This window comes from Phragmites australis, chromosome 13 (genome assembly GCF_958298935.1).
Source record: "Phragmites australis chromosome 13, lpPhrAust1.1, whole genome shotgun sequence".
Lineage (NCBI taxonomy): Eukaryota > Viridiplantae > Streptophyta > Magnoliopsida > Poales > Poaceae > Phragmites > Phragmites australis.
This window is the reverse complement of record NC_084933.1, coordinates 30,209,245-30,264,544: the sequence shown is the minus strand read 5'-3', so window position 1 is coordinate 30,264,544 and position 55,300 is coordinate 30,209,245. Positions and strand designations below refer to the sequence as shown.

At 41.9% G+C, this 55,300-nt stretch overlaps 4 protein-coding genes and 2 pseudogenes across 10 annotated transcripts; 3 read left to right on the top strand and 3 right to left on the bottom strand.

Moving 5' to 3' along the window:
• The first annotated feature begins 6,396 nt into the window (after positions 1–6,396).
• Positions 6,397–8,196, top strand: LOC133889620 (WUSCHEL-related homeobox 1-like). Its single transcript, XM_062330072.1, has 2 exons — positions 6,397–6,653; positions 6,753–8,196. Exons 1-2 carry the CDS (start codon positions 6,397–6,399, stop codon positions 7,660–7,662), a joined length of 1,167 nt encoding a protein of 388 aa, XP_062186056.1. The 3' UTR covers positions 7,663–8,196.
• A 540-nt stretch (positions 8,197–8,736) lies between these two features.
• LOC133888285 (U11/U12 small nuclear ribonucleoprotein 25 kDa protein-like) lies at positions 8,737–10,987 on the bottom strand (annotated as a pseudogene).
• A 393-nt stretch (positions 10,988–11,380) lies between these two features.
• On the top strand, positions 11,381–12,794 carry LOC133888284 (PHD finger-like domain-containing protein 5A; annotated as a pseudogene).
• Positions 12,795–16,966: 4,172 nt separating this feature from the next.
• On the top strand, positions 16,967–22,084 carry LOC133888280 (zinc finger CCCH domain-containing protein 30-like). Of its 6 annotated transcripts, none has more exons than XM_062328463.1 (5): positions 16,967–17,397; positions 19,584–19,646; positions 20,516–20,631; positions 20,732–20,856; positions 20,940–22,084. In XM_062328463.1, the coding sequence occupies exons 1-5, from the start codon at positions 17,370–17,372 to the stop codon at positions 21,910–21,912; spliced, it is 1,305 nt and encodes a 434-aa protein (XP_062184447.1). In that variant the 5' UTR covers positions 16,967–17,369; the 3' UTR covers positions 21,913–22,084. The 6 variants fall into 6 exon arrangements, with proteins under 6 accessions (XP_062184447.1, XP_062184448.1, XP_062184450.1 ...); XM_062328466.1 differs by lacking the exon at positions 19,584–19,646 and adding an exon at positions 20,054–20,200 and having other exon boundaries at positions 16,969–17,397; positions 20,422–20,631; XM_062328467.1 differs by having other exon boundaries at positions 17,346–17,397; positions 20,422–20,631.
• Positions 22,085–29,871: 7,787 nt separating this feature from the next.
• Positions 29,872–35,487, bottom strand: LOC133888216 (protein IQ-DOMAIN 32-like). Its single transcript, XM_062328370.1, has 6 exons — positions 35,153–35,487; positions 32,981–33,655; positions 32,724–32,894; positions 32,072–32,128; positions 30,367–31,981; positions 29,872–30,220 (listed from the first exon to the last, which is right to left on the bottom strand). The coding sequence occupies exons 1-6, from the start codon at positions 35,255–35,257 to the stop codon at positions 30,201–30,203; spliced, it is 2,643 nt and encodes an 880-aa protein (XP_062184354.1). The 5' UTR covers positions 35,258–35,487; the 3' UTR covers positions 29,872–30,200.
• Positions 35,488–46,143: 10,656 nt separating this feature from the next.
• On the bottom strand, positions 46,144–54,727 carry LOC133888725 (uncharacterized). 2 transcript variants are annotated; one of them, XM_062329065.1, is made up of 16 exons: positions 54,378–54,727; positions 52,771–52,832; positions 52,638–52,705; positions 52,330–52,451; positions 51,777–51,882; positions 51,595–51,646; positions 51,395–51,512; positions 51,284–51,314; positions 51,093–51,116; positions 50,881–51,005; positions 49,403–49,484; positions 49,112–49,234; positions 48,960–49,013; positions 48,806–48,875; positions 48,082–48,115; positions 46,144–46,810 (listed from the first exon to the last, which is right to left on the bottom strand). In XM_062329065.1, exons 1-16 carry the CDS (start codon positions 54,598–54,600, stop codon positions 46,437–46,439), a joined length of 1,668 nt encoding a protein of 555 aa, XP_062185049.1. In that variant the 5' UTR covers positions 54,601–54,727; the 3' UTR covers positions 46,144–46,436. The 2 variants fall into 2 exon arrangements, with proteins under 2 accessions (XP_062185049.1, XP_062185050.1); XM_062329066.1 differs by having other exon boundaries at positions 46,144–46,786; positions 54,378–54,726.
• Positions 54,728–55,300: the final 573 nt, after the last annotated feature.

Sequence of the window (55,300 nt, the reverse complement as noted above, 5' to 3'; positions counted from 1 at the left end):
CAATAGGGATATATGCACCACAATTTTTTTTATCGAATCTTCGGTTGCCATGAGTTGTTTGTGCAACATTTGAGATACACGGATTTGACGAAAACAAAAATTTAAACTTGGTGAATTTAATAGCAAATGTGACATTCATACATGTATGGTACATGATCATTGTAACCTAAACAAATATCGTGTCTAAACCTAACATGATTTAGAGAATGTAAAGAATAGGATTACAACATCTGATTTACTTAGTGCAATATAGGTACTTTCCCTTCCTCGCTGCTTCCGATCCTGCCTCACACAACCGACGTTCCTTCTCGCGCTTTCTCTCCCTGTCTGTCTCACAGGCCTCTGTCATCATGCGGTTATTCTCCTCTCTCATCTTCCACGGCTCCTCCTGAATGTGCTTACGTGTAGCTTCCCTCATCTGGTTGACTTCCATCTCATGAAAGTATCTCTACGTTGTGTGATGCTCATTGTGAAGGAGAAACACATCCGCTTCAAATTGCTCAGTATCTAGCCACCATAAGAAATCACAAAGTGGTGGCGACGACTAAAATGAAGATTAAAATGTTAAGTGGTAAATTTTAGTTGTTTCTAGAGTAGGTTGGGCAAAAGTTATTACCTAGCAGCGGGAGCCAACATTGATGCTTCCCTGAGATGGATTATACATGTAGTTGTGGCACATAAAGAACCTCCTTCCATAGGTATAGAAGAACTCAGAGGAGTTCATCACCCTACAAAGGTCTCCACATTATATGGGTACTTTGACCACATCATGTGTAGTATTCGGCATGTATTTTTTGGGAATGGATCGAACGCCATTTTCTTTTAAACTGTGGAGGTTGAGGCTATTGATTTGGTTATACATGTGGGTAGAAGATCATCTATTTATATAACGAATTTGTGCTGGTATATGAACTAAGTTCACAACAATTAGCCCTAGAAAGCAATTGATTATGCATTAAGGTGTGGTCATATCAACTGAAAAAAACTACTTATAAAAAGTCTATATCTGAAAATTCTACTTTTGAATAGTCTATATTTGGAAAAGCTACTTCTAAAAGGTATAATTATGAAAATCCTATATCTGAATAAGTTACTTCTGAAAAGATACTCGTGAAAAGTTTACTTGTAAAAATACTATTTTTAAAAAGGCTATATCTGAAAGTGCTAGTTATAAAAATCCTAATTCTGAAAAGCCTATATTTAAAAAGGCTATAACTGAAAACACTAGTACTAAAATAGCTACGTCCGAAAAGATTAGACCTGAAAAGACTAGATCTAAATATAGAGTATATGTTTAGAAATGTGATTAGTTGTAGTTGAAGCTATAAAAATTATCATCACGGTTAGATGTCTGTGGGTAACACAAAAGTAACTGTTGACATAGATAGAAAAATATCTTCTTCGAGATATCTCCCTTGTGTTATTGTGTCACTTCGCGTTCACCCTCTTGTTACTGAGACAGGAGTGCTTCACGTCTTTGTAAACCATGAGTAGTGTGTACGCGAGCTTTTCCGGCTTTGAGTAGCGCGTCCGGGCACTGTGTAGAGCCTTGGGGACGAAGTACTCCGACTATTGCCGGCTGCCTTCTTCCTCCTGGATGAGGACAGCGCATAAGGTCGTGGGGGATGCTGTGAGGTAGAGCAGCAGGCCTTCATCATCCTTCCGACCGAGGCGAGGCGATGCAACTCTGCAAGGTACCGCATAAGGTTGTCCAATGCCGCTTGAGACTTTGGCGGTCCTCTCGGAAGGTTCGTCAGTTCGTCACATGGCCAGCGAAGCTGTTCATTCCAGCACAACCCGATTTGGGGACGACGACGAATCCGAGCCGCCGAGCTCCACCCGCCCCTTCGCTTGATATGTAGATGGGTGCGTAATACAGTACAATAGGATCACCACAGGCCTAGAAGCGGCGGCGCGCAGCATCTCGGAGATGGAGCCGGAGGTGACGCAGATCGTGAAGGATTATGAGGAGGTACAAGGAATTCATGGCGAACCTGGTAGTTCGAGAACGTCGCTGCCGAGAACTCCGACTGCAATTCTGCCAAACGAGGCGGTGACCTCGGTCAGTTCTTCGTACTGCTACCTCTCCTGGCAAACTCGCTGGTGTATATGCACTCTGTATAGGGTTTGTTTTTTGGTGAACGGTTGATTCGGTGTGTGGATAGAAGAACTTCCTGTTTTTGATTCTGATTTGAATAACAAATACCAACTTCTGTAGTAGAGAATATGGAAACGTCTCTGGTAGTTAAACGCTCACTCTGATCTAGATGCAGTTGGTGTTGACTATGTACTACTCCCTCTGTTTTTTTTTAAGAACGTATTAGAATTTTTAAAAAATAATTGAAAGTATACTTTGATTATCATTTTTTAATAATATATTATCAATCGCTACAAAACCATTATCATATTAAAATATTAATAAATTGCTAAGTATGGTATTCGCCAGAACAAGCCATGGTCGTCAATCGTGATAGACAGCTTGGAATGAGTTACAGTACTTAACTGCCTCATTTGCTTCATCTATGCGGATTGAAGAATAAATCACAAAGATTGACATCTGCGTGAGCTCAAAGTTGAGCAACTTCGAGTTTTGTTCCTGGTATGCTGCGCTGCATCTTAATGCGACGCAACGGTGAACACTATGGATAACTATTATCAGATGAGAACAAAAGAACCACTTATGGCACCATATGCATGTGTTGGAAATAATGGCACTTTTAGATTTAATTTAATTTAATTTCTATATATGATATGAAATTCCTATATATAATATGAATAAGAACAGATAATCAATATCGAACAGAATTTGACTACCCTGATTAATCCCAACTAGATACTTGGGAAAGATCTTGACTAACTCTGACGAGCCCCGAGACACTCAAGTAGGAACTCGACTAAACACTTGAGTCTCGACTATATACCCGAGAAAGACTTTCGCTAGTTCACTCGACTAAACACTAAGTAGAGTAGATTGCAATATATGTACTCGATGGCGACATGAAATTCAGAGGTCCTCGTAATATCGATGTAGTAGGCAATGCCGAAGATGAAGCAGTCGAAATTGATCACGATGTAGCAAACGGTGACGGCGGTAGCGAAGTAGAGCCCGATGATGCAGAGGAAGTAGATCATGAGCAGTCGTGCAGGGCGCTTCCAAAAACCTTATTCACAATCTCCTGGTGCAGGATCCTAAGAGCGATGGGTTCTAGCTTACGCGTCGAGTACCTCAAATTTAACTACTAAAAACCTAAAGGCAATGATACGATGAGCATATCCAAGAAAAATGCAATTCACTGTTTTAGGTTCTAGCTTACGCTTTTTAGTTATTGGTACATTGACTTTCGTCAAGTATCCCCAAGTGCACAAATAAGAAAATGATGGTTTTTCTATTTTCATTCTTCATATTGGGTTTTCTCCTTATTCTTAGTAGAAACTCTATTCAGAATATAACATAAAGTCAATAAAACCTCCCCCATCATGCCTTAGATAAACACGCAGCGTCTAACATGGCATTAACTAAGTTAGTTAGGATTTGATTCTTCCTCTCAACTACCCCGTTTGATTGAGGCAAATAGGGAGACATTCTCTCATGAATAATTTCATATTCCATACAGAATAAGTCAAAGTCACTTGAGAAGTATTCTCTATCACGATCCGATCTAAATCTTTTGATTTTTCTTTCCATTTGATTTTCAACTTCTACCTAGTCTAGAGCCCCGTCTTTCGATTTCTATAAATATACATAACAAAATCTAAATACATCATCAATTAAAGTTATGAAATATCTTTTTTCACTCTTCGTCAACACACCATTTATTTCGCAAAAATCTAAATGTATGAGTTCTAATAGTGCCAAATTTCTTTTTTTTTTACTGCCTTATGAGGCTTACGAGGTTTCTTAGATTGCACACAACTTTGGCACTTAAAACCTTTGGCAATCAAAAATTTCAGAATTAAATTTAAGCTGGAAAGTCGAGTCATACAACTAAAGTTTATGTGACATAACCGTGAGTGCCAAACACTAGCCCCATCTATATTAATATTGCCACAAATATGGTTCACAAATTTATTGCAGAAATCAGCAAGAGAAAAATGAAACATGCCTCCGCAAACATAGCCTTTACCATTAAAAAGTCCATACCTCGACACGACTACTTTATTGGGCTCTAAAACCACTTCAAACCCGTCTCTACAGATAAGTGAACCACTAACAAGATTCTTGTTTATTGAAGGAGCATGCTGCATATTTCTCAGTTGCATGATCTTTCTCGAAGTAAACTTTAGATCTACCATGCCAACACCATGAACAGAAGCATGAGACTCATACCCCATTAAAACGGAAGAATCTCAAATGACCTGATAAGAAGAGAACATTGACAAGTCAGTACACGTGTGTACATTAGCTCCAGTATCAATCCATCGACTAGTAGACTGATTCACTGAATGAACAATATGTAAATTATCATACCCACTAGTTCCATCTCCAGTGTTGCCAATGGTCATGTTGACAGACTTGTTCTTCCCTATGTAGTGTTGGCAAACTTTAGCCCACCACACACAAAAAAGGGTTTATCATATTTGTTCATATTTTCTTCTTTAAGTTGTTGGTTTGTTTGGCCATATTATATTTCCCTTTGTACTTGCCGTTAGATGACTGTTACACCGTATTTGCGCTAGACTATCCATCACCTCCTTTGTTATGCACATCCTTAGCCCAAACTTTCTTCTCAACATTAAGAGCCGCAATCAGACTCTCAACAAAGATTTCTTGTCTCTTATATTTTATAGTAGTGGCAAAATTCCTCCACAAGAGAGGCAATTTGGCAATGATGCCCCCAGCCATAAACTTGTCGGGTAAGGCATACTTTAGAAGTTCGAGTTCCTTTACAATGCACTGAATCTCATGAGCCTCATCGACTACCGATCGATTATCAGTCATCTCGTGGTCATGATATTGCTACATGACATACAGTTCACTGCCTATATCTGACACGCCAAATTTTGTATTCAGCGCGTCCCACAACTCCTTAGCGTCCTTTATGTTCATGTACACATCACAGAGACGATCGGCAAGAACGCTAAGAACTCATCCTACAAAGAGTGTGTTGGCTTCCTCGAACTTCTTCTCCCCATTAAAGAAAAGAGTTCCTTTATGCCTATCAGACGCAACCCATTAGCAGTTCAAAGTTGTAAGACACAAAGTGGTTTTGACCTACCATCTCTTAAAGTGCACATCGGTAAAGTTGTCCAGTCTCAGTGCATTGGCAAAACCAGACATCGTTAAATCAAAGTACCTATAAAACAAGATTTTTGAATTGTTGGAAATAATATCACTTTTAGATTTAGTTTAATTCAATTCCTAATGTAACATGAATAAAAGCAGATGCAGATAATCAATATCGACTAGGATTCGACTAGCTCCTATGTGGCCCGACTAGATATTCGAGTAAGATTTGGACGAGCCCCGACTAGACATTTGAGAAAGATCTTGACTAGATTTTTCGAGCCTCGACTAGATACTCGAGAAGGATCCCAACTAGCTTCAACTCGACACTCGAGTATAGACTATAAAGTACGTACTCGACAGCGATATGAAATGCAGATGCCTCTATGATGTCGATGCAGTAGACGACAATGAGGATAAAGTAGTCGAGGATGATCAAGGTGTAGCAGACGGCAACAACAGCAGTGATGTAGAAAAAGTATAACACGATGATACAGAGGAAGCTGATCATGAGCAGTCGGACCGAGCGCTTCCCAAAAATCTTATTTGTCCTCTCCCCGTGCAGGATCCCAAAAGCAATGGGTTTTGGAGACCTGCTCTCCCGTTCGTCGGTGTATACCAACGCAATGAGATGGAGTAGACTACGTGCGACGACGCAACAGAGAGAAATTGATAAAACCCTAATTGTGTACATACGGTCTCTTCTTTATGACGGCGACTTGCAGATATATATAGAGGAAGAATCGTGCGGTTGTGGCGCGCCACGATCTGACTCCGTTATACGTCTCGATCGGACTTTTAACCGATACGACTTCCATATAGTTATATGTTTATCCACGTAGCAAAAAGAATAAAACTGCAAAAGGAGGTTGTGCATACGCAAACAACTGGACCCGATTTCGACAAAACATTCACGCAAGTGTCGCGCGCTCGCGCCTTCTGCTACCATGGTGGCAACATGAGGTGAGCGAGCACGCACGTGTATTCACCTAGTCCTCTTATCCGCATATGCTACATGGATAAAGTAGAGAAACTATTTTGAATATATCTTCTTTCGTCTCCACTATTAAGATGAGATTAAATGAAATACACTCATTTTTTATAGTCGGAACTTTAAAATTTATTTAGAATTATATAAATATAATAGGCTAAATCCATATATTCTAACTGGTATGAGAGGACGAGTAAGTGGCAGCAGCGGGGCCGTGTGCCGGCCGTCCGGGTCGCGGTGGACGCCGACGCCGGAGCAGATCAAGATATTGAAGGAGCTCTACTATGGCTGCGGCATCCGGTCGCCCAACTCGGAGCAGATCCAGCGCATCACCGCCTTGCTGCGCCAGCACGGCAAGATCGAGGGCAAGAACGTCTTCTACTGGTTCCAGAACCGCAAGGCGCGGGAGCGCCTGAAGAGGCGGCTCACCAACCTCAGGTATGGATCGCTTCGGTCTTCATGGTTTAATTAGCAGCTATTCCAAACTTGATTTCAAATGGTTATGGTGGCGTACTCGCGTGCATGGGCATATATCAGGCATGTCGTCTCCCTCTTCCCCCGCCGGCTTGTGCAACGGCAATGGCGGCACCGCGGCTATGCAGCTGGACACAAGTGCCGATTGGAACAACACTGCCATGGCCACCGAGACGTGCTTCCGGCAGGTTATTGTGCTTGTTTACAGTTACACTCGTCGACACGTTCCTACATGTGTCGCTACATTGTTGGGTGCGCACAGGACTACATGGGCGTGAGGAGCCCGGGTAGTCACCAACGCAGCACCGGCACCGCGTCGCCGGCGCCGTGGGCATACTTCTCGTCGTCAGATCAGAGTGCGGCGGCGACGACGGCGCGGGCGCCCGAGACGCTCCCGCTCTTCCCCACGGGCGACGCCAGCCGCCCGCGCCCGCGCCCGCGGCTCGCCGGCCCAGACGAAGCCATCCGCGGCGGCAGCAGCTACTACCTGCCCAACCTCCCGTGCTGGGGTGCGGCCGCTGCTACTGCTGCCACAACTGCCACTACTACCACTACCGTTACAATCCAGCAACACCAGCTGCTGCAGCAGCTGCAAGAGCAGCACAGTTTTTACAGCAACAGCCAGCTGCCCAGCCAAGATGCATCAGCAGCAGGGGCATCCCTGGAACTCACCCTCAGTTCCTGGTGCCCCCCTACTACCTGCCCAACCTCCCGTGCTGGGGTGCGGCCGCTGCCACTGCTGCCACAACTGCCACTACTACCACTACCGTTACAATCCAGCAACACCAGCTGCTGCAGCAGCTGCAAGAGCAGCACAGTTTTTACAGCAACAGCCAGCTACCCAGCCAAGATGCATCAGCAGCAGGGGCATCCCTGGAACTCACCCTCAGTTCCTGGTGCCCCCCTTATCCTGCAGGGACAATGTGATCAGCTAGCACTTCATTGGGAACAAACAATGTCCTCATGTCTCTGAACTCTGATGAGAGTAGTCGTAGTTGTAGTACTGCTGTCCTTGTCCTAGCTGCCTGTTAGAAGCATATATAGAAGCATGTCTGAAAGATGATACTAGTATTTGGAGAGATCTCTAGTACTATTTAGATAGGGAGTCTGCAGGTGCAGCTGCACAGGCATTAACATGCATGTTGCCTGGCTGTAGTGTGGTCCTCAAGTGGGTAATAGTGCGCTGCATCTGCATGCATGCTAACAGGTAGTACAACAGTGTGGTGCTGGGAGCTTAGTGGACTGGCTGTTCTAATGTGTTTGGGGATAGGAGCACAGTTGTGTCAAACTTGTCTCTCGCTTTTGCGGATTCCAGAAAAAGGAGTTGGCATCTTCCTGTCTGCTTGCTGCTTCCTCGGTTGGTTGCTGCTCAGCTGTTGACTTGAGACTTCTCTCCTGTTTGCCTTGTTGTTTCAGCAGGAGTAATGTCTCTACCACTGCTAGTTTCTCATTTCAGTCGTTCAGGAATGAAGCCCTGGGGCCACTTTTGTTGAACTGTTAGCTAGTATTCCCCTTGGAAATGCTCTTATTTGGTTGCAAGTGTATGTTTGTATCAATTTCTTATGCATTGCAGAATGTCTTACGTTGGTTAGTTGGTATGAAAACTGAAATGTTTGAACCTAAGTCAGACATATGACTCAATTAACAGGAGTCCTAGCCTAGCTGACTTGCAAAAACCACACGGTTCAATTGAAATAGTGAGATATTGCAACAATTCCCACTAACTTACACGATTACAGCAGCTCTGAAATAAGAAAACATGTATGACATGCGCGCAAGACGTAGCTTCCACAAAATACGCTTCCTGTTTGTCGACATAGTTAAAGCTTGGAGCACTCTTCATATCCGAAGCGACCACACTGCTTCCTGTGAGAACATGATGATACTGATCATGTCTTGACACCGGTTTTAAGGGTTTCTGTAGCTTTAAACCATGAGGTGGGATCACAATTTCCTGCTAAGGCCATGGAAGAAGTGGTGTTTCCTTCTTCTAGAGTGCTTTCGATACACTCTGGACATGATGTGTGGCGAGAAACAGACCTAGATCAACAGAGCAGAGATGAGGTCAAATTCAAACTGTTATAAGCGGAGCAAGTGGAATGCTCCTGTTGTCACTGACTACCTTATTTGGTCCTACAGGAATGAACACCAACATTTTTCGTAAAAATACAGGTAGAAACTACGTTATTCTTAACGGAAGAACTACCTTGGAGTTATTACGAACGACTGTCATTATCAACTTCTCATTATGATGTGTCAAGCAGTAGTTATCGCAGACATGCTTCCTTGATCAAACAGAAATGGTATTAAGGGCACAGGAATCAATAAAAATATATAAAGCAGAGTTTTGAACTCTCATTATCCTAAACAACGAGAAATACCAGCAGACAAAAAGGTTCCAGAAATGCCACCAACCAAAAGTATAACAGCCTCCTGATTATAGGAAAATGATGAACATATGGCGGTTTCCAGCCTGAAGATGAACTATGAACCTCACCAAGGATGTGTGACTAGGTAGCTCACACACACAGCATAACTAAATTTCAGAACTACCAAATACAGCAATATCATGATGCTAGATTATTCAGGATAAGATGGCTTGGCAAGTACACGTTCAGGGGGAGGGGGGCTGTTCTGTACCAGCTATCATTGTGACAAAAGGCCAATAGGCCATATCACCGAGCCTAGTTAAGAAACTTAACATCATAAAGATAGAATCCCCAAACATAAATAGCTGCGAAAGCACAAACATATTACAATTTTTTGCCGCGTTGTACATAAATAAAGTAGTAGACCAATCCAAAACCTATACTTCATCATAACAACAATACTATCCTCATACTTCAGAACAACGCATAGGCACCGCACATTCTGCTAATTAGTGGTATGAAATACAAATATCGGGAACTCTTTCCAGTGAGCACTGCAGTCCGTATTGTTAAGTAAAAAATGTTAACAGATACGAAGCTACATGGAAATCAAAGAAATGGGATAATGCTTTGGAAGGCACCTGAAAATGCTTCAAGAAAAGCTTCAGGAAGCTATAAGCAACATATATCATCCACTTAAGTGGTAGATAGTACTGGCTTGCGTACTTCTAAACAATTCTAAGACAAAATTTGGTCAACAATTTCTTACCGTATACTGAGCTCAAACTAATTCTACAAAATGATGTTGAAAAATTATATTTACAAACTTTAAAAAACTATAATAGGAAGGACTTGAAAAATAAAATTTAGAAGGCCTTGCCTAGCTTCATGTGCACATGTTCAGTTCATCAAGCCTAAGCAGGTCAACCTCAGTGCAAAATTGGAACAGACTTCAGCTTGGTTTCTTAATGTCTCTGATCACTATATACATTGTCGCACATCCATATGCAGTAGTAACTCAGGTTGGTCCACAAATTGCCCAAGTGCCCATTGTATGAAATATTAGATAATAAATAAATGGCAAAGATCCATTTGCAGCATGTCAACGAACATTCGAAATCAGGACAGCCCCATCTGTTCTTGTTCTATCTCATTTTCTTCATGATAGCCAGCTTCAAATCCTTGACCGTGGCAGAGTTCAACACCGCGACATCTTTCACATGGAGAGAAGAAGCAGATGAATAATCGGAGGTGAATTAGGACAGATACACGGATCATAGGATCTACTGGATGGAAACTTGATGAAAACGAGAACAAAATGCGAGGTTTGAAGGGGTCATATACCGAAGGAGGTACTGTCCAACTTGACGACGGTCACCCTCATGGCGCTGCCGAGCTCGACGTTTATCAGCGTGTCGACGTCGGCGAGGGAGGGCTTCCTGGGGACGTCGGCGAGTATGGGGTCGTCGAGGAGGGCGGAGAGCATGGACTGCAGCCTTGCCTGCTTGGCCTCGCTGCTCTGGTAGGCGGCGAGCTCCTCGGGCTTCGTAGAATCCGAATCCATCGCACCCACGGCCGCTGGAACGATTTCCTCATATAATAACGCGGAGCTCCGCCGCGGAAGCCTCCCCACAACGGCAACGGCGGCGCGACGGCGAGCTCGGCCGGAACTAGGAGAAGGGGAAAAAGGGTGCCGGATGCTGGCGATACCGCTCACGCAGTTCACAGCCGTCCGATTGGTGTGAGGACCGGTTTGGACGGAGATCCCTGTGGTGGCGTTTATAAGCTTCTAGTAGCATCAGCCGCCGCCGAGAAGGCTCAAATATATCTCGCCGCGACCTCGAGTCCTAGTCGCCGACCGCCGCCTTCCTCGTCGCCGTCATCTCGATCTCTCTGCGCGTCGCCTGCATGGAGCACGGAGCGCCACTGTGCAGGGCAAATCCCCTACCCCTTACGTGATCTCTAAACTAAACTTCTCCGTGTTAGAGTCGATGCGACTTGAGTAGGCGTTTCGTCGATTAGTCGGTGACAGGGGCGCGGCCGCCTGACCTTGCCCCCGTCGGGCGAGAGACATGGAGCTTCCGCTCCGGCACTCGCCGTAGCTAAATCGCGCTCAATCCGGCTGTCTTCCTCTGCAGTCCGCTCCAACTGAGTCGTATGGGCTCTGGTTCGTGACCTATGGCAGATAGGGGACGAGGGGGGAGCGTGGAAACTGGTATTCGTTTTGTTGCTGACTGGGAATCCAGGATGTTTAATGATGGATGTTGTTCGTTAGTAGTTCGTGTTGATTGCTGTGGTGGCCATGGTGGGATTGGGAAGCATAATCAATGATGGATAGATTCATTAGAATGATGTGCGAGTGTTGTTACGAGGCTTCGGCAACAATTGTTTGTGTAACTAGGTTATCGGGCCAGTCGGAAAGTGTAGCCTGCGGGCAGACTTCAACTTTGAAATTAGCATATGAAAGAATTGCCCTATTCAATCTGTATTTCAGCCGGTTAGTTTAGCAGACATATGGTGTATCTTGGGGTGGCATTCAGGGCTACAGGTTCACCTCCACCACAACTAAATCTGTAGGTCGGTTACTGTTCATTGATCATGTGTTCCGGGGATCGATTGGAAACATACACCTAGATGCCATGTCAGATGTTTTTATGATCTCATAAATAACTGACATTGGCTAGATTGCACTTTTTTCAGTCGGATTTGTGCCTGGACTCGCTGTATTTATGTCAATTTTGGTTATAAGTTGTACCTGTTTTCAATATTCTTCACCTTCTCCAAGTGAGCTATTCTTATTTAAATTGACAAACCTGGTTGACGCCTGATGTACTTCCAAAAGAGCTTCAATGTTAGTAATGAATAATTGAACTGCTCTGTGCTTCTCATGGGATTGCTGCACTAAAGTTGGTAGTGTTTGCAAATAATTTGCTCCTCTAGGAGACGATGCATCTAAAGCTCCTAGTGTTATCAAAAGGTGTACGGATAATTGATTGAATTAATAATTTGCTTCTACTAGGGATATTTCATTGAAATTTTGTTCTGGTGCTTGTTCTACCTTTTGCTTATGGACTATGACATTGCATGACTCTTATCTCTATGCTGCTCCACTATGATTTTACAGGTTAGGATCCGACAAGCATGGCGAAGCATCATACTGATCTCATCATGTGCCGGAAGCAGCCTGGCATTAAGATTGGCCGCCTATGTGAGAAATGAGATGGCAAGTGTGTCATCTGTGACTCATAAGGCCGCCTATGTGATTTCAAGTCCGGGTCTGTGATGAGTGCAACTATGGCTCGCTCCAGGGAAGGTGTGTCATCTGCGGAGGTCTTGGCATCTCAGATGCCTACTACTGCAATGAGTGTACACAGCAGGAAAAGGACTGAGATGGTTGTCCCAAGATTGTCAATCTTGGAAGCGCCAAGACTGATCTCTTCTACGAGCGTAAGAAGTATGGTTTTAAGAAGAGATGATCAAGAAATGGTCTCGATGGATTTGTCAGGTTATTGGGGCCTCATGTGTCGATCTGTCCCCCTGATGCCTATTGAGACAGCAGCATTGTAATCATGTTATGATTTGATTCTGATATGAGGATACCCCTGATATTCTCTGTAATAACTAATTGTACTGTATGATCTAAGTTTCTGGAGACTGCTTATGCAGTATGCACTTGAAGTTAGTTAATGACCATGGATGGACTTGAAATCCTGTTGTGGCCGTTGCCATCATATAATTGTTTGGGCTGTTCAACGACCAGTTACGGTTATCTGAAAAGAAAGATATTGGTATGTGACTTGTAGCTGAGTAGGCCTGATCTGCTTGTCTGAGAATCAGCTGGAAACAATGTTATCAGTTTGGCTTTAATGGTCAATAGCTTCTAAAATATTTACTTTAGAAATATAAAAACATGTATAGATTTATTTTAAAAATACTTTGATAATATTATATTATATTTTTATTAGATATTATAACTATATTTTAGAAGCTATTGGCTGTCAAAATTTTAAAAGTTTGATCGAATATTAGTTAAAGCGTCAAATATTTAAAAGAGAGTACCGAGGTTTGGAGGACTTGAGGGTGTTTTATTGTTAACCTTTTCCCCCTTGATGCTACTTTGAGCATGGTAATTGCATGACATCTCATGCCACTGTCACTGGTATTGGTATGTAGGAGATAATTCTTGAGAAGTCAGATACTTGGTTAGTTGAACTGCAAGGAGTAAGGAACCAGCACATGTGTTCAGGGGAAAGAGTAAGAGTAAGGAACCAGCACATGTGTTCAGGGGAAATAAAAATGTAGACCTTGAAATGTTCTTATATGATGATGTTGGCCCTAATGGAGATGGCTCAAATGAGTTGGAGAAGTACATGGCAGAACCACTTTTGAAGCTGAGTCGGTTTGATGTTTTAGGATGGTGGAAGAACAAAACAGAAGATTATCCTATTCTTTCACAAATTGCTCGTGATGTGATGGCCATACAAGTGTCAACCGTTGCTTCAAAGTCTGCTTTTAGTGCTGGTGGCCGTGTCATTGATCCATATCGCAGTCGTCTTGATCCTGAGATGGTACAAGCATTGATCTGCACCAAAGATTGGATAGCTGCATCAAAAAAAGGTGATAATTTAAATAGTTTATCATTTACAATTGTGTAAGAATTGGTACAAGCATTAATCCTTTATGATATTTGTTCTGTCTAAAATGTTACTAGTAAATATGTGGTCATAGTATTTTGCAATGTTAAGTTTGTTTCATGATCCTTTGCTTAGTTGCTTATGGCTGCCATCCTATCACTCATGATGTTGCTGAGAATTACTTATGGCTGTCATCAGGTTAAATATTTAGCATGATGTGCATAGAAGTGTTATACAGGCATATACAGGCATGATGTGCATAGAAGTGTTATACAGGCATATACAGGCAGAAAAAAGCTGAATATGCAGTAAACCATAACTGAAGCAGGTTTTTGTTCATATCAGAAAAGTTTTTTCACCCATAAATTAACTGGGAGATAACCTAGCAATACAATCATCTGATTTGTACTGTAGCACTTCAGATTAACTGGGAGATAACCTATCATTCTTAAGACATTAACTCCCAGTGCTTTCTCTATAGAGCATTCTCAATGCAGTTCTGTTCTAAAAGGAAGTCCCAGTTCATTTGTTCATCATTCATGTTATGGTTTCATATATTTGCTGTGATGTCGAAATCTGTCCAAATCATGATATTATTAGGTAATGGTCCTCAAGAATCAGTCCTTTTTGTCTGAGAATGGATATGCCCCATCCATTTCTGGTGTTTTGCTTGAACTGTGCTATCCAAAGTTCCAAACTTCTAAAGTGGGCTAGACGATTACAGCCTTATTGATTGAATGTAGCTTTCCATCAGATGCTGCAACAGTGCTTCCTGGTTGGAGATCTAGACTGCATAACGCAGTATTGATCTGGAATCTTTTGTAGTTACAAAATTAGCTCTTTATTTACCATTAGCTGAGTACTCTTGATTATCATGCCTGTATAACTGTGAGTCACCAAAGAGATGTTAACTTGTCAAGATCTTTTCATGCAGATCTTAGGATAGACGGGTAACAAATAATAATGCAGGTCTTTCTTTGATTTTGCAGATTCCAGGAATGTCCCATCACTTACGAGTGATCTTGAGGATCTAGATGCCAATTATAATGTATCGATGCATGAGGATGAGGTATGCATGTGCTGCAACTATGAAACTCAAATAATGCTATGTGCCTTGCTATATACATATATGCTGCCTTCTTGTAGAAAATACCTTGAAATATGTATTAAGATAGTACAACAATACAAGTGTTTCTTCATGTACAACCATAAATTTCTATCTAAATTATTTCCTTTTCGTGCATTGCAAAATTGTAGGAGAAGGAAGAAGAAGCAAGTGATCCAGACATGATGCATGATGAGGATGAGCTTTAGGCCCATAGTGAAGCCGTGAGGAATAATGTTTGTCTTGCCATTTGTGAACATGGTTCTACTCTTTTGTGTTCTCGTGGTTATGTATTACTAGTGTGTTGAATTATTGATCTCTTAACAGTTGCAAAACCTGCTCTTTTATGTTTCGGTGTTCCCGATATAAATTATTGGTTTTCGACCGTTACCGGCATATTTCCGTTCGGATTAGTTCGTTTTCGAACAACCGGAAGTGTCCCGTTCGTTTTCGTTTCCGGCTTTCCCGTTTTCGTTCCCGTTCGAGTGAGAAAATGTGAAAGTGAAAATGATTAGAGGCTTTTTCCGACCGTTTCCATTCATTTTCATCCCTAGCTGTTTGTGTTCTTTATTTCCGCCAAAAAGGATCTAGCTTAGGGCCTTAGGGGACTAAATACTCAGACAAGCAAAATATCACTTGAGTTTGAAACCGCACTTTGACATAATGTAATTTAAACAGAAGCTCCGTGTTTTAGTTGTCTAAAAATCTGAAATTAAATGTTGTTTGCTTGTTCGCATTATAGGTGGATCTGATACTAGTTATAACTTTACGCTGCAGTCCCCATTGAAAGAGTTGGCATCTGATGTCTCCTCGAAACGAAACGATAATCTACTCTATTAAAAATAACTACACCATGATTGAAGAAGAATCCCGTCACATGACCAAGTTTCACAAATTTGTTTGGACCTCGAAGACCAAGTTTCACAAATTCGTTTGGATCTCGAAAACCAGTCCCCGGTAGTAACTGGAAATGTATGGTTACCACAAAAACCGGTCAAAATTCAGCAATAATTTGAATAAATTCACTCGATCAAATTTGCAATTTGAGGGCAAAATCAAACTGAAATGATCGAACAGTAATCGGTCGAATTTCACCGGCAACCGACCAAATTAACCGATTTATCGATTGGTTTTTCTGTATTTCGTTCATTGACCGCATTCACCGGTAACCCGTTGAGTTTGTAGATTTACCGAGCGCATTTCTCTGTAATCGGTGAAGTTAAAAAAAACCCAAAAAATGGCTCAATCTTACAAAATCAATAACTAATTTATATGATCTTCAAATCAAGTGAAATAAATTTCGTTAGTTTTCTTGTAATATGATCTACATGTTAGAAGTATTTATACTCATAAAAAGGTTAAATATTTTCTATGAAAAAATGTATTTGCTAAATCTAGTTAAATGCATAGTTAACTCTTTGCTAATCTAAAAATCATGAAACCAATTTTGTTAGTCTTCTTATATGATCCTATCTTTTAAAAATACATGAACTCATGAAATAGTTATTGTGATATACATGATTATGTAAATATATTACAATTAGATTAATTCATAACTAACATATCACATCTCCAAAATTAATGAAACCATTTTTATTAGTTTACTTACACTATCCTTTATATAGAAAAAATAATAGTAGATATGAAAAGGTTAATTACGGTATTGTTTCTTAACATGTTCACTTTTTGCTTGTGAACTTTGTAAAAATCATGAAAAATTAATAAAACTTTAAATAAAGTGAAACCAATTTTAAACATCGAACATGCCGTATACAAGAAAATATGTGTTTATATGTTAAGATTTTTCTTAATATAAGTTAATAAATAAGCTGCATGTTTCAATTTTTTTTTTCAAACTTTCGACCTACAAAATATGATGCAAACGTTATTATTTTTAATTTTTTTCACAAAAGATCTTAGAATTATCTCTAATTTCTTAAGATTTTTTATTTACTTTTTAATTTAAATTCGAAAATCAATCGTATTATAAAATCGGTACGAACCAATAAACTTAGTAATCACGGTTATCAATAAGTAATCGATGAATTTTCAAACCCTGCACATGACCTGCCTCAAGAGAAAGGGTAATCTGGTACACATAAGCAAACCCTGACCTGTTTCTCTTCTCTCTCTCTAGAAAAAGCCTCAGAAACTGCTAAACTAATCCAGTCAGTCCACCATCCACTATCATAAAAAAACGGTGGGAAATCGCGAAGAAAAAGGATAAACCAAATCAAATCAAATTGACGCGACGACGAGGGTGGAGAGAAACAACAAATCCTCCTCTCCTCACCGCCACCTCCCGTCTCTTCACCTTCCAAATCCCCACCCCCTCCGCCGCCAGGTGTGGTCTTCGCCGTGGGAGCGACGAGGAGGGAAGGGGGCTGGAGGGGGGAAACCCTAGATGACCTGATCTCGAGTCGGGGCCCGAGAGTTTGTCCATTCGATCGCCGCCTCGCCCTGCCTAGGGTTCCCGCGCCTGTAGATCGGTTCCGTTCGGTCGGTTTGGGGAGGAGGACGCGGAGGGGAAGTCTGAAGCAATGATGGGGTCGAGGCGGTCGAAGGGCGTTTCATGGGCCACCGGAGCCAATCTCTGCAAGGTAGTCTTCTGATCACACCTCACCGCCCACGGCGACGAGAACAATTCGCGCCTTCCTTCCTTTCCTCCCCCTCCCGATCTTGTCAAGTCTGCGGCGTTATCGTTGTTGGAGATTTCGATAATGCTTAAATCGCATGGTACCTTGGTTGGTTATTCATGAATCCCTTGTTATCCGACTGCATGGGCACGGTATACAAAGGAGACACTGCCTATTTTTTTTATATTTTTTGTTTGCTAAATGTGTTCGGCTTTCCCAAAAGGAACATGCAATCTTAAGTTCCAATGCTATAAGCAGAGAAACCGATTGAGATGGATTTCACTCTACTTGCCCAAATAAGAAAGAATTGATTTGCATACACCGTTAGCTGGCAATGCAAAATGAAAAGGGAATGATTTCCTCGTATGTAAGTACTAGACAACAGCAAGATACAAGTGACAGGGGAATCAACTAAATAAATTGGCAAATAGGGATTTGGACGTAATTAGTGAAATAGATAATGGTTGAAACAACTTATCAAAACGAAAGTGAAACATTACATGTCAGGAATCCTTGGTACCAGTTGAGGATTTGGTTTACAGCATATACCCTACATCCCTTTCTTTTTAACATATATGCTGATGAAGCAAAGCTCGTCTCTTAAATCTTCACTGGGAAAGGATGCATGAAAGTGTATCTCTATTTATGCGTTCCCCAGGAACATAAATGTAGTTCAGGCTTTAAGTGTGCTTTCAAATTGTCCATTCAGTTATAAAGCATCATTCAGATTTTATCTGTACTGTGTTTATGTTCCAATCCGCCGCAGTTTTTGTCTTTTCCTCCCCAGCAAAGAACACATAATACCAAATTTACCACTTTCACGACAATAAACATGAATGCATATGATGGCTTCATAAGATGGACAAGAGTCGTCATGGTATACTCAAGGCAGAAAATCTGTAGCCACTAATGTCTATAAAGATCAAACCTTTTTTTGGCAGCATTGATATCTGCGATAACCAATAGGATATGGTTTTGAAATAAGATCTCATCATTCTCTTCTGAGCTGAAAAAAAAAAAGAGAAACAGCTCACTTTTCACTACCCTTGAACATGAATGTTTTCACGCGGGGACTTGTATATATGTCGTATTGTATTGAATTGTATATTGTTACTTCTAAACAATATCTTTGATTTAGTGAAGCATTACAAATATTCTCAGGCTTATGACCCAAAGGAGGATGAAAAAAATCCACACAGCTTGAATGTGAAAGATTTAGAGAAAAATTTCTTTATATAAAAGTATCTTTTTTAACAAATTATATAAAAGTACCTTTCATTTCAACGCTATTACACACTAGCAGACAACATATTCTGCAACATCCTACTGTAATTGACTCACTTAAATTTAGTTATTAGCGTTTCACATAGCGCGTGCAGTTGAGGTGCATTGTGCTAAAGATTAATTTTCCACTTGTTATTTGGAATCAACAAGGTTGTTCTCTCACTACAATCCAATAGTTAGGATCTTTATTAGACAGGACTGCACTGGTGAGCTGATCGTGTGATGTCCTATTCCGCGAGTTGATCACAGTGAATGAATGGACTAATGGAGCATAGGATAACCCTGTTCGTATGCTTTTTTTTTGGTAAAATAGACAAGCCTTCTTAATGAAGTGTTTGTATTTCATGTGCTGAAGAAATGTTTAGTTTCTTGCCTAGCCATGTGGCCACGTGTATGCTCCGATTCATCTTTTTTGTTGCCTAGCAAAGTAAACTTGTGCTAAGTTTGTCTTGAAATAGAACACGCCTTTACTTCCAGTGGACCACTGCAACAATTACCTTGCATGCTTTGTCTCTCATGCACGCGAGCTATCTGATATCTGATAAATGATATTATATATGCATGTTTGATATAGATTACAGACGCAGAATATCATAGTTTATTATGTGCCCGCCCATGCAGGCCCGCGTAATCCGAGCCAAGCCATTGGATCGTGGAAAGTTAACAACCTTATCATTTCCAGAAATTTAATCACATGTTACGATTAACATGAAGTGCATAATTTTTTTAAATGGTTATAACTACATGTGAATGAGTAAAATGCAGTACAAAACATTTGAAAGAATATGACCAATGTGCTACAGAACATTTGGAAGAATGGCTAATGTGGTACTATATATTGTCCTTCCATTTGCCCTTAAGAATAGGACTAATACGCAGAGCAGTGGTGGGGAAATGGACATGGAGGGGGGTGTTGCCAATAGTTAAAGGTGCAGACAATCTAAAGAACCCACTCTATGTCATTGCCTCTTGACAATTTTCTGTCATTAATGAGTGCAATAAAGTTTTCATCGTTTAATTTATAGTCCAGTAGAAATTCTAGTGATTCACTGGATATTAATTGTCCTTTTGTGGGGAAAAGAATATTATTTGTCTTGTTAATTTATGTAGCTCTTACCACTTCATAAATCCACCAGAACCTTTTTATAACATAAAGTAGTACGAATGAACTGCACCCATTTCATCAGTTCTGAATGAGACATTAAAGCATCATGATGAGATGCCAACACCTTCACTGGCTGGAATCAAGTGGGAATTATATAAAAGTTTCCATGCATGTCCTTGTCTTCTTGTCAGAAATCATCCTGATGTTATCTCTGCTATGTATCTGAATCAGGGCAGATGAATGTGTGGCATTCGTTCTTGTCATACCAAGATTCATGTGCACGGATCATTCTTCTTATGTTTCTAAGCATTATCATCCTATATGTTGGTGGATGGTGTTCGTCGTTGTTAACTTCATCGTATTTGAATATTCTGATGGGTATTGCTTAACTGAACTCATCTTTTAATTCTGCATCATTTGCCATTCTGTTGTGTCACCCCTGAATTAAAGCAGATTGGATAGTTAGTTTCAGAGTGGCAATTATCTTATTGCTTATTCATTATTGCTGAATTCATGGAGTTCAAATGTTGAATCGCTGTATTTCGTAGTCATTAAAAACTATAAATAGTAGATACTAAGCAACTTTGTAAATCTGTCAGGTAAGGCTTTTTCTGTCTGAGGATTCCCCTTCTCAAGCCGGATTAAGACCGCAGGACAATCTCCAAGCAAAAGGCTCATGGTTAATGCATGCAGCTGGCCCAAGCTCAGATGATTCCCTGCCTCCAGGTTTCGAATCCTTGCAGCCAACCAACAATCTCAAAATTGACATATCGAAAGTCCCTCTTATTAGGTGGAGATGCCCACCAAAGGTAACTAGGATTTTTATGTAGAATGTTGCATGGATGTTGCACTCTACAATGCCAAGATAATTTTCAGATTGGTGAATTTTCTAGCACTTATTTGTTGCAGATATTGTTATATCCTGATTGGCTCGTCGTTGCTGGAGAAGAAAGTGAGGAAGCTGCCTTACAGAATGAGAGAATATTTGGAGCCCTTGAGGCTATATATCCACGACCATCGAACATTCCTCCGAAGTAAGCAAGCTACACTTTGATTTAACATTCTTGAGATTTCACAATTCTCATTCCTTATCTGTGAACTTTTTGTGCCAATCCAGCCCATTTGTTTCTCCTGATGTGATAGACTCCCGTTATGATGACTCCCAAACCCAGTTGGTTCCTTTGATCCCTGTTGAAGAGGATGATGCTTCTGATCAATTGGAAGAACCTCCTGTGGATCTACCAAATAATTATCACCAGTCAGATAAGTATGACTTTGCAAATATCAGTCTCCCACGAATTTCAGGTGCTCCATTTACCACTGCACAACAGCAGCCCAGTGCTTACATCGGTTCAACAAGTGTTGGTCTCTCCACTGAACCTGATGTATTGGCTGCTGCATCTGCTGCATACACGGCAATAATGCAAACCAATCAAATGGGAAGTATGATTGACCAAGATTTACTCATCAAAATACTAAGTGACCCTGCACAACTTGAGAGGTTAATGAAAGAATATGGCACAATTAAACATGAACAATCAACCACCAGTTCTGTTGCTGCCACAATGCTACCAGGGCCACCGCCCCAAATGGCAGCGAGTGCCCCTGCCTCCTTTCCAGATCCTGTGGCAACATTTCACAACACGAACTCTACGTTGCCCCCTCCACCTGTGATAAATCGGTTACCTCCAGCTATTCCTTCGGTTCCCATGAATCCTCCTGCAAGTTCAAGTCAAGCAATTAACTTTTCAAGTGCCCCAGTTAGGGGTATCAACTATTACAAGACCCTCATCCATCAGCATGGAGGGGAGAGGCAGGAACCACTTGAACAGCATGGAATGCAGTTTGGAATATATCACCAATCTGTTCCTTCGCAGACTAGCACTGTTGATGTGGCCAGCGTTGGTGCTATGCCTGGAAGAGATAATAAGGCAAGGCTTACGAAACCCTGTGCTTACTACAACAGCGCCAGGGGATGTCGCAACGGTGCAAACTGCACTTTTCTGCACGATGTATCAGCTGCGAGGAAGGAGCCGCCAAAAGGAGCAAAAAGGGTTAAACTAGACAACAGGATAGCCGGCCAGTATTGAGCAGCCGCTGTTTGCTTAATTTTTTGCTGTTCTTTGGTTCAATATCCATTTCACTCAGATTCAGTAAATATAGCGTGTCAGCTCCTTGTTTCTTTCACTTACAGTGCCCATTTATGTTCGTCAACAAAAAAAAAATTGGTTTTGAAAGAAAGGTAAAATATTCCATGATTAATTGGAGCTCAGTCTTTACTGAATCAGTTTAGTCTATTATCATGTTAATTGGTGGTAGCTGTGTCATGGTTTTGTGGCAAATTTTGTGCTAGGTTCATGGTGAGGGGAGCGAATGGTCTGTTTTTGTCAAACTGAGATGTGCGTATCTTGAGGTACGTAAAACATACGCCGGAAACAGACAGACCCATCCATCATTAAATCATGATTCCTAAAGCATGCCTCGTGTGCTAGCATTCTTTTTTTTCTTTTTTTAGGGAAGGTAGGGATTTTATTCATTTATGTCTGAAACACAAATATCCACAAAGTTTAGTGGGATACAGGCCATAGATGACGACCACCGTTCAGGGAGCTAGGAAGTGACACAGAGGGGGCTGATGTGCTGATGCTAACACGAGGTGGATTGTTGAGCTGGTGTTGGGTTGGTACTGAGCTGCTAGGGCTCCTTGTGTTACATGGACTGGATCTAGGCTGCAGCTCTTAACCCACATCCTGGATCCGTCCACATGCTTAGCTAAATTATGCGCATCCGTATACTTTCATGATGAAAGGAACTAGAAGCGAAGTCCCTTATCTTCCATTTAATCTCGTTAATGATCGAGACATACTCACATCCACACTAGCAGTGGATCCAGGGGGTTTAGGGCTCAAGCCCCATACCGCGGACCCACTTGGGAGTCCTTCAATTGTTGGGTTTGGAAGAGAAAGAAAAGGAGAAGGATGAGGAGGGAGAGAATGAAGGAGAAGAGAGAGCTCCTCTAGTGTTTTTTCTCTCTGGATCTAGTCCTGATCTACACCTGTGCTAGGGGAATGGATCCGGACCACTCAATGTTGGATTTTTTATTTTTATATTTTTTGACTTAAATAGTCAAAAAAATATATACCTCGGATGGAAAATTTTGCATATATAGGCATCTGCCACCCTTTAAAAGAGTTGCAACCCTTTCAGCGAGCGACAGGAAGTCCACTCATGCCATGGTGACGCACCTAGTACCACCGTGACCCCTTGCCATCCTCTCAAAGGGCGGTAGCTCCTGTCGCCCTTTGAGAGGGCAGGTAGCATTCCCCTGCCACCCTCTCAGGGGCGGGTACCCCCCCCCCCCCCCCCGCCCCACGCAGCCTCGGCCCCTACCTTGCCCCCTTCCTATAAAAATGCATAATTCAATGAAAATGGTCATTTTAATCCAGGAAAAAGAGAGGGGGGGGGGGCTGGAAAGGGGAGGAAGGTAGCGCGGTGAAGCTCTACTATTTTTTTATATGTGAACATCTTGGATCACGGTTTTTCGGTAAGCTTTTTAGACTTTTGTTTGTTTAGTAATTAAAATATCACTAGATCTAGTGTTTAGCAATATAATAATAGTTATATTATATGAGACCTAGGGTTTAACATGGTAATTAGAAAATTAGGCTATTGTCTTTTGTAGTATATTATAAAGATCTAGTTGAATATAGTAGGATAACCATTAGATGAATAGTTGTATTTAGAGTACAGTAGTTTCGATAATCCAGATTTTACAAAATAGTGATGTAAGTAATAATTATATATAATTATAAATTTAATTAAGTAGAGGGGGATTTAATTAGTTTAATTTGGTTAATTTGCTTAGGAGCACTATTGATTGTAGTGAACTAAACTACTGTTAGATGATTGTCGTTTCCGATAATTTTGCCATTGTTTCGTTATTCAGAAGTATATAGTTTCGGTATTAATATTGGACATATTTTTGGATGTTTTCAGGTATGTCGGATAAGCTATATTTTCAGATATATTACGGTGAAGGCCAGATTGTTTATGATCGTAGCGGTGTAGATCTATCTAGATTTTAGCATGTTGTTAAGGGACTTAGTAGAGCCAATGAGAGGACTATAGTGGGTGTGTGCAAGTGGCTGAAGCGTCATTTCCAACTGGATCCCCAGCATCATCGGATTACACTGTCGTCATGGGGTACCAGTTGCTAGGTGCTCTAGTACCCACACAACAGACCCAGGAAGAGGCTTTGATACCCTCGATCGCTATGAGACCTACCAGACAGGTTGTTCCATCGGACAACCTGGCCTACTCTAGGGGTCACGTGAGGGAGAACCAGCAGCAAAGGCGATGAGACCATGATGGTGGGAACAGCCAACGGTAGCAGGGAAGACAACACTAGGATTTTATCTTTGCTTATTGTTAGTTTAATGGTCTTATGTACTTGGACATTTTTTTATGTTACTTCTATTATGTGTTTCTCATGTCATATAGGATGTTTATGTCGTTACTATGTTACCAACCTTTTTTTTCCTGTGTTCTCATGCCATCCCAACGCGTACTGTCGTGCAACCATATCCACTTTCGGATCGTAACAGCGTGATGTCCTGTCAAGCAAAACCCATCACATTACAAGCCCTACTAATATTACACTTGCAAACCGAATATAACAATACATGATGGGGTACAATTTATTCAACTGCAAACAACACAGTACAAGCAGACATTACATAAGGCTAAGGAAACACATGGGGATACATTGCCAGAGGCAGGGCCTAGGATAAGGGTCAGGGTAAATATGATAAGCGTTACATGATAGCCAAATCACACATTTAGGGAATGATAACACAGTACAAGGTAAATACGAAATCAAATTCTCGATCGACTCTAGAACACATCCATATTACTCCCAGTTATTCCTCCAACTTGCCATGCGAGGCGAGATATAGCATCTTTTGGCGTTGTTGGCTCTCTCTCGACGCGATTGTTCCTGTGGTTCATCAATAATGATGTGCATGTGACATATGTATTCTTGAATGTTTGGTTCTATCCACGGGTCAATTCAGTACTGGAAACCACAATCATTCGTCTAGAAAATGTGATAGATGAGACAAGTAAATATAGTTAAGAAAATAGGAGTACTCTAGAATGTGGAAAACAGAAAAATCAATGGCATGCGTCGCCGAAATACTCATAAACTTGGACTACAACGTCATCTTCATGCTGACATGACGACCAAAACAAGCAAGAAAGAGCATTGTGGTTTCCATAAAAATCTCTATCATAGATGTCTAAATAGGGGTGTGGAGGCAGTGAATCGATGGGGGCATCGAGAGGATCAGGATATGCTAGTATCTCGATGCAATTCAAGGTAAGGAGATGTGTGAGGTGAGAATCGATTGGGTTTTGTTTATATATAAGAAGTTCCGACGATAGTGAATAGATATGCCCGTACTGAAAGGCCTATTAACTAGATTGCACCGGTCTATTATGGGTATCACTGAAAAGTCTATTCACTAGACTGTATCGGTATATTAGGGAAGCACTGAAAAGTCTATTCGCTAGACTGCACTGGCCTATGTGAAGGAAAAAAAAGATCCACACCGAGTTGTCTTCTTCACTCTCGGAGTGTGTACTTGAATCATGGTTTCAATGGCATGCACAATGTCTAATCAATATAAGACACTGCAACATTGACTCATACACAGTTTTTTTCAAAGCACAATGATCTCATATAATTCAATGTCTTCCATACAGAGGCAATAATAACTCATTGCTATATTTTTGCAGAATAAAATGACCATACCAAGCTACAACTTTCACAGAGAATCTCTGTCAAGCATCACTGCTACAATTTTTTCAGTTTTCATAGGGAATCTCTGCTCATTTGTCCTTATGCATAGTACTCCCATGCTCCATCCCCCAGACATGTCTATACACTCAGTCCATGTACTAGCCTCCAATCACTATAAATAACCACACCCTCAATCATAGATAGACCACCTATTTCTCAGCTCTCTCAACTGTAATATCTTTCTTAGCTCCACCAAGCACACCTGAGAAACATTGGAGGCGACCCTTGTAGGCTTCGCGAGTCTCACGACGTCTCTTACACCTATGGCAGACGCTTTTTTATGTGTGCCAACTAACAGTATGACCTGTCTCAACATAGACCACATGAGTATCTACCGGTATAGCGATATAGATCACTCATGTGGTGCTTTTCATACAATTTTATGCACTATCTTATTAATCTTTTCTCTGATTTTATTTGTCTAGTCTCCTCTACCTATCTGTGACATCGTGGGATGGCTGGATATGGGGCAAACTGAGGACTATAGGTGATGGGTTGTGTCGGAGGGTTAGCTCCTGTCGCAGGGATCCTGATGGACCCCTTTTTAGAGATTCGACCGGTGGGATGATTCTGAATATGTTTGCTTGGAGAAATAAATTGATATGAATGCAAAGGCAGGTGGTGAGGAATGATCTAATGCAGAAAAGAGTAAATGCGTTGGGGATTTTTAGACAGGTTTGGGCCGTACTGCACGTAACACCCTACTCCTGTGTGGATACTATAAATGTCCTGAGAATGTCTCCCAGGAATGTGCTAGCTACAAGAATGTCTGTCTATCCTAGAGCCTGGGGCTCCTTGTTCTTCGGTTTCTATGCTCGTACGAAGAAGTTCTTCGATCTCTGTTGGACTCTGTGTATGCCTATCTGAGAGTTCGAGCGTTGCCTATCCATTAATTCACACTTTCAGACTTGTCTTTATCCGTGCTGCCGGTTGCTTTAAATACCCGCCGGCGGTAGCGTGCCCCGAATGGGATGGCATGAGTTACAAGACGCCATAAATGGAAAAGACGTCATCATAGCCTCTGCGCGAAGTGACGGGGGTTGAAAACGCATCCCGCGCCCGGTCTTCAGTCGTCATGATGGCGCTGGCAACGAGCGCCGTGGAGAGGGCCCACCAGGCAGCCGCAGAGCGGCCCGGCGTGCCCGCCCGGTCTTGTTCGCCTGCCACAGCAGTGCGGCAGACGGAACACCTCGGGCCCCGCGATGCTATCCCGAGGCGCGCCGGATAGCGCTGGATGGGACCCGTGCATTAAATGTCCCCACGCCCTTCTGCCAGAATATGGCAGGAACTGACATCGAGCGTGGCGGGAGCAGTTGGAGGTGGCAGGCCACGCGCGCTCTTAAATGCGGCATCGGGCCTTTTATTGGCTGACACCTCATCGCTGGACCCCTGTGGGGACCACTGACGGAGGGGCTTCCTGGGTCGTCGGGGAACCGAGTGCTCGGGGGTCACTGTTCACCTCCCCAGGCACTCTCTCCCGAGAACGCACTTTATTGGTCCTTGGGGAACCGAGTGCTCGGGGGCCACTGTTCATGGCCGAGCACTCTCCCGGATTTGACTGTACGGAACCTCGGGGGACCGAGCGCTCAGTGGCCGCTGCCTGCAGCCCCGAGCACTCTCTCCCGGAACTACCTCCCTTGAGTCCTCGGGGTACTCGGGTGCCCGAGGGCTACTGCTCGCAGCCCCGGGCACACCTCTCCCGGTACTCGGTTCTCCTGGTTGTCGGGGGACCTAAGTGCTCGGGGGTCACTGTTCACCTCCCCGAGCGCTTTCTTCCCGGTCCCTTAGTCTTCGCAGATCATCGGGGAACCCGGGCACTCGGGGACCACTGTCTGTGGCCCCGAGCGCCCTCTCCCAGGACTTAGTCTTTTTTATTTCGCGGAGATGACCTCTGCGGGAGGACGCCACGTGGCGGATTGCTGGCCTGGCCTCGGGATTCGGGGACCCCTGGTTTCTGATTCACCGACAGGTTGATATGAGCATGTGCTGGAAGAGAGAAGCTTATGAACGTCAGGAATACGAGTAATAACATGAGGAACTACGACTGAAGTGTCTGTAGAAGGAGCGCATTAAGAATGCAACGAAAGAGCGCGTCGTGGCTGAAGCATACGAAGCAGATAGTGAAAGAAAGCGGGAAAGGATCTGTTGTGCTAAGGCACAGGGCCTTAATGCTTGGGGAAAGAGCAAATATACTAAGTATACTCATTAGAGAGCATATATTGTAATCTGGTTTATTTTTATTTCTTAAGGCATGTTAAGTTTAGCTGCGGCACGCTATTATATTATTTTTTATGCGTATCGTGCATACCAACGTTTGTTGTCGTTATTTTTTTATAGTTACTATCCATTTGCGAAATGACGATAAACCACATATCTCATGTAATATTTATCAGTGTATATAACCTTCATACAATTATTAAAAAAATAGATTTTGTATACTCATCACGTTACTTCACTAAAAATTACTCATACAAATTTACATCAACTAAATAAAAAAATATCTAAAAAATATATCGAACCAAAATTACGAAAAAAAATTAACCATTTCGTGATGCCGTTTGGACGACAACCATTTTTCGCGGAATGAATGTGCAATTTTTTTCAAATTGCCGTATAAAAAATTATTAATTGAAGTATACAAAAGCTATTTTTTTAAAAAAAAACCCTCAACGCTGCGCAACTTCAAGACTCCAGCTGCAAAGCCCAGAGGCTTTTCCGGCCCGTATATAGGCCCATATAACGTTTTTTTCCGGCGGCCTCCCGGCCCGTGCTGAGGCCGTTTCTCCCGCCCGCGGCGCACTGGCGCACGCGGCTCCTATAGTCCTATCTGCGGGTGAACCGGTCCGCCTGTGCCTCTGTTCTGGAAACGCCAACCAACACAGAACTAGATCGTGCCGTGCCTGTGCCTCTGACCTATGCAGAACAACTGCAACTACTTGGAACCTGAGGGGAGGATGAACACAAGAATCGGATTTTTTTTTATTTTTGAGAGCAGCAAACACCCTAGTTCACATTGCGCACATTCAACTATTCAAGTACACAACGCAAAGCAAGTGCATTTTTTTAAATGGAATGTCTTTATTCCGGCCTTGGCATAAGTTATACACTCAATCATATATTATTACAAAGTTCAGCTATAGTTGTGGAATGGATCAAAATATAGCCTGAAATTTTAAAAGTAAATAGGTGACAATCAAATTTAAGCACAGAGTCTATTAGTAGATATTCACTCATACTTGAGGAATATCTCCATCACACTTGTTTCCATGGTGTGGCATGTTATTTTCATTGCTTGCCTCGCTTATCCCTTTAAAAGAGGTATCAATATCGTACCCAATGGATACTCTAAAGATAACCGATATATAAAAGTTAGATTTTATCTTACCAAACACAATATCATTTCTACTTGAACATATAGCCTAACAAAATGCATTTGTTCTAACTAAGATTTGTAATCTCATAGTTAATTTTACGTTGTGCAGCCAGCTTCCGAACAAGTGAGCTACAGACTTTGGCGGTGCCAAATCAAAAGCAATGTGTAGTGTCCTCCATATGAATTTAGCAAATTGGCAATAAAAAAGTGCTGGATCATCTCATTTTTCAGTTGTGTTTAGCTAAATTATCTTTCATAAAAACTACTCCTTTGAGTAAATAACATAAGAATATTTTTGTTTTTAGTGTGAGTTTAAGTTTCCATATAACTTTGTTAGTATGAATAAAATCCACATTAATGAAAGTTTTATAGTGAATTAGTTCGATCATTAAGTTGTACTAATACAACTTCATCAATTAATTCATATCATTTAGTTAGTCTATCCCCCTTAGGCCATCTCCAACGGAGTCTCCAAATTTGAAGATTCTAGTGCTACAGTGTTTTGCGGTATACTGTAGCACTAGAAATCCATCTCCAACAGATCCTCTATTCAGTGATACAGTACTGCTACAGTGTTAGGGATAGGGGATGCTGTAATAGTGATAGGAGATGCTGTAATAGTATTTTGAGGATGAAGATTTGAGGTAGCTGTTGGAGATGATCTTAGTGTCCTCCGACAGGATACATTCAAGGGGTTCGGCCTAAAGAACATCCGCTACTGTTGCATGCTTTTTATGCAAAGTGCATTGAAGGTCCGTGTGCCACCATCCAGAGTACTGGTTCGAACAGAAATCAGTTCAGTTATGCAGCTATAGATACAGAAAGAAAACTCTATCCACGCCAACATAAACTTCAATATTGCCAAATATAACAGACAGATCAATCCACACACTTCAGGCCGCTGTTGCATTACAAGTCAAAGACGTACTATTACACACATAAATCACTATCAGTTAAATAACACAAAGCAATAAGAACCAACAAATGTACATATATGCTGTTGCTGCTCTTCTTCCGACCATACTCAGTATTCCGACAACGAATGAATAAAGAAAAAAGCTGATGAATTAGAGGGTGTGCACACAATTGGCAATGACAGCCTGAGAATCCATCTAGATATTTGATGGCGTCTCGGCACGTGCTCGTCAGATATGCCATCTCTTGTCTGCACACAAGAAGGTTTGTTAAGAGATTAAAGAGAAACACAAGGTCATTATGAAATGTCTTGACGTAAACTTCAAAACACAACTGGAAGTGCAGATACAAGGATAGAGTACTGAAGTGATCGGTTAATGCAAATAAAGCACTCACCAGATGAGCTGTGAGGAACAGTGCCATTGCTTTTCACGTTTTGCTGAGCCTGGGATGATGATCGCTGCATGCGAGGAGATGAATCCTGCTTACCATTTGTCATGGGCAAAGAATGCCTTTTCCTCGGATTGTTGTCCTGTACATCTGGGCTCATCTTTGGGGACACGTTAGCAGATGCCTTTGCTCTTGCAGATTCTGTAAATTGCATATAACTTGGCAACGGGTTGCTGTTGCTAATGCGAGGTTCTTGATCGATGTGGTCAGATTTAGCAACCTTGCTTGAGTTCTCTCTCTTGGCATGCCTAGAATCCTTTGAGAAATTATCAGTGCTGCGTCGTCCAACTGATTCACTGCTTGGACTAGCCAGTGACCGCTCGCTTGCATGGGACCTGGGCTTTTTGCTCTTGCTCTTTTTGGTATTAACAGAGACCTCACTTGACGGTGTTCCATGAGATTCTGAAATGGTGGCTCGGCTCATCGGAGTTCCTTCAGGTGTGGCATAAGATTGTACAGATTTTTCTAAATGGTCATGCAAATCTGACTTTTCCAGTTCAACATGTGCTTCCTGAACAAGCTCAGCAGTAGTGGCAACATCAGTAGCGTGGCCATTCTGTTGTGCCTCCTTTTGCGGCTGGGCTTCTACTTCAGGGGCATTTTTCACTTCAGAATGCACAATATTGGTGTCTTCAACAGCTTTCTCGGCAACATAGTTTCTATGTTCCAGAGCTCCAATCTCCAATACTATCTCCCCATCATCACCTTCCGATCTATCTGGTGAGTCCAGTGTAGAGGAAATTGAAATTTCAGTCCCACATTCTGAAGCAGCAACTATCATTTTAGAATCATGACCACCTGAGCTTACTGGTATGCTTGTGTCATTATCTTTTATTGAAGAGTGATCTTCTTGTGAATGAGTATGTTCCTTTGACTTGCTTGCCCCATCCAGATAAGATGAACTGCTGGACCTGCTGACTGTTGAATTTATACTCAGCTCTTCAAATTTTAACTGTGCAGCAGCAAAAGCTGGATTGCATGACTTTCTTGCCACAAACCTTTTACCTTCCATCTCCAGTGTCTCTTCAGTATTACAAGCATCACTTATGTCCTCATTGGATAATTCAGATTTTTCAGGAAGAGTGCTGGGCTCCCTTGACGAATCAGCTTGGGTAGATTGTTGATCTGAGGGCTCCAAAGACTCGTCCACAACATTTTCTGTGTTTTGGTCAGTCACTTGTTCAGCATCAACACTAAAATTTTCAATCAACTCTGATTCAGGATCACCTTTGATTTCCATCACTGAGCTTTTATCCGGGATGCATGCTGGAGCCTCCGAGGCACTAGATTCAGATGTCTTTAGTGTCTCTTTCACATCATCAGGCACTAACTTGGGGAAAGATAGATCTGAGTCCAAAGGAACAATCTTATCATCGTGCTGAGCATCTTCTTTCAACTTTTCAACCACCAACCCACTATTTTCTCTATGCTCTGGCAAGTGTCCCGCATTGATTGGAGGAATTAAGGCTGTCCACCTCTCCATCCATTTCCATGTAACATCAGATTCTGAAGGATCACATTTTATGTGAACGAATTTTGAGGTAGACATGCTGTCAATGAGCTGACAGAAGATACACCATGTGAACATGAGGATATCGAAACTGGAGAAGATTGGATGAAAATTTACTATAAAAGTATCATTAGGTCTTACCTTGAGAGCAAATCCATTACGAAGCAATTTCTCACTCAACGAATGAAGGACAGTATCCTGCAGTGGAAAAAAGAACATGTCAACTCCTAGTATCAAGAAGTAAAGGCTCGGTTGCAACTTGCAAGAATGTTCATACAAGGGTAACACTCAGCATTCTAAGACAAAATATGATGATGCACTTACATATTAGGTGCACAATAGGATGATCACTTTATTCACTTACGCAAAGGGTTGAATTTCACAAGATCCAACAAGAAAAAGATAAGAAATAGATGTAGCAAGTTGAATGGAAAAGAATTTTTTTCAACGCCAGCAACATATTGACGGCTTCCAGGTTGCTAGCTAAAGCAACTTGGAAAAACTGCACGCGATCTATTCTGCATGGCTGCATATAACACCTTAGTATATTGACGTTGCTAAGCCTCACTCAGCTGATTCAGCAGGACAGTTTCTACTGTCTGAACACCATCATCTCAAGGTAAAAATCCTAGCAATAAATGATAAATCATACTTGGTCTGATTGGACCATGTAAAATGCCATTCTGTTGACTAACATTGATCTCATGCTTTTCTATCTATAATCCACATGCAATACACTTGATGCTAAATTTTTCATAAATAAGGGTGCCTTAAATAGAAATCCTTTGCTCACCTGAAACTTTCCTGCAGATTGTTGTGCCTGATGAGCCCTGACTAACCCTTGGATTTTAATAATTGCAAGCAAGCATTGTAATGATTCTGCAGCCTGCTTTCTAACTAGATGTCCACGTATCACAGCTTGCAGTTTCACGAGATCCTTATGATTCGATAGTTCTTGCCTTGCCTGCGACATGGAAATGGATAATATCATATAATGCTGAAAGAGAAATAACTTAGCATAACACTAGAAGGTAAATGATAGCAACATACAATAACTGTTCTGATGCCAGACTGAATGACAATAGCAGCAGACTCCAACTGATCTTCCTCGGTGTTTGCACTGCTTTCTGCAACAAGTGGTGTGGTTTCCTCCTGCTTCAGCCCTGTCGATGAGACAGGAATACTTTCGTTTGATTTTTCAATCAGTTCCTCAACAGCCTTTTCCGAAGTCTCGTCAATTGGATTTTCAATTATCCTTTCAGTTGGCTCCTCAGATGTTGTCTCTGTTACCTTTTCAGCCAGCTCTTCAATTGGTCTGTCGGTTATTTTTTCAGTTGGCTCTGCGGTTGGTTTTTCGGTTATCTTTTCAGCCGGATGTTCAGTTGACTTTTCGATTATCTGGTCAGCTGGCTCTTCCATGGGTTTGTCAACAGGCTTTTCAATTGGCTTCTCAATCAGCTTTTCATCAGACTTCTCATGATGCAGAGGCTTCTCCTCTAGCTTCTCTTGATGTAGAATCTTCTCATCTGCCTTGTCTTGATGCAGGGGCTTCTCCAAGGCATAAGAGTATGTTGAAGAATAAACGTTGTCGCTTGGTGTATTATCAGACTTTGCTTTGCTCGAACTAAGAGTTTGAGGTTCTGAGATATCAGAGTTCTTCAACACTCGATGCCTTGTAGACCTCCTACGAAAGCTCCATCTGCTTTTATCTGATATGGCCTTGTTCTGAAAGCAGCCAACATGTACAGCAATCGTTAGCATGAAGTCATAATTGATACCAAGAGTTTCAGCCAACATGTACTGAAAAATCTTTGTTGCTTTCACACATATAAAAAAATTAGACAGCAGATTTTAAAACTGAAAGGTAGTAATGTCTATCCAAGCATACCATCAACACAAGAAATACCGCTCTCATTCAGCCTCTGCACACACACACACACACGGTGGTAAATTCAAATGGACATGCTTCATCAATCACCAGTCACCATCAATTAAGTCAAACACACACGTTGATTTTCATCTAATATTTAATATTTATGTTTTCTTTTGTTAGTTCATATATTGTTTCCTTATAAAAATCTTATCCAAAGGTTGTAGTGGTAGATCTATGCATTAATTTATTTCCAAAAAATGGTGCAGCACTATGTGAGGAAAGTAAATTGATCTGATTTAGGTAATACTTGGCAACAAAGTGCACCACTTGAAGTGTGCATGTGCTGACAGTAGGTGAAGATTATAATCTCAAGCAAAATACCTTTGATTCATTATTACTGCCAATGATCCATCAAAGTTTAACAAACGTGATTCATCGGAAGAAAAAGTTCAACAAACTCTATGTATTTTTTCAATTTAAATGAGCTAACTTGCCCCACTTCAACAGGTACAGTTATACAGGCTGTCCTGTGGAAAATCCACAGCCCATTTCCACCGCATGTTTCGCATACGCGAATTCATCGATGTAATTGTGATTTTACCCAAGATCTTTAAGTCATCTATGCAAGAAGATTTGCTCCAGAGTCAGGCAACACCTCCCCTGTCTTGAACTCAGTAGGCGATACAGTCATCAGTAGCCCACCGTTACAACAAAATTGTCAAATCAGGAGGGGACAAGGCTAGAAAAATCAACCCCGCAGAGGAGAGTGACAGACGCAACAAGCCGAGGATACACAGTGAAAGCACCTGCATAGCAGTAGCATAGCACTACATGGAGCAAACAAAGACTGCAGCATCAGATCCCTCGTTGCTATCCTGCATGGGATCGAGACGACAAAGCCAACACCCCACGCCATATCACTTATCAGACATGGCACCGCCTGCAGCCAGACTTAGAGCCATGCAGCAAAAGGAGAAAAAAAAGGAAATTTTAGGTGAAGAACCTTGAAGAATCATGCTTACGAACAGATGAAGCAATTTTCGACCAGTCAACCTCGCAAACAGTTTCGAAATCAAAATTAAGCCTACGAGCTGAGCGAGCAGAACGATAGGGTCAGTGACATATCACCCAATTCACCACTTGATTCTTGCTCCCTACGACGAATTAAACCCAGATCTACCAAAAATCACGTACACCCTGCCCCTGAACTCCATGCATTCCGCAGAGATCTACCGAAACAAGCACACAACCCCGAAAAAGAAGCAGCTTCGACGGACAAGACGTCGTGCAAAGACAAAGAGGCCGCATTTCGCGGCGCTATGACGCGGGGCGGGCATGTAGCAGAGTACCTCGTCGGGGTGGTTGTCGGGGTCGGCATCGGAGCCGGCGGAGGGTTCGGATCCGGCGCCGGCGCAGGTGAGGATCTTGAGGCAGCCGTTCTTCGACCGCGCCATCGGCGGATCGCTTTCGCCGCCGCCGATTGCCCCAGTCAGTCAGTCAAGTGCTCTGCTGCGCCCGCAGCACGCGTGCGTTTCTGGAGTCTGGAGCGGAACTGGACGCAGCGGATGGCGGCTCTGCTCGCTTGCTCCTTCTAAATTGCGTGTTTGCTTGCGGCTCTGCTTGTTTGCTTGCGGCTACACTGCACGACGTTTTTATATTTTGAAGGCCTCCTCGGGCCCTCCGCTGCTTTCTCCACTCTAGACCTTGCTCCTTTATTTTACTTCTCTGTGTGTGTTTTTCTCTCTTTTTCACGTTCAGTAAATTAAACGCCTGTTTGTTTCCTTAATTCTGGAGTGTAGATTACGAATTCTATAAATAAACTATTAGATTTTGAAAATAAACTCATAATTTATATTTGGATTATGTCATAATCTACTTTGAAGGAGCTCCTACAATCTATAATCTATCTTGAAAAGCTTCTACAATCCACCATTTAAAATCCAGATTTGCATAATTCATGAGAAACAAATAAATACTAAATCAGTTGGATTCAAATTATAGGTAGCATGTTAAGGGCGACGACCCGAACTATTTGCATGTGAATTCGTACGTTTCGAGTAGAACATGTCTCGGTTTAAAATATATTCAGAAACAATATCTTTTGCTTTTAGCTAGTTTGCTCCTTGTACACTTTTATATTCAGAAAATGTTTTAATTGTATATAGATGTTATTGAACCCGCTCCGTGTTTGTTGCATGAGTTTGCTTGCTCATGTTCTCCAGGTATCGCAATTTGCCTCTTGCTACTACTGTTGTGGTGCAATTAGGGGTAAAAATTTTGCTGAAATTTTGATGAAATTTCAGAAAATTTGAAAGAGAACGAAATATTTAATTTTAAAATTTCAACAAATTTTGTAAATTTCGTCTTTTCAGCCGTGAATGAAAAAAATATAAAACAAAATTAAAACCCCTATGCAATCCCGGTACCAAAGGCTTGTTTGGAACAAGAAATTTTATGAACAAAAGTACCAGTCCGTGTGCATGTGCTGAAGATGAGAAGCAAATTTTATACCATATTATCCTATGAAAGATCCTCTTCTTCATAATAATACGTGTTTACTTCTTTTTTTTACTTTCAATTCAGTTATTATATCACATAATAAATAATATAGATGGAATCTTAAAAAATCTTTCTAAATAGATTTTTATAAAATTTGCTTTATGACGATGACGATCGTCAGCGTGCGAGTCAGAGTGGCTCTTCTCTTCACGGCACGGTAGCGTCCCGCCGCTACAATTTGGTTTTGGTTTATTGTGATTTGAAGGCTACGGTTGATCGGCTTTAAGACGCCAATAACAAAGGCTTTAATGTCCACGCACGCCTATCACTAGCGTACGACATGTACTTGCTGATGCGCGCTGTGCCTTGCGATTCTTCTGCTCTTTGCTGCTCCTCACAGGGCCAAGGTCAGCAATGGTACGAGCTGCTGCTGCTTAACCGTGCACGCACTGTTACGATTCTCCCTCTCGAGTCTCGACTACGGAGATTAGTACTGCCCAAAATGCATGAAGGGTAGTGGGTGAGAAATTGACCAGCTAGAGTAGAGGTTCCTGTGTTTTGTCACGAGCAAAATGCTGCTGCTCCTAGTAGCAGGACGGTGGTGAGTGATAGTAACAGGAGATGGAGGTCTAGAGGCACGAGGAGACCGTCGGGGAGGCTGGGGTGAGCACGAGAAAGCCCTTGGTGCTGGTGTCGGGAGGAGACGCATGCGTCTGCGCCGTGCTCTCTCTCTCTCTCTCTTTGCCGCGGTGAGCATGCATGGCCGGCGGCCGGCGGGGGTAGGCTGGGCCAACGGTTGGTTGGCGATTTCACGTGACCTGCCGCTGATCCGACGGGGGCAAACCCCTCAAAAAGAGAGGAACCGCAGCGCCCTCGCGCGCCGCGCGCCATGCCGTTGCTGGCCGGCCTCGGGTTCGCACGAGCTGCCTGCTGCCACGCCATGGTGCAATGCATGCATGCGCGGTACTCGCTGGACGCTGCCACGGTAACCTTTTCTTTTCTAGTAGTTGGTTCTTTACCTGGAATGGAATGGAACAGGGTGAAATCGTGGCGATGAACCTTCAGATGCAGTTCCTTTCTTTTTCTTTGATAGCGCTTCTGTTTTATTCACACTTTGATAGTGAACTGGACGGGAAATTTACTCATATCACACTACATATTCTAGTCCCTAGAGAATATATTAGATCAATGTTGAGGTTGCTCTTGACAATGATATCAAGTATATCTGACGACTGACGTGTGATTCGTGATCTAGGGCTATATGTCCTAGCTGCGTGCATATGATGAGCACAAAAATATCAGAAGTTATTCAGGTTCAGACCTCTAGATAATAGCCCTACATACTGTATATTTTTTGATATATATCTAAATAAACTGGATACACCCTCTCTCTCTTCTCTGTGTCTCCCTCCCTTTATATATTCGAGAGAGAGAGGACCTATATAGTGACCCAAGCTAGACCTAGGCATAGCTAATCTTTCTAACCTATGTCCATCATTACGATGGGTGACTATATTCCACTTGCCCTATCGGTCTACAGGTTTTGTGTCATCGGCCCCACGCCTGCGTCATCCTTATCACCTGGTTTGTCAGGTCTCATCTCCACGCGTCATCTGCGCTCCTGCAAAACCTACTGCCACACCTTGTCGTGTCAGGCCATCCGTGGTGTTTAATGCTACAGGATGGGACACAATAAGCCTATGCGGGTCACACATAGGTCTGCCTGGAAGAACGATCTAGGTAAGAGATAACACTTGAGTGAAAAAGTATGTAATGAAATTAGATTGGTTAGGCACATACCTGCCTCACGATCAGAGAAAACTGGTCGCAAGATTTTCCTCTAAGACCTGGAGACTAGTCGAAGAAACTGGTCGTGTGGTCGCTGGATGGACGTGCCAAAGGACCTTACGCCTGTCCAAACATAACGTGTAGAAAAGATTGATATTTGACCACCGTGGGTCCCCTGTCAGGGAACCCTATTATTCTTTACACCGACGATCAAATTATACTATTTTCGGTGAAATTACCAAGTTTAACTTTAGATAGAAGCACTCGTCATGAAAAAAAGCAACACCTAGAAGTCAATTTGGTTTTGAGATTCCCCTAGAAGTTATTTTATTGTAAAGTGCCACCCACAAATTCGGCTCGGTCTAAACTACACCCCTGCACGCACGTGTTTTGCTTCTTGGCCCATTTTCTTCGACGTGGATGTGGGGCTCGCCATGGTAGCACATCAGGGCTCGGTCCGGTGTGGAGTTGATTAAGTCGCACCTCTATTCGAGCTCGACTCGCTTGATCGCTCTCTTCGTTGAGCTCCGTTTGTTGAGTGCGAAAGGCAAACGGCAAGAAGAAGCGAAGGGACGGTGTTGGCTTTAATGGAGGTTCTCGATGAGAAGTGACTTAAGGCTCAAACCAGTTAAACTATCATTCATGCTTTGTTCCTTACTGCTCAGATCTGATAGTGTTAATTGAACATGATGACTTACCTTGTTCTGAAAATAGCATACCCAGAACAAGGTAAGTCATATACCCATAACAAGGTAAGTCATCATGTTCAATTAACCATATCCATGTGTTTTTTGTTCATGTGACCATCAACTGCAATTGTACATGAACATATATACAGAACAAGATAAGTCATCATATTTAATTAACCCTACCAAACCCGAGCAGTAAGGAACCGAGCAAGAATGGTAGTAAGGAACCGAGCAAGAATGGTAGCTTATCTGGCTTGAGTCTTAAGTCACTTCTCAACAGAAACCTCCATTGGAGCTGTTGTCCGTTTCGCTTCCTCCTGCTTTTCATCTCTCACACTCAACAGACGGAGACGACCTTAACGAATAGAGCGGCCGAGCGAGTCGAGCTCGAGTTGAGATGTGACTTAACCAACTCCACGCCAAACCGAGCCTGGCTAGGTTGCCATGGCGAGCCTCACGTCCACATCGGCGGAAATGGTCTAGAGAAGCAAAACACGTGCACGTAAGGATGAAGTTTAGATCGGACTGAATTTGTAAGCGACTGTTTGTAATAAAATAACTTCCGGAGAGAATCTTAAAACCAAACTGACTTTTGAGTTTTTTTTTTTTTGCATTTTTCCAAAAAAAAAACTTCAGATAGAAGTAGAGGAGATACTACTAGCATACGGTAGAGTACATGTGACCAAGGCTCGAGGGGTATGCATGTGAAACAAAGTGGGCCACGTGCGTGACGAGGGCCTGTGACCTGTCCCGTGCTGCAAGTGGGCCCGCGACCACCTGGCACGTGCCAGCCTTTCGCACATGGACACGTCGCCGGCCACCACTTGCTTCGGCTCGGCTCGCACGTTACCGCCACGTGCAGTGTTACCCCCTGGAAGCCGTAACATTATCCTCACGACGCCCTTTGTGCCGGTCGCTCTGCTAAAGTTCTGATCACTATGGTTAACTAGCCACCACGCGCTTATCACGCACATGTAAAATCTATAGTATTATCTGATGGCTAAAAAAATTTACAGAGAAAAATAATTGAAAAACAAAAAACTAAAGATGTATCTCTAAAACTTCTTAATTTAAGATAGCAAAAATATATCTATTTTTACTCAAGAAAAATAAATGACACAATAATAAAAGAAAATGATAGAAAATAATTATGTATTAATACTTTATAATACTGATAGCGGCTATTAATTGCAGGTTTTTATATTGATAGGAGGTTTTCAAATAATAGAGGGGAGGAGGTGAGGATCAATTTTGATTGTAGATTATTTGATGATGTAATATGCACGTTGAAAATCAATTTGATCTATATTAACTTATTTGTTTTATAGAAGTATGAGCATCAAGCTCCTGATAAAAGAATTAATTTTCTCTGCTTACCTAGTTAACAACGGTCAAAGCGCTGGACCTGGCAGGAACAGGCATCTCATCTCGGAAACACCAGACATGCATCCAAACACGAAGCTGCTCTTTTGGCAGCAATGATGCTGAACCGAAAGGCCTGGGGGGAAAAGAATGACAAGCAGAGAGAACAGGATAATGATTCCTGCAAAGGCCAAAAGTAGCCACGATTATTTCCGCCCCTATTATTCAGTGTGATCTAGCTTAGTCAACATCTGTTCTTGACCACACTAACAATTTTCTCCAACAGGCATTAGCTGCCCTAGGATTAGCACTGCCAAAAAATTGTGATTTCGATCAGCAACAATGTTAGAGCATAGTGATTGGGAATAGCTCATGCAGGAAAGAAAATACTTATTGTGATTTTTGTCAGATGTTGCAGCTGATTAAGTTCCGAAAGTATGGTTGTCAGCTAATGCAAGAAATTAACAAAAGAAATGGTCCTAATTCTTTGAGATTCTCTAACATTTATTAAGCAGAAGGAAGCAAAGAAAGCACCAAGCATATCTTCCATGGATAACAAAAGTCATGCCCAGCAAAGGGGCTCACCACACCACAGTAGCTTTCGTTCTCCATCTCTTTTTCTTCTCTCACTAACAGCAATGAGTTGCGTGTTTCAGCAGCAGGCAATAGTAATCTCCCAAAAAAAAGGAGCAGGCAACAGTGATTGGAGGCTCAGAGACAGCAATGCCATGTAACAGCTAGCTCAGATCGCTTCAGATGGAGTAATATTATGTTAGGGTTTGTTGGGATTGTCTAATTATGTTAGTTTAATTGTGATCAATTAGTGGCAAATTGAAAGGTCACTGTCAGAGAGTTGGGAGGCAGTGACAGGCTACTCCATGTTGCTTGTGGAGGAAAAAGAGCAAGTCAGAGGCCACAGGCCATCAGAGGGGACTGGAGACCGGCATCTGAGAATGAGATCCAGTATTCCAGTGGGTTGGGTGACTTATTATTAGGTCCACCCATTATGGATATTACATATACAGAACAGAATTATTGTCATAGAACAGCAGTTAGCCTCTCATAACCCTTCAACACCTTTCAAAACAGTTCTTGAGAATGAATTAATTGGTCCTGAAAATTCAAGGACAAGATGCATACATTTAAACAGTAAATGCGCGAATAAGTCATCTAAAAGTTCTTCTGATATTCTAATTTATTCAATTCAAAAGGTTTTTCTGATTTTCAGTCCTTCCAAGGAAGGCCTTAAAATATCTAATTAGTAATGTCGGTGGAGCAAAATAAAAAGGATTATGACAGTTTGGCTTTTGCATAATAAGTGGAGAGACTTAACAAATTTGGTGCCGATCAGCTTGCTAAAGAAACCTAACTAGGTGATAAAAACATCTCTAAATTAAGTTGGACTCCAATGACATGAACAGGCACAAAAAATCCATATCGATATAACTGTGATCATGATATTATCATCGATTGATGCCCATACACGAAAGGTTTTCTGATTTGTGCTTGGGAGCCAAGCCCCATCCTAATCTGACGATCTGTACGTAGTACCATGCATTAACCTGGATCCGTGATGGCAACGATGGGATAGCAATGTTATCCTAAGCTAGGCAATGCAATGATAGATGTGATTGATGCCTTGTCATGTGTTAGACAGACAGATGAGTAAAGAATGCATATTTGGGATATCTACCTACCAAGCTGACAAGCTCTTTCTGCAGTTGAGGCCAAGAGGAAATCCCACTTGTTATATTATGTTATGAATTATTCGTTCAAGTATCAACAAGAATTTTTTTTTTCTAGGAAAGAAAGTCTTAACAGGAATCTTTTTCTGAAATGAAATGCAAACAAGAACAAGGGCTAACAAGTAGTTAGGCGAGGTCGGACTTCGATTTCAAATCAGATTTGCTTGTTTGTCAGGAAAACCTACTCCTAGAACAGCTTTAGGTGGGATGTTCTATCTACTGGTTGAGAAAAGGAGAGAAAAAAATGGTTGTCTCTGCTGACTAATTCTTTTGGCAGGTATCAGGGAGTTTTTTTTTTTTTTTTTTTTTTGAAGCTGTATCAGGGAATATTGTGCAGCTGGGAGGCTACTGGATAAGCGAGTTATATTTTATTAAAGAAATGTAGTGCTCTGGTCATGTTCTCTGAATTTTCATTTTCCATGCATCTTCTTGTCTCCCCTTAAAAGCCATAGTTAGTAAATCTGCTGGTACATATATCAGTGACTTTAAAGGATAGAACATCTTCTTGTTGCCCCTGTAAAAGCCATGGCAGTAAGCCAGCTCGTACATATTTCGGTGACTCTAAAGCACGGCAAACAAAGGATATTTAGGTTTAAGGTGATGCAAATCAATGGGACAACCGCATGCAAATCTGCCTCAACTAACACTGATCTTTATTGCTCCATCATATGGCGAGGGAATCATGGACTTGGAAGAGGAAACCAAACAATGACAGGATACCTTATTGGACAGCTCGAAATCTTCAAGAGAGGGGAAAACCGAAAATGATAGGGGTTGGCTGATCAGTAGCTCTAATCCCAGCTTTTGGCTTCATAACTGGAACGAGGACAAGGAGAGTTCATCACTTAAAGATACGTCTAGATGAAATTCCAGTGTGTATGATTTATTTATTTATTTTATTTTTTGCCTTCTTCTTTTTGGTTAGCTAGGAGAGCGCCATCTTCCTGTGGTTCCTATCTGTGCCACCTAATTTCATTGACAGCACACTTCAATCAGGTTAACCACCCCCAGAAGTTGCTCGTACTGCAGGTTAGAATTGGTGATCAAAGGATGAAAACGTATTGTAGCTTTTGTCCTTGTACGAGCAATGTTCTTGTCTACTGGATGACAAATGGTGGCCTTTGAATGCGTCAAGGATGTGTGCGTGATCGAGAGTTCGAGACAGGATAGGTGAGGATACATAGCGCAGTGAGTTGTCAGAACGAAGAATATTAGAAAAAAAAATCAGTCGATTTTTGGACTCTGGATTTAGATCCAACGGTACCCGCTGCCCCAAAGCTGATCTCCGGTTGCACTCAAATCTCCAAACCAGCAACTTCAACTCATTCTCTATTTCACTGAATAGATAATTTCCTGGCCATATTTACTTCCTTACTTTCTAACGCACTCCAATCAATTCCCTAAATTTAACTCCCTATAATTCATTCATCTCTATTTTATTAATATCTTGTAACTAACAAATAACCGTTTCATATTTAAATGATGTTTTTTTACAACTATATTTTCAACAAATATATTTCTAACGACTACATTTTTAACGGCTATATTTTTCACATATATATATATATATATACATGCTCATTTACATGGTTCCTATACCAAGTTATTGTCCTTGTTGTTCGTTCTTTGTCTGAAATGAGTCGCCGCTCTCTCCAAGATTCATCGTCGTTGTCGGATGATGACGACGACGAACTCATCCTTGCCACATTACACCAATCACACACTTAATATCAGGCTATGGATTCTCCACGATAGGGCGGTTTTGTGACCGAATGTCAGTATATCCATCGTGACAGAGAAGACAGGCATTGGAGGTTGTACAACGACTATTTTTCAGATGATTCGACCAATTGGCCATCTTTCTTTTGGCGTAGGTTTGCAACTAGTCTATTTTTTTTTCATATTCTTTGTTCATTCTATTTCTTCACGTATGTTTTCTCATTCTTGTTTTTTCGCTCATGTTTAGAATGGCTCGTTCTTTGTTTCTTCGTATAGTAGAAGCTGTAGAGCAACATGATGATTATTTTGTGCAAAAAAAGAGATGCAAATGGATGTCTTGGGTTATCTTGAGTTAATATTTAATTAAAATTATTCAAAAAATTCTACTTTTATAACTTCTAGTCATCAGGTTCGTGTGCGTGCTTTCGGAACGAGCCGGACGGAAGAAGCTAGCAGGTGCGTGCGTTCGCACCGAGCCGGACAAAGAAAGCTAGCCGGACGGGGAAAGCTAGCTTCTGGGCGAGCAGGGCGGTCTAGCAGCGCGGGCGGCCAAGCGCGAGGAGGACTGCGGTGCGAGCGTAGGGGCGACAGCGGATGAGTGCGGGACCAAGTGCGGCGCGAGCGCAGCGGCCAGCGAACTTCCCCTCCGGTATGACTCTTCCCCTTAGATCCAACAAGTCTGGACGGATCTGACGAGCATACCTCAAATTGACTACCACAAATCGGAAACCAGAAAGGGGATGAGATGGAAATGAACCTGACGAACCATGGCGTGAAGAAGAATTTCATGGTGACAGTTGCTCAATTGGGAGGATGTGTCCTTTGCCGGATGTGATGACCAAAACTACGGGGATAAGAAGGCCTAAAAAGTAGCGACATTAATAGTAAACCCGCTGGAGATCATTTTTTAATACATGTTTAAAAAATAAAAGAGCAAACTAGATAAGGGTTTAATTGGAATTGCTCTTAGCTCCTTTTGTTCCATGCCCAAAGCTCCGCCTGTTCGCCACCCTATCGCATCACCGGTGCCCCCTCAGTGCGCCTCTACCAGCATTCCCGTACACGGTTTCTGGCACTAGTTCCGCCTCCACCCCTTCTTCCTCGTCTCCGGTTGCTCCGTAGTTTGTGTTGCCTTACCTAGCATCCGCCAGCCGTTGTCTCACTGTGCCCGACACCGCATATCCACTAAGCTTGGGTGCCTATAAGCTATTGCACGTGCATGACTAGAGGTCTAACCGCGAGTTAAGCATGCTGTGAATTTTATCTGCGGTTGAAGAGGCCACTAACACGCAAGAATTGATACTGCCAAGTGCCAAAGTTCCAAAACCAATCACCGATTCACCTCAGAAGAATCTTCATCGTAAACCCCACTTGGCATTTCTACTCGCGATTCGGAATCTGTAACAGTCATGTACCCCCGTATCCTGATACACTCTCACTCCCATATGCTACTGTACATCGCGGCATATGCTGCTATAATAATAGAAGTGGGCACATGCGACGTCGTTAAGCGGCATCATCGGGTGTGTGTCCAGTGACAAGATGCAGGATAGACTGTGCTAGTGCTAGGTAGACTCATCTACTTCTTCCTCCAAATCCCCCCCCCCCCCCTTCATCTTCTCCCTTCTACCTCTTCTTCCTCGCCATGGAGCAGCAGAGGGGTAGGGAGGCTTGAGCCCCCGCGCCCTCCTCTGAAGATCCGCCCGTGTATGTCCATCCTACCGTCTCGTCGTCCATGCCGATGTGCCGTGTTGTCGTCGTCCTCACATGAGTCGTGACTTATCATATGGATACTGTCGTCGATTGCATGTTACTCGTAAGGAGGGAGAAGATGAGTCCAGCCGCTGCCGCTGGTACTAACATGACATCTACTGGCAATTATTAGCGGTTCGGTTTTAATTCCGAAGAGCAGAAGCCAGAAGGCCTCTCTAAGAGACAAGCTACACCTAGCCAATTGTAGCTCGGCGGTCACGGCATTGTTGATCAAAACCTACGCTAAAAGCTCCGAGAAATACGTACGCTATCAGTACATGCAAAGAATACTCCATTGAACATTTATTTGCCCACACCTAAGTATTACTAGTATAATACTACGAGGAAACGGAAATGGAATGAACAGTAATTCACTGAAGTACAATAGCACAGCCGAACTGAATTATGGCCTTTGCTGGTCCTACAGTAGAAGATGGTTCGGTCTTGAGCGACTATATTTTGTTGCAGCCTTGCAGGACAAACCAACTGCGCCCATAGGGTCATTTCAAGCCCAGATTGGTGCTACTACATGAGCTAGGACGAGTAAAGCCAACCCCTCTTACGATCAAGCAAACCATAGAATCTACCCTGTCACATCTAGAATAGTAGAATAGATCATGGTCATATGACAGGATATAACATACCGGACAGCATCGATTAAATTCAATTCTCGGATCTTTGTGCAGGAATCATTGATGCTTTGCCAACTGAAAAAACAACCTGTGGATATCAACAGCTCCAAAACCATGTGAGGTGGTGTGGGGGTTAACTGATGGGACCACATGATTGAACAGGATACATCACTGTTGAGGGGTCCAAAATAACCTAAGATCCAATGCGAGATTAACTAATCAATAAAGAACACAGATGTACAGGTTAAGCATTTCTACACTCATCATCAGACGCGGCACACTCAATTTTGGAAAAGAAAAAAAAGGAGAGGTTCTTTGAATGGCAGCAGTCAGCGAGAGGGGGCAGGAAGCATTGCTCACAAAATGAAGCACTCTTCAATGGCTGGATCACATCAGGTGTTAGTGATCAGTTGATCCGATTTCAACACCTTATTGTGCATCAGATGATCACTTCCGTGGTCTTCCTCGCTTTCCTCTCTTTCCACCACGTCCCGAGCTTCCAGCTTTCTGAGCAGGACTCTCAGATTTCTTAGGGCGTCCTCTGCCCCTTCCAGATGGCTTTGGCTCAGGAGTTGCCTTCTTGGCTCCTCTGCCTCTCCCTCTATTAGAGGGTTTGCGGCCACGCCTACCTTTCGCCTCTTCTATTTCTCCATTCTCATCATCTCCACTTTCATTCCCATAATCATCATCATCTTCTTCTTCTTCCGATTCGGATAGATCCTTGCTCTGCTTGCGCTTATTGGCGCGAGAATTGGTGTTGGAAGATGCCTTCTTGGTTACTTGCACCTCCACCTCTACTGCAGTGATAGATTCAAAATCATCTGTGAGAATAGGGAAACCAACATAATGTAAATTAAATTCTAGCAATTAGCCAACTTTGAAATGCAAGCCAACTCAGTTATGGTTGTCTATTCACAGAAAAGGTGCATTAGAAGATAAACATAAAATCAACATCATAATTGTATTATATTCATCCTAGATATGAAAGCGGTATCCAACATGGAAGAATCATAAACTCATGATAGATAGGTATATTTCATTTCATTGTTTTCCACTAAGATGCTTCAGGGCCCAGTGATTGTTTTGGACCCAAAAAATCAGCCAACGCATAACACAGTTCAACACAGATGGGCAACTGGGTGGCCTGCATGTTCTCTTTTTTAGCACTTTGGATCCTGGGGCAGGTCTTCATGATAGATAAGTTGGCCCAGCCCAGGATCCTAAACTTCAAATGTTATTTGGACAGATGCCACACTGGGTGAATGTTCAGGGTACTACATTCTTCAAGTAATTTCACTTACATGTAGAAACAGCATGAAAGATTTACATGGTCTACAGCAATTCCCTTAGTACTGTTTCTGTCATGTGGGGCCGCACCTACAGCCATCTGCACCACCAGGAAAGTGCGGCAACCCCTGATCTCAGGGGATCAATTCCCATATTCAGCCCATGCAGAATTATCTATTTCCTTATACTTAGGATATTAGTATCCTTTCAATCAGATATATGTTTCCTTGCAGCAGGGCTGTTAGTTCCCAATTAGAGTTTCCTTTCAAACACTTTCCTATTGTAAGGGGCCTCTCCTATTTGAAGGAAGCCAACAGATGAATAGAGGAAGCAAGAACAATTCCTATCTCTCTCAATCCTCTCCTTCCCCTCCCCTTTTCTCTCTGACCAACCACCACGGCTACTGGGCACCAAGCAGCCAGCCGCCCTCGGCCCCCACTCCGCCATACCTACGCTCTCCGGTCATCACAGGAGAACCCCCTGATTGAGCCCGTGACATTTTTAAGTAATTTTCCAAGTCTATGCGGACCAACCTGCCACCCCTCCCCCTCCCGCAGATAAATGACATAACTATGGTTATAAAACTCTGCAGTCTGCACACTAAAACTAAAAACAGAAAAACAACTTGACAAGTTGGATAATTATCGGATATAAAATAAAATAAGAATAACTTCTTTTGTAACAGATCCAGATAAACTAGGATGGAGTTGTACCAAGTATTAAAATGTTTCAAGCTTGAAGACAAAAGGTACATTTAATCGTATAATTCCAAAACGGAACAAAACAAAACAAGAGGGATACAAACCTTGAGTGGAGGTATCACCATCATAAATTTCCAGCTGAGCAACAAAAAATGTGTATTAAAACATAATGATTAAAAACATGTACATCACATAATGAAAGAATGCAAAAGGCTAACAGCAGACCTAAATTGCAAGGCAATAAACTAGAAACAGGTGCTGCATGCTGAAACATGTTATTGTTAATCCAAGTAATTCAAGAAATGACACAGAATAAGCAAAGAATCCAAAACCCACGAAGAATCAACAAAGAAAAATGGGTATTATAGGTAAACTTGCAATCTCATCTTATAGGCTGCATCCATTGCTAAAGGATATATGTCATCCAGAAATATCTGACTAGAAATTTCTCATCAGGAAATAACATGACAACAAAAAACCATGTTAAAGAAACAACGTTTGCAAGAACCTTTGTTCTATTGCAACCTCCAAATTATATCCTTGTATTTGTCATTCACATGTGATTGATCATCTGAGTATATTACTAAAATATTTTGATTCAGTTGTTGACCACAGAAATAGCTCTAATTTAAGATTAGATGATCCAACGGAAGATTCATAATGTAAAAAGAACATACATAAGAAAGAAATGTCACCAACATCAGAGATGAAAACTGTGTACCGCAGACACATCTCTTTTCTGTTACCTCACAGATAAAACATTTAACTGAATATTTAACCTAACATTAAGTAACTGAAGAGTCCATGCTCAAAGTGTTATTAAGTTACCTGATCAAGTTGATCACCAGCATTCACTCTATCCACAACAATCAGAGACAGTCCATATCCACAACCGACACTGGAGAAGCAATCTTAACTTAATATAGACTGCAATATTAACAGGGGATGCAAACAGACACATGTATTCATTTAGTGTAATTACCTTGTAGCATGCATTCCTTCAAGAATGTCAACCTTTTTCGGATTTGCAGATGACCTACATTACAGACATATTGCACAACAATGCCCGGTGAGACGAATTTGAAGGTTTTGTATGCTAGTACTCAACATATTAACATTTTTAGATAGACATACTTCTGCCCATTAGGCCCGTAACCAAGCTCTCCATGCACGGCGACACCCCAGCTTATGCAAGAATCATCTGCACCAACAACGTGGTGCATGTTACCAGAAGCCATGCAGCGAATGTTCCAACCACTGAAGCAAACAAATCATCAGTTAAACAGATAACTCAGGATAACACTATTTCATCAGGCAGCTAATTGTGACAAATAACTAAATAATAACAGTCTCAAAAAACTAGACAATAACATGAAGTATGGCTGATTATAGTTTATTCGTTATTATGACAAGTGTTCAAAGAACCTTAAATCCATTACTGGCTTTGGGTACATCCAGTCATCGCCTGTATTCTTCAACTTTCCCCACATGTACAACTGTCCACCACCTAATAATCAAACCAAAATGGCCAATAATTAATGATAACATTGAAATTATAGGTTTTGGAATACAATCAGCAGGGTCATAGTTAGCAGAATTCATACTGGACCAAAAAGATTTTTCACAAGCGATGAATGGCAGTGTGCGACACGATTTCATCAAATCGGCATAAAATTTAATAAAGTTTAATTATAAACCCAGATACTTCAAGGATAATGCCATATGCCTCGTGTACATGTTACAACTGCCACCTAAAGCCAAGCACAAGCAGAAACCTTATAACTGGAAAAGAAACATATATATGCCTTATATGGTTCAGAAAATTATTAACTCATGATGTGATAAAAGTCATTTGCCTACAAACAGGACAGTTGACTCAAGGCTCACGAATTGTGTCACCAGATCCAAATGGCTAGCAATAAATAGCTTCCTAGAACAAACCACCTGCAAAGGCATTTTATGTGCACTTCTGAAAAAAAATGTAACTATGGGTTAGTTTGTGGTTGCTGTGTGTGTTTAGTTTTGGTAAATCAGATTAATGTTTAACAAAATTCTGTCATCTAGTGGCCAGTATTTCCCATTTTCCCTATTCTCTCAACAACAACAACAACAGTCTTTGTCCCAAGCAAGTTGGGGTAGGCTAGATGATGTGAAAACAATAATGATAATAAAGGTACTAGTAATAGTAACAAAATAAAAGTAATAACAGTATAAGAAGATTGATGCATAAGTTATGGTTCTGACACGTGGATTGCTAACTTCCACGCGCTTCTATCCATGGATAATTCTTTGGGGAGGTTCCATTCCTTTAAGTCTCTCTTTATAGACTCCTCTCATGTTATGTTTGGTCGATCCCTACCTCTTTTCACATTATCAATGCGCCTAAGTATCCCACTATGCACAGGTGACTCTGGAGACCTCCGTTGAATATGTCCAAACTATCTTAACCGATATTGGACAAGCTTTTCTTCAATTGGCGCTACCCCTACCCTATCACGTATATCATTCCCTATTTTCTCTCAAGTGGATTTTTTTTTCTTTAGTAATTAAAACCATATTTTTGTGCTGTTTAGATAGCAATGATATCTCATTCTTATCTAAAAGTGGCTCCACCAAACAGGATCATCAAAATCCAACACAGTGCCAAACAGAACCTAACTCAGCCACATCTGGATCCTCTTTGTCTATAGCATCCGATTTCAACAATCAAAGTAAGAGAAAATAGGGAAAAGGTTTGGATAGTCAAAGGCTAAGTTTCATTACCAACACTTATCATTTATGATAGTTCATCCACGCAAACAACTAAGATACCACACCAACATTTTACCCCCGAGGTCAAAATAGCATAAAACTAAAATGACTTTAAGCATAGTCTGTGTGCATCCAAGCTAGCTGTACCATACCGGCAGTGCATGCAGAACTTGCAGAACCAGCTGAGACAATAGCATTAGGAGGCAGAACGTTGTGCTTCTGGAACACTTCTACAAGGCGAGGTTGCCATTCATCCTTTTGTTCTCTGTGACCCAACCTATGTAATAATCAAGTCGTCATACGAATCACCTAGGGCTTGGACTATAACATGGTTATGGTGGGATAAATGTCAATAATATCGTACCTTCCGTATCCACCAAAACCCCAGCTGCCAGACAAAAAAGAAACAGTAAGAAAAAGAAAAAACACTAAAACTGAAGAAATAATATTCCCTGCACATATACGGACTTCATACAGCATATATAGAGGCACTCATGACTATTAACTATTTCAGTTTTTTAAGTGTCTTAAACAAATGGCGAATAAAACACATACGTGTAAACAAAGCCACTTGAATCAACTGCAACTGCAACATACAAGTAAAGAAACAGTGTTGACATCAGTGCTAATCACAAAGGTTCAAAAGAAAGAAAGAATAAGAAAAACCTGTGTGATTAGTTCCACATGCAACTTTGACTATAGTTTTCCCAGATAATGCAGCTATTGCTCTTGGACGGGGCTGAGGATCATATGTCAGCTTGACAGATCCCTCTTTAGCGTTGTACTGAAACGGCATAGATCAAATCATATCGAATTGATAATAAATTCAAAGAATTGCCAAGCTGTGTCAAAGAGTAGAAACCAACCTCATTGTCAGTTCCATGCCCGAGTTGACCATATTGGGGAAGCCCTGCTGTACTGAATAGCAAAGAAGAACAAAATACTGGCTCAAAAAAACTGACGAACAACACCCACTAACTACAGCCAAAGCATATATTAATCGAAAGAGGTTGAAGATCTCTAGTTTTGTTTTTTCAACAAGACATACAGTATAGAAGAGCCTTCGACTGATGACAACCAGACAGTAAAATCAGCTCCACATACAGCATTAGTTGCTTCAGCAACAAGACAGGGCACTGGTGATGACTCGATTTCTGCAACAATTGTTGAACCAGAAAAACAGCATCATGCAAGGTCCAGAGGAGGGGAACAAATGTCCATACGACTCTCAAGAATAATTAACAGTCTTGGACAATGATAAGATCATTATGCTGACGGATATGACAAAAACTAAGTTTATCAATTGTCCCACAGACAGGTTAAAAATGTAAAGTGGTCATGATTTGTCACTGGGGGTAAAAGGAATGTATGAAATGCCATTTTTTTTTTACCATGCATTCGAAGATAACTTTGAGTTCACATGATACACTATGTCTTAGTTATAATGGCTCGTCAAAAAGAAGGTATCATTAAAATATTTACATGTTAGTAGAGTATAAATATCGATGATTGTTACAAACACAAAAAGATTCTACCACGCCAAAATGGTATGTGCTGGCAACACTGTGATCACTCACAGACAACAAGTGAAAGGTACCAACCATTCCTTAAGGAGCCCGTCCCTAACTGTCCGTACTTATTGTGGCCGAAAGAGAAGGATTTCCCATCATCAGTTACAACCACTGTATGGTTTCTTCCAACACCTGCTTTAACGGTTTTGTATCTGCAAGTTTAACAAGTGTCTGTTAACATTTTGGAGCACACAAAGACTATGTTTAGCAACTTTAAAACACTCATATTAATCATACTACCAAGTCAGCTAACGAGTTTAGCTATTCGCTAATACAATACACAGTTATCAACAGTAAACTGCAGGCAAAGAGTTTGGTGTTGTAGGCAATCATCTTACTTTGATAGTTGGGAAACAACAGTTGGCAGGTTACGCTGACGGGTATCCCCATGCCCTAGCTGCCCCTTCTGCTAGAAAGTAATAGTGTTAAGTAATAAATGAAACAAGTGCAACTGACTATTTAGATTTATACCTCATTGCGACCCCATGTATAGCATCGGCCTTCAGTATCCAAAGCAACACAATGGCAAGCAGCTGGGAAAAATAATATTAAAACAGGTCATTAGAAGAGACTGGAAAGTAAATGAAACTACAGTTGAGTTGAATTTTGGACGACAGAAAGCAAACACACAGCATGGTAAAGTAACCTTTTATATACGATCATGTTACTTTAAAAGGGGGGATCTAATGTAAAAGTTCATAAAAGTACATCGGTTATTCACCAATCAAATCGAACAAGAGATGATTTTTAGAATGAAGGAACAGTAGATTGGTGATATTCATCTTAAGCAATCTCCGCACCGCACTGTTACAACTATATCCGCCACTCCCTTCTCTCCCATGCCATAAAGGCTCAGTGTCATACATACAACTGATTTGTCCAGCTTAAACGTATCCAGAAAAAGCTTATACATTTTGATTGTAGGTCAACATATAATCAGTTGAAGTCACCTTCACCCGCTTGTTCACAGTATCTTCTTGCTCTACAGTTCTACAACCCTTTCACTGATCATCTCAACAAGAGTTTCAAAAATCACCCAACGCAGCCAGCTAGGCGCTACATGGTGCATGGCAGCAGAGAACCCAAGACTATACCAAAATCGACGAGGTACGAGTCTGAGTGGGCAAGCCAAATCTGCCTCTGCGGCCACAGTCAAGGCCTCTAGGCCGCCGCTGCTCCATCCCTCCACATGCACAGAGGGAGAGGAAGAAAGAGTGGCAGGCTGGTGACAGAGGTGGCAAAAGGAGAGGAGGAAAGTTAGGGTAACTGAGCACCTATAGGGCTTCCATCATTTCAACTCTTGTTTTTGGGCCAAGTAGACCAGCACATTTGTATTTGCTCAACCCCAACCCCTCACTCCCCCACGAGGGCAAGGCATGTACTCATAAAAGGAATTTCCATCACTTCAACTCTTGTTTTTGGGCCAAGTAGACCAGCCAATTTGCATTTTGTAACCCCACCATCACACCCCCACCCCACCCCCGCGGTAAGCGCGTGCACTTGTCAAGGAAAATATAGTAACAAGTCAGTTCTTAACTTCCCATACACGGATACACCCTTTTGTAATCTTAATCAAATCCATTTTGCAGTTACCTCCATTACAACTTCTGATGAAATTACAAGGTAAAAGGTAGACATGGAGGAATTTTCAGTTCTTTGTTCCTTTTGCATTCCTCATTTTTTGAACTAATCTTCTTGAAGGTAATACGCTGCTAGCACTTCTTTTTTCTAATTCGGACCAGCTGTACTCTTCTTACCACCCCATTCTTCAAGTACTTCACTGGAATTGTTAATCGATTTCCACACATGATTGTAAACTCATCAAGGATTTCTAACGGTAAATATAATCAAATGATTAGGTTCGCTGCACTATTCGATCCAACGCGTGCCTAAATCATGAAACACCAACTAACAAGTTATATCGCATTGGCACATGCCCACATCGGTGCCACTAAGGCTGTACTGAAAAATCATATCTATCATGGTACTAAAGTAGCGTTGAAATGGTTCCAGCACACACCCCGCCATAGACTAGCACAGACATCATCTCAAACGCGGGCAATGACGACAGGACTCACTGCAGCCAGAGGCGACGAAGCGGATGTCGACGCCCACGAGCGGCCGCAACCGCGTCGGCGACACCAGGTTGCCTTGCTGCCCGCCCACCACCTTCCGGCCCATGGTGTCGAAGCTCGTCCCGCCGCAGTACAGCAGCTCCCCGCCGGAGCCGCTACCCTTCGCCTCCGCCTTCTCCTCGCCCTCGGCGGCGGCGTCCTTCTCGGGCTCGGCGCTGGCCGACATTATCTCCGGATGCGGCGGCGGCGGCGGATGATGATTTCGATCGGAAACCCTAGATTTGGAATGAGGAGGTGGGGGGGGGGGGCGTGGTTTGAAACAAGCGGCACTCCAGATTGAAACTTTTCGCGAGCAGGTGGTCTGGTCGCAGTGTGGATATATAGTACAGTGGGTTCGCCTAGTGGAGCGGCTAATTAACGAGGACCTGGAGATATTTGTCATCTACTAGCATGACGATGGGACACAGATCCTATACATTAATTATTATTAATATAGAGAATAATTATTTAAATAATGGTATCAGTCTATTACAGTTCTGTATATTAATTAATCACTGTCTACTCTAACAACAATATTCGATTTTAGTGTGGAGTGATTTTGTACCGTAGCACTTGGTACTATAGCAGCACTGTAACATTTGATACAATCCTTACACTTGAGGATTCGTATCTTACGATCTTGCTTAAGTAAAATCAGGGCTACTATATTAATTCGTAAGTACAGTATTTGTATAGTTTTTCACGTAGAATTAGTACGGTAGAGAAAACATGTAGCGAGGATACTGTAGCGCACGCTGCAGCGCTTGATCCTGTGTATCCGCTCACTATCTAACACTCGAGAGCTGATCAAAGTCACGTTATTTTAACGTCTTTGATTTTGCTTGAGGAAAGTCAGATGATACGGATCCTTCACTCGAAATCAGTGG

What these genes read in the sequence shown, in the direction of transcription:
- LOC133889620 (XM_062330072.1), top strand. Translation starts at nt 6,397, where the DNA reads ATGAGAGGACGAGTAAGTGGCAGCAGCGGGGCCGTGTGCCGGCCGTCC. An exon ending in AGGCGGCTCACCAACCTCAG is followed by an intron (nt 6,654 to 6,752) that starts GTATGGATCGCT and finishes GGCATATATCAG; the next exon opens with GCATGTCGTCTCCCTCTTCC.
- LOC133888725 (XM_062329065.1), bottom strand. Translation starts at nt 54,600, where the DNA reads ATGTCGGCCAGCGCCGAGCCCGAGAAGGACGCCGCCGCCGAGGGCGAG. An exon ending in CTTCGTCGCCTCTGGCTGCA is followed by an intron (nt 52,833 to 54,377) that starts GTGAGTCCTGTC and finishes TATTTTTCCCAG; the next exon opens with CTGCTTGCCATTGTGTTGCT. An exon ending in GACGGGCTCCTTAAGGAATG is followed by an intron (nt 51,883 to 52,329) that starts GTTGGTACCTTT and finishes CAATTGTTGCAG; the next exon opens with AAATCGAGTCATCACCAGTG.
- LOC133888280 (XM_062328462.1), top strand. Translation starts at nt 17,338, where the DNA reads ATGATGGGGTCGAGGCGGTCGAAGGGCGTTTCATGGGCCACCGGAGCC. An exon ending in GGTGGAGATGCCCACCAAAG is followed by an intron (nt 20,632 to 20,731) that starts GTAACTAGGATT and finishes TATTTGTTGCAG; the next exon opens with ATATTGTTATATCCTGATTG. An exon ending in CCATCGAACATTCCTCCGAA is followed by an intron (nt 20,857 to 20,939) that starts GTAAGCAAGCTA and finishes GTGCCAATCCAG; the next exon opens with CCCATTTGTTTCTCCTGATG.
- LOC133888216 (XM_062328370.1), bottom strand. Translation starts at nt 35,257, where the DNA reads ATGGCGCGGTCGAAGAACGGCTGCCTCAAGATCCTCACCTGCGCCGGC. An exon ending in AATCTGCAGGAAAGTTTCAG is followed by an intron (nt 32,129 to 32,723) that starts GTGAGCAAAGGA and finishes TTTCCACTGCAG; the next exon opens with GATACTGTCCTTCATTCGTT. An exon ending in TGTTCCTCACAGCTCATCTG is followed by an intron (nt 30,221 to 30,366) that starts GTGAGTGCTTTA and finishes TCTTGTGTGCAG; the next exon opens with ACAAGAGATGGCATATCTGA.